Genomic DNA, 72,089 nt, shown 5'->3' on the forward strand with positions numbered 1-72,089 from the left:
CCCTAAAAAACTCTATAATATGTTGTAGGGGCAAAATCATAAATTCTGCCCCTTCTTCTTCTTCTTACTGTTGTAGTTGTTTTTGCCAATGTTAGATGCTCATGCCAACGGCAGCCCTTAGCAACATCAGTAGTGTGCATAGCACAACCAAGTGTCGTCATTGCTGGTGGTTGTTGTAGCCACCTAAAACCTTTTTTTTTTAATTTCAACAATGGATTCTGGCTAGATCTGGTCGGAACAGTAGATAGAATCCTTGTTTTTGAAAAATTATTAAAAATAATTAAATTTGAGATAAATAATTTTTTCACATAAATTTAATTCTCTATTAATGTCAATAACAATAAAAACATGCAATCAACAACCATAATTATCTAACGAAGATTTTAATACCACTGTTGGGTTTTTCAAAACACATACACGCAGCAGAAACAATAAATTTAAAATTTTTCAAGAGTCCCAAGGATCTCGTTAGATAGATCTAGAGTTGTTTAGGGTTTATGCGAAGATTATCTAAAGATTAAATGTTCTTTTTGACTTTGAATATTTGCTTCAAGGTTGGATTGTCGTAAATCATAGTCGTCTAAATATCCGATCTCTAACGGTAATCCACGAAAATCACTAGGGAGAAATCTCTTAAACCCTTTTAGGAGAGAAAAATTATTATACCTTAGAGTGCTAGCCCTTTTCTTTTGTGTTTTAGATGTTTACGTACCGTACTTTTCTCACCCTTCTCTTCATAGAAAATAAGAGATATAACATTCTATTTATAGGGAAACCTAAAAAAATCCTATAAATGGAAATATATCAATTTTCCCTTAAATAATATCACATATATTATTTTAGGCTAATTTTATAAATTTATTCAATCAAGTCCTTACTTGATTGTTTCTAGATCTAGAATTTTAATACCCTGTATTAATTATATTTTAGTCCTCAATTTCTAAAATTTATTTACAATCAAGTTATACTTGATTAATCATCTTATTTTAATTTCCGATCAATGATTTTTATATGTGTGATCTATTAAATTTTCTAATAAGTTGAACCAAATATAAATTACAATTCTAAATAAAAAAAATTAAATAATTTAATTTATTATCAATTTAATTTACCAGCTATTTTATTTCCTTTAAATATTACTTGCTTGCCTTAAATAGCGAAGAAGGATAAGCTTTTGGATTGCAATTTCATTTTCCTAAAAGCTTCCATAGGATGTTGCCAGTGTTGATGATGACTGAACCACATATTTCAATGTCTAAGCACCTCTGTCTAACGCCATATACCTGTGGCTGTGTGTGTCTGTGTTTCCATTAACTCCACAAATATCCATTACTTTCTACCATTTTCACAATGATTGTTTGATGTAATAGTGAAGAAACTCTGGAAAATCCATTTCTTTAGATTTATCTATATGTTCACCATTTGCTAGACATCTTTTTGGATCAACCTGTTCTGGAGGTTGTACTCCTGTGAAACCATTAACCAGTTGTGAAAAAGCAGGTTGAGGCCTAGTTCCAGGATAGAAAAGTTGAAACGGGAAACTAACTCTTAAGAGTAGAATGATTTTAGAACACAAAATATGTTGGGAATATTTTCTTATTCACTGCATAGTTGTCCAGGTCAATAGGAGTTTGTTAGTTAGTGGATGAATAAATGGTATACGTGTCCAGCTCTCATTACTTAGTGGCTGGTCTGTTGGGTTAAGTTGGGTTAGTGCCTAGTCTTTAGTTAATTCTGTTTTCGATTATTTGAGTCATTGTAATGCCTATTTAAAGGCACTGTTCTTTATTCAATAATACATAGCAATTCATTCTCATTCTCTACGATCTGTGCAACAGTGGTATCAGAGCGTGGTTAGAGTGAAATTAAAAGAATTGAAATTGAGAGTTTTGTGAGGGAGAGACAGCAGTAGCTTCACCCACTAAATTGAGAGAGAACGAAGCTTTGTGAAAGTTCACCCACTAAATTGAGAGCTTTGTGAGAGAGAACGGAGCTTTGTGAGAGAGAACCCACTAAATTGAGAGCTTTGTGAGAGAGAATCCACCAAATTTGTGAGAGAGAACCCACCAAATTGAAAGCTTTGTGAGAGAAACAACAGTAGCTTCATCAAGCATCAATGGCGTCAGAAAACAATTTCGTTCAACCTTCAATTCCACGGTTTGATGGTCACTATGACCACTGGAGCATGCTAATGGAGAATTTCTTGAAATCGAAAGAGTATTGGAGCATTGTTGATTCTGGAATACCAGAATTAACCGAAGGGGTCGTGCTGACAAATGCCCAGAGAACTGAACGAGAAGGGTTACAATTGAAGGATCTTAAGGCCAAAAATTTTCTATTTCAGGCCATAGATCGCTCAATTCTGGAAACCATTTTGTGCAAAGACACATCAAAGCACATTTGGGACTCCATGAAAAAGAAGTATCAAGGGTCAACAAGAGCAAAAAGGCAGCAGCTTCAAGCACTTCGTTCTGAGTTTGAAACACTCCGAATGAAGTCAGGGGAATCAGTCACAAATTACTTCTCACGGACAATGGTAATTGTCAACAAGATGCGAACCCATGGAGACAAAACTGAAGATGTCATCATCGTGGAAAAGATTCTTAGATCCATGACACCGAAGTTCAATTTTGTTGTCTGTTCCATCAAAGAGTCTAACAATATTGAAGAACTGTCAATCGATGAATTACAGAGTTCTTTGTTGGTTCATGAACAGAAGATCAACCAACAGGATAAAGAAGAACAACTGTTGAAAGCCTCAATTGACTATCACCCTACTCCAGTCAAGGCTTACAGAGGGCGAGGCAGGGGACGAAATGACTACAAAAGGAATGACAATCGTGGTCACATACAGCAGTTTCAGCATCATCGTGGACATCATCAGCAGAATCAACATCATGAAAATCATTTTCATGAAAGAGGAAGAAGAAGAGGAGGTCATCAGAATGGTGGCAGATCAGAACATCACTCAATCTCAGCAGACAAATCCAATGTGGAATGCTACAGATGTCATAGGTATGGTCATTTTCAGTCAGATTGTAAAACTAACATGACTAGAGGCTATGGTGAGAAATTAAACTTTGCTGAAAAAGAAGAAGAGATTTCGTTGTTAATGGTTTGCCATGCAAAAGAAGAAACGAATAGGAATTTGTGGTATTTAGACACAGGGTGTAGTAATCACATGTGTGGAGATAAATCTGTGTTCTCTGTCTTGGATGAATCATTTCGTGATGATGTGAAATTTGGAGACAATTCTAAGGTCTCTGTGATGGGGAAAGGAAGGGAGACTAAGGAAGATTCCACACATAATATTTCTAATGTGTTTTATGTACCAGACTTGAAGATTAATTTACTCAGTGTAGGGCAGCTGCAAGAAAGGGGGTATGAAATTTCTATCAAGAATGGGGTATGTCAAATTCGGGATGATAATTTGAGCTTAATTGCTCAAATAAACATGACAACCAACCGAATGTTCCCTCTCTACCTGAACAGCACCATTCAATCTTGTTTCTTAGCAACAATGAATAATGATGCATGGCTATGGCATCTTCGTTATGGTCATCTAAATTTTGGTGGACTGAAGACCCTACAAAAGAAGAGGATGGTGACTGGCTTACCAAAAATTGCAGCCCCTTCATCAGTTTGTGAAGAGTGTGTTGTCAGCAAACAACACCGAAAGCCATTTCCAAAGTTCAAGTCTTGGAGAGCAAAGATGTAGCTGGAACTGGTGCATTCTGATCTTTGCGGACCAATTAATCCAACCTCCAATGGTGGTAAAAGGTATATAATTACCTTTATTGACGACTTTAGTCGAAAAATTTGGGTCTATTTCTTGCAGGAAAAATCTGAGGCATTTGCCTCTTTCAAGCATTTCAAAGCATTGGCTGAAAAAGAGGTTGGATTACCAATCAAAATTCTTCGCACGGATCGTGGAGGAGAATACAACTCTCTTGAATTCACAGAATTTTGCAAAGATCATGGGATTAAAAGACAGCTTACCGCAGCCTTTACTCCCCAGCAGAATGGGATTTCTGAGAGGAAAAACCGAACCATTCTAAACATGGTGCGAAGTCTGCTGAATATGAGTGGCATTCCAAGAGATTTCTGGCCTGAGGTGGTTACTTGGAGCATTCATATCTTGAACAGAAGTCCAACATTTGCTGTTCAAAATATGACCCCAGAGGAGGCTTGGAGTGGCAAACGACCAGCAGTGGATTACTTCAAGATTTTTGGGTGCATTGCTTATGCCCATATTCCAGATGTGAAGAGGAAAAAGCTGGAGAACAAGGGAGAAAAATGTGTTTTTCTTGGTGTTAGTGACCATTCCAAAGCCTACAAGCTTTACAATCCTAACACTAAGAGAATTGTGATTAGCCGTGATGTAATCTTTGATGAAGACCAATTCTGGTCATGGCACAGCAGTGTTCCCAACAAGCCTTTGGTGCTAGATACTGATATTGATAATGATAATGAAGAAGGGCTGCAAGCACAGCCGACAGTAGAGAGTTCACAACTAGTGGATGATCAAAGGCCTTTACATGCAAGGACAAGGCCTGCATGGATGGCAGATTATGAAGTCGCTGGAATTGCCCAAGATGAAGACCCACTCACCTATTTTGCCCTATTTTCTGACTGTGATCCTACAACCTTTGAAGTTGCTGTCAAAACATCCACATGGCGTCAGGCAATGAATGAAGAGATTGCGGCAATTGAAAGGAATAATACCTGGGAATTGACTCAGCTTCCAGAAGGGCACAAAACCATTGGTGTCAAATGGGTGTACAAGACCAAATTGAAGGAAAATGGTGAAATCGACAAACATAAGGCCCGGTTAGTAGCCAAGGGCTCCAAACAAGAATTCAGTGTGGACTATAAAGAGGTGTTCTCTCCTGTTGCACGCATGGACACAATCAGATTGGTGCTTGCAATGGCAGCTCAGAACTCATGGTCTATTTTCCAGCTAGATGTGAAATCAGCCTTCTTACATGGAGAGCTAGAGGAGCAGGTATATATCGATCAACCTCCTGGTTATGTTAAACTTGGTGCTGAAGATAAAGTATATAAGTTAAAAAAGGCGCTCTATGGACTTAAACAAGCTCCCAGAGCTTGGTATAGTCGCATAGAGGCTTATTTTTTACGGGAGGGATTTCAGAAATGCCCACATGAGCATACATTTTTTGTCAAAACTGAAAATGGAAAAATGCTGATTGTGTGCCTATATGTGGATGATTTGATTTACACTGGAAATAATTATGCCATGTTTGAGAAGTTTAAAGAGTCTATGATGATTGAATTCGAGATGACTGATCTCAGGATGATGCATTACTATCTCGGCCTTGAGGTAGTACAATCAACAACTTGCATTTTCATTTCGCAAAAGAAGTATGTTCAAGAAATCTTAGAAAGATTTCAAATGAACAATTGTAACTCAGTTGGCACACCTACTGAAGTTGGTGTGAAACTTTTCAAGGATCCAGAAGGGAAGAGGGTTGACAGTACAAACTACAAACAAATTATAGGGAGCCTAATGTATTTGACAGCGACGAGGCCTGACATAATGTATGCTGTCAGTCTCATTAGTAGATACATGGAAAACCCTAAAGAGATTCATCTTCTTGCTGCAAAAAGAATCTTTCGTTACCTACAAGGTACTGCTGATTTTGGATTACTCTACAAAAAAGGAGAACATTCAGATTTAATGGGTTTTACTGATAGTGACTATGCTGGGGATCAAGATGATCGGAAAAGCACTTCGGGGTATGTTTTTATGCTGGGTACAGGAGTCGTCTCATGGTCATCCAAGAAACAACCAATAGTTACCTTATCAACAACCGAAGCTGAATTTGTAGCTGCAGCTTCATGTGCATGTCAAGCAATTTGGCTAAGGAGGATTCTTGAAGAAATTCAGTTCAAACAACAAGGAGAAACTTCAATTTATTGTGACAACAGCTCAACAATAAAACTATCAAGAAATCCTGTGCTACATGGGAGAAGCAAGCACATTGATGTCAAATACCATTTCTTAAGGGATCTCGCAAAAGATGAAGTAATTAATCTTATTTTCTGCAGGAGTGAAGACCAAGTGGTTGACATATTCACTAAGCCGCTTAAAACACCATTGTTTCACAAGCTAAGGGAGTTGCTTGGAGTGTGTTCTTTGGGATGATTGTATTAAAAGCTATCTTATTATTCTTTAAACTGAATGTCTGAAATTGTTCAGTTTAAGGGAGGGATTGTTGGGAATATTTTCTTATTCACTGCATAGTTGTCCAGGTCAATAGGAGTTTGTTAGTTAGTGGATGAATAAATGATATACGTGTCCAGCTCTCATTACTTAGTGGCTGGTCTGTTGGGTTAAGTTGGGTTAGTGCCTAGTCTTTAGTTAATTCTGTTTTCGATTATTTGAGTCATTGTAATGCCTATTTAAAGGCACTCTTCTTTATTCAATAATACATAGCAATTCATTCTCATTCTCTACTATCTGTGCAACAAAATATTCATAATACCAACATGAGCAAACACTGAACAGAAGCAGAACATCAACATGTCTGGCTAGCAGAGAACCATATGACCTGAATATGCATCAGGAATTCAAGACGATTGAATTCTGTGAATACAGAAACGCATTATCAGCTGCTATATGTTTTGTCAGTTCCAGATTTGCATCCAACAAATAACTCTTTAGAATAAATATAAAATGGAAAGCCTTTGCTTGAAGCATTTCTGGCTGTGCTCAAAGTTTATTAATACAAATATCAACGAATGGTGCTTTACATGAAACTAATAGTAATAATAAAAAAAAAGAAAATGTTACAAATGAGCTAAAATTGCATGACCTTCGGAGCAAATCTCATCAACCTATCCAGAGCAGCAGGAGTGAACTTTCTTGCAAACAAGTAGCAAATATTAGTCCATCTTCCATTGTTCTCACATCGCCTCCATTTTCTCAACCTCTCCAAAAAATCAACAGTAATATCCAGTCTCCCAAATTTACGAGGATGAGGTCCTCCCCTTGACCAGTCAACCCATGTTAAACTCCTGTTTGAATTTTTCTTCCGAGACTTCATGTTAACAAATGTTGGCAAATAGTGCTCATCACTGTAGCAAGAGACTTTGCAAAATTTCCGAAAAGTTGGAAAATATTTGCGGTCGGATACTACCTCCACCGCAAGCTGACGGTCCATCTCGACCCACTGGGAGCCTTTTCGCCATTTGTCGAGCTGAATTACAGGCCTCATTCTATGGTTGTATCGGCCGCGGCCAACGGGGCCGGGTAAATCGTAAACCTCGATGAATGTTGTTGTTGAGCCCATTAAGTAACTGTAGATGGTTGAGAAGTTGAATAAGGGAATGCATGATTCTGATAGGAGAACAAAACGTTGATTTGAGAAGTCCAGTAGAGCATTAGCTAGTAAACGACGCTCTGCTTCCACCATTGAAAACTTTCCCCACTGTACCTCCTGCGTTCATGAAAAATAAATCCTTATTAGTTGAGGTGTATTGGAGATCGATCATTGATTGCAAAGAAGGGCTTTTTGACATTTCTTGGGTCTTTATCAATTGAAGGCTAAACTGCAAAGCCTGCTATTGAATAAAATCAGGTGGGCACTCAGTATTCATTGCTTTATGGTTGATCCCAACTCTTATCATGGCATCTTTTGCCATTAAAAAAAAAAAAACAAAAACAAAAGAAACCCATGAAGAAAGGAATGAGAGAACGTGGAACGTAGAAAGGTCGAATTTTCTTCTCAGTTGGAAAAGGAGTAGAATCAAAGTAATGCATGGAGTGAACTTGTAAATTATTTGGCTTTTATTTTATATATTATTAATTAATAACAATTGCATTATATAATAACAATGATGTTGTATGATTTCTATATAAAAACATTGCATTTAATATTATTTTTGTGTAGCAAGATCATTCTATATAACTTTTTAAAATACAATCTAGTTATATATAAAAATATATTTTTATATATTATCAATTAATAACAACTCTCATTGTCGTCGTGAATCTATTAAAAATATATTTTTTTTAAATGATATATCTTATTGGGAATTTTTTTAGTAATATATTACACTGTTGATTTCATGATTAATTTTTACTTATAATATATTAATTTTGAAATAATTTGATTTCATTATAGAAAACCTTACTAAATCAAATGATGTTGTATAATTTCTATATAAAAAAGGGCAATATTCCAACTTTCTATGGAAACTGATTTGTCAACATTAATATGATCTATCGCTAGCTAGTAGCCATGAATATCACCTTAGCATTTTCTTTATATTATAAGAAGAAGAAGTAACAATTCTATATGTTTTAAGTAACTAATGGAATGAATACAAAATAAACTGACCTTGCTTGGGATCTTCCTGCCACGAAACACAGAATCTTCCTCTTCTGTATAATTTCCATTGAAGGATGGATTGGAATGCACAAAAATTGAATAAAGCCCTTGATGCCCTTTAAAGAACAAGTCCCACAACGGAGCCAAAGGCAAAGGCCCTTTGGTCAAGAACAAGAAGGCAACCTTGGGGACTAGCTGGAACGGATAATTGGGTAGACGAGGAACCATTGATGCTCTCCATAACAACTCTTCCTCGTTCATATCATGGGAAACGTTAGGCGCTCTCAAGAATTCTTCGAGTCCGATTCGGCCAGTTCTGTTTCTGTCGATTGTAATGAAGGGAGGAGATGAGGAGGAGTTGGATAGGGAGGTGTTGGTTCGATTGTTAGAGAATTGGTCGAGTTGAAAGTTGAAAGAAATGTCTCTGATATAGGAAGTGCGTGCGATACCAAAGGCTAAGCCACAGCCAAAGACCAGCAAATAGAAGATGAAGTTCTGGAGGTGCACTTGGAGCTTCCATGAGGTTTGTGGGCGTAGCTGCTGATCGTCGGTATCCTTCATTGTATAAAGAGTAGGGATGTTGACGATGAGTTAGATATGTACTATGGAATGAACTGTAACGGCCGGAGTTTTTTATGAAGGTCTTAATGGATGTTTATTCCGGGGAGAAATGAAATTGCCGTTGGCTTCTCAGAAGGTTCTTCAAATAATCTTGACTGCTCTGTATCCTATATATATCAGAACTTAGTGCCCTGTTTGATATTAATTTTGAGTTATATATATGGGGAGTGATCTACTTACACGTAAGACTTTTAATTTTAAACAAATTCCTAGCCATTGATTTGTTTTGTATCCAGGGGCTGTTACTAAGTCAATATTTATTATTATAATAACAACATTAATTACATTTCTCAATTCTTCATGTTACAATTAATTACACATTTCTTTCGCTTTTATGACTTCATAAATTAAAGATATTAATATTCACCCCAATTGGAGACTTGGAGAGGCCCTAGATCGCTCGGCTCATCATGGCCTAGTCCTAGGGCCTTTGGTTTGGGTTTACTATGCATCATAAAAAAACATTTAGGCCCATAAAGAATTAGTATTTTTTCAACCCATAATTAAATAGCCTGAATAATAACATTTCTCTTCAGGAACAATTTATATTTTAAAAAATATTTGTTTTTAAAGCAAAACTTGTCAAATCTTTATTTTTTATGATGGGTGATTAAAAAAAATGATGAAAATTAATTTTAGTTTGTATCAATTTTGATTAAAAATTATCAATTTCTTTTTTTTTTAACATTTTCTATTATGTTATTCTTTAGTCATTCTAAAGCTTATGTTCAAGTTTTTCATAGAAGTATTTTTTTAGTATGATTACCTAGTTCATGGAATTTGATCAGGAGTGCAACTAGTCAAGGTAGTATTATTGAAATATTGAGTGATCGATTTTAATCAATTCATTTGCACCAAATAATGAGCGATAAAACCATAAAGGTAAAAGATTCAATCCTTGATAGCAATGTAATATACATTTCTTTTATATTTTAAGTATTTTAACAAGTAAGTATACTAAACAATATGTTTAAGATATTTTGTATATATTTTTTTTCATGCATGTGTTTTTCATAAAGTTGTATCTTTAATTTTTCAACTTATAAATTTATTGATGATAATTAACAAGTATCATCAAATGATTCATTAGAGGTGCCTAATCACTACCATAATCTTTATATTTATCGACAGAATTTTTCATCAGTATTTGTACTATCATTCTGTTGGTAATTAATTTACTGACGGAATCACAGACGGAAATGCTCATTCGGTAAATCTTTCATCGGTAATTTTTTATCCGTCGGTAAGTCCGTTGGTAATAAAAAATATTATTATCGATGGATTTACTGACGGAAAAAGTGCAAAAAACAATCACCTGCTTCATTCCGTCGGTATTTTCCTTGGAAAAATACTGTATGTAATTCTGTCGGTCATTATTTAAAAATATATTTTTAAAAAATATATTTTATAAAAAAATAAAATAATTAAATTAATATAAATCAACACTCTATAATACTCAAAATTTAGTTGCTTGGAAAAAAAGAGAAGAAAATCAACTCAAACAAATTTGCAACAAAAAAATAACACAAAACAAATTCAACTAAAAAAAAATCATATGAAAAAAATGAAGTTTTGATTGCTAAAAATTTAAAAATCCTATAAATAAATCAACTAAAAATTAATCTCATATGAAAAAAAAATCTTACAACAACATTCATACAATTGTTAAGAACAAAAAAAATTAAAAATAAAATAAAATAACAAATATAGTGAAAAAAACATGAAAAAAGAAGAAAAAAAAATCTTACCTTAATGTAGTTGCAAGTGAAGCTGAGAAGAGAAAAAAAACAAATTTGTAAAGTATATTAATTAAAAAAAAACTGAGAAGAGAAAAGCAGAAAGGAGAATAAGACATACTTGAGCATGGAGGAGAAAAAAAGTAGTTGAGGAGAGGAGAGAAGAGAAGCGAAAGAAAGGGATGTCAATTTTTTTACATGTGAAGAAGAAGAAGAAAAAGAAGAAGAAGAAGAAGGGAGGTCCGTCTGTTGTGAAATTAGGGATTCTAGGCTTTTTATTGGGGTGTTTTACTGACAGATAATTAAATATTAATATATTTTTTTTATCATTTTATCGGTGATTTTGTCTGTAATATTTAATTAAAATTTTCAATTTAATAAAAAAATTTTAGAAACCACCAAATATCACCGACGACTTTTCAATCCGTTGGTGATTCCGTCTGTAATATTTAATTTAAATTTTAAATTTAATCGAAATTTTTCAAAAACACGCCAAATAACACCGATGACTTTTTATTCCGTCAATAATTTTGTCTGTAAAGAACAAGTAATTAACAATGTAATTGGAAATTGAACAGTTTTAGAGCTCTCTGGAAAATATTGATGGAACTTTTCGTTGGTGATTCCTTTTATAATTGACATGATGAACAGTGTTAACAGTTTACCAACAATTTTACCGATAGAATAAATTCTATCGGTATTTTCATTGGTATAAATAACACATCACTGTATTTTTTAGCTTTGTTTTAATTTTTTTCCCACTGTAATTCCCTCAGTATATACCAAAGAAATATTTCTATTGGTTAAATTCACTGCAATTTACTAACAAAATATTTCTGTCGGTATTTCTGTTTGTATTAATTAATTTTCTAGTAATGATTGGGTCAATTTCAAGGTCAAAGACCAAGAAGATTAAAAAGATATTCAATGGGCTAATTCAAAATATTATGGTCAAGTCAAGCTTCAAGATTACAACAAGAAAAATGAGACTTTAATGAATGTAATTTATGTAAAGGAAGAAGTTAGTTCTTGGGCTTGAGGCATGCATGTTGGATTTATTTTTGTGACATGAAATTTTATGGTAATGAGTATAACTTCTGATTTGACTAATGGATCAAAAAAAAAAGTTTTTCCAAAAGATTCTAAGGCTATTATTTTATATAAGATTAAAATTTAATACCAATTAGACATTAGGAAGGCTTTGTGATAAAGCTTGGAAGTTACTATTTAAGATTTGCAAAATTTTCCTCATTGATTTAAGATCTTTTTTCTATTTTATTTAGAATTTTATTTTATTTTTCTATCCTTGTTTAGGATATTTAATTATATAGAAAATAATGTGATATTTTATTTAGATTTTTTGGTATTTTAATTTCAAAAAGAATATTGTGTGTGCAAGGTTGCTTTTCTTGGTTCTTCATTAAAATCTTCAGAACTTATCAAAAATTATTTCTTTGTGACATTCATCTTTATATTATAATTCTTGATTCTTTATAATTAATGGTTTTGTGTTTTCATCCAATAAATACAGTTTATTGGTTCATGTAATTATTGGGTTGAGTTCTTTTCAATCTGATTTTAACTTACTTGGGTTGTATTCAATTTGATTATGGATTTTAGAGTTCTTATCCTCCAAATTTGTATCTGTTGGTATTAGGGCCTATATTTAAAATCATGTTTTATCTATCTTTAAATTGTTCATGTTTTATTTTAAGAATTTGTTTTTTTTTTGTTCTTGTTTATCAATTATTGAATTGAGGCAACTATTAAAAAAAAAGTTTAAGAAGAAGAAAAGAAATTGCAATTTGTTTTTTCCATAACTTGATATTACAAAAAAAATTTAAAGATTTAAGGATTTATTATTATTATTTTTTTCATAACTGGTGAAGAATTTCATCCAATAACTATGATTTCTTGCTTTAGATAATCATTAAATCAGGTTTTTTTAAATATAATTTTAACTTTCTTGAATTGTGTTTAATCTTGATTGTGGTTCTAAGATTTTTACCTTCCGAGTTCACATAAAAAAGATAAAATCTAACAAAGTAATATGCATATTTAAATATAACATAATAACTTTGTAAGTTAAAAGATTAAACATACAACTTTATGAACAACACACGCATATAAGAATTATATACAAAATATCTTAAACAAATTGTTTAGCATAGTTGTTAAAATACTCAGAATGTAAGAGAAATGGGTATATTTAAGTATGCATGTTACTTTGTCAAGTATCAAGTCTTGTTCGCACCCTGCAGGAACTAAGGTGACCTTGTATCTTATTACAAAAGACACAGTCTCTGTCGAAAACAATAATAAAAAAGTCATGGTCTTGAACAAAATTCTGATCCAAGTAAATTGTAAGTAGTCATTCTCAAGTGCCAAATTAATCGGTTATACAAAAAAAAATGTCACTACTTGACAAATGACTCAAAAGAAAGGTTAAAATCATTTTCATCAATGCCATAATCGTAGAGTAATCTTCAATGTAGTAATGTAGGTGCAAGCTGCAAAAATGGCTGCAGAGTGCCTGGTAGGAACTTCCTAGCAAACAGAAAACACAGTGAAGAAGCATTGCCATTATAAGTGCAGTTTTCACCAAACCTTATGCGATCCAAGAACTCATCAGAAATATCTTGCTTCACAAACCTTCCAGGATGCGGACCTGCCTTGGACCAATCAACCCAAGTAATGCTCCTATTCGAATTTTGTTCTGGGCAACGAATATTCACTAACGTTGGAATATAATGTTCATCCATGTAACATGGAGGGCTACAATACTCGCTGAAGATGCGATAATACTTGGTATCGGATATGATTTCAACGGCGAGTTTCCGATGTACCTCGAACCATTGAGACCCCTTGCGCCAATCGGAAATGGTGATTGCAGGGAGCATTTTCGGATTGTACCTGCCACGCCCTACCTTTCTTGGATCATCATATGACCCTATGAAGCTTTCTTTGGCATTAACAAGGTAGTTATATACTGTTGTGAAGTTGAATATAGGGATGCATGTTTCTGAGAGCAACACAAATCTCTCGTTAGATACATCGAGAAGGGCATTGGCTAGTAGACGCCTCTCTGCGTCGATCATCGACGGTCTTCCCCATTCCACAGGCTGAGATATATATATAATGGGAAAAGAATCAGAAAAAGGTTTTTTCATCATAGAAGATCTAATTGATTTCGAATTATCAGCTTGCACTTGGAATAATAGAAGTGTGGCTACTCCATCATATAACTTAAAGGTATAATTCATAGACCATATTGAGTAAACTATCCTAAAGTTTTGTTGTGGTGTTCGTAGGCTATATGCAAGAGAATTCATTTCAGGAAAATCAATAAACAGGTTTCAGTAATTTTTCAGCCTGCTGCTTCATATATTTAGCTTTCATTTCGTCCCATTTCTTTAGGATTAGAAGTACAAATTTGGGATTGTCCTGTACCTACACATTCAGATATTTTTCTACGCTATTCAATTTGAGAAACTATTTTGAAAACTGATAATTCTACCATATTGTCAACACTTTTACTTTCCTGTTTTCTGGTTGTTATTTACATGCACACATAGAAATCAGCAAGAGGATGGAAAAGACTCACCTTGCTTGGAATTCTTCTTCCATGGAAAACAGAACCCTCAGGCACTGATTCATTGTAAGAGGGGTGATGGTGAACATATATAGTATAAAGCCCTTCATGGCCTCTAAAGAACTTCTCCCACAAAGGAGCCAAAGGTATAGGTCCCTTGGTCAAGAACATAAAAGCAACTTTACGGACATGTTGATCACGTCCAAAATTTTGACTCCCTCGTATCATTGATGCTCGAGAAAACAACTCGTCATCATCCATTTTGTGCACAAGCGGTGGCCTCACATCGGGTAAAAGGGTTGGTAGCGATGCTGGTGGTGGAAATGGTTTTATTAGTGGTGGTGGTGGTGGTGGTGGTGGTGGTGGTTGTAGCAGTAGTACTTGTGGTGGTGGCGGTACTTGTGGCGGTGGCGGTAGTGTCAGAGAAAACATGGTAGCATGTGAATCGAAGAAGCATTTCAAATATGAACTGATAGTGATTCCAAAGGACAAACCAAAAACAAAGAAAAGAAAATGGAAGACATGGCTTAACTGTAAATGGGAATTGATAACTTTGGCAATTGATGATGATTGTTGCTTCTCGTTTCCCATTTCTTTCACGCTCCTAGAGAAGAGAGTTGTCTCAGAATGAAGAGGATAGCAAGAACAGAAGTTAAAATAGTCCCAATAGACGCTAGGACTTCAAAGACTTGAAGCGAAAGTTAAGATGACATGCATTTGTTATGGGTACTATGCAAGTTCTTTAGTTTTACTCAAACGCTTCAAAGAACATTGAGCTTAGATTCACCACCAAAAAACCAAAGAAATTTCAAACCCGACAGCCATTAGTGAATCTATAAGCTTCAAAAATATGCGCAACACGCTTGGTAAAGACCCTGCCGCTACAGTTCATATTAGCCCATCGCTTTCATTAAAACTTGATGCAAGGATACAATGATCAAAGTTGTGAACCCATAAATTTGAGAAAATTGTGAACCTAAAGTCAATTTCCAAATAGCTTTACATTTGGCAATTTGGCACCAGGCTATTCATCTCTGTCCTGCTGGTCTTGGTCTTGGATAGATTTTGACAATTAGGACTCGCCTAAAAAGTCAATCTCCAAATGGCTTAACATTTGGCAATTTGGCACCAGGCTATTCATCTCTGTCCTGCTGGTCTTGGTCTTGGATAGATTTTGACAATTATTAGTACACGCCTAAAAAGGTTGACCCTTGCTTACCACTCTTCTCATGATTCTTCCATTGACCAGTTGACGATGTTTACGAGTGTATTAATCTGATCATAATGGAGATTGATTTGCTTAAAGAACCAAGCTTCACTAAATTACAGCTGTTCGTTGTTTTGGAAACTTTTTTTAAGCCATGTTACTGGAGACAGAATGCTTTCTTGAGAAGAAAAATTACTCCTTTTTGCTTTTTACATATCATTTCCGAAGACTGCAAATTTGGCAGCTCACGGGTTGGTTATTTTTTTAATAGCATGTTTGCAATTCAAAAGTATTCTTAAATAAATTTGAAAACTTTAAACAGAATACCAAACTGAATCTCTAAGCTATTAACATCGTTACCAGTCGTGCTTTGACCACAAAGACAAGGTTTTTATTTATGATAAACTGAGACAGGACAAGTAAACGCAACTTCAGGGAAGGTGTTGAGAATTGAACAACACTCAACCCATGAAACATTGACAACCAAATCGAGCTCCTTTAGAGGAAGCCAATAGAATTATTAAAGACCTTATTTCTGGCCCAATGAAGGAAAAAAGAAACTTCAATTCATAAAGGGGATCGCCTTTTAATGCTGTCTGCACCCATCTGCGAAGATTTCTGGCCCAAATTTGCTGACCTTTCTGACTCCCTGCTTTCAATCCTTTAGTTCCACGCTTACCCACTTTATATTTGCAGAAAAACCAAAAAAACCTTGCTGGATCTAGAGTGGTGGGCTTATCTCATCACATAAAACCAACGACTCCATTCCCAAAGGATCTGAAACCACATTCCCAAATAAACAGTAGATTATTAAAAGTGATGGGAAATGAGTTCTTGCTAAAAATTAGATGGAAATAGATAAATTAGTTTTTTTTAAAAAACAAATCTGAGACTATAACTACATCACTCGTCAGAAACCATGGTAGATTAAACTCTAATTTATAGGCAGTACGAGAGCTTAGAACCAGGTTGCACAAAAACCATACATGAGAAGACACCTTCAAGAGAAGGTTTCTTTTTTAGAATACCTGAAGCAAGATCACACATCATTGTACAAGACTTGCTCATTTCATATGAACAGGATGTTTAAGAGTCATTCTTACAGACTTGCTCAGTTCCTATTATTGGGATCTACAATGATTAGAAGTGAAAATATTTGAACAAGTTTATAGGCTTTTTGTTTAAAAAACACACAAGTCAAAATGCCAAACTTCAGCAAGTAGATGAATAAAACAATTGCAATAAATACATGCTAAGAGAAACATAGTTTTCGTTTCCAAGGACAGCTCACATAAATCATAGAAATCAGGATCCATGAAATATCACGTACTCCGTACTCCTCCCTCCCTTCTAGGAGCTGGATCGGAAACCCACAAATTTAATTTGAAATAAAAGGAACCCCATTAGTAACACTTTATAGGAGTTCCAAAACTCATATAATCAAACTGATGGTATACAATAACAAGAGGTTGATTATAGGTTTTATTGGATCCAGCAAATAGATTCAAGAAGATCATTAATAGAATTCTTTAAAATACATAGGATAAGATGGCTTTCGAGAGGATATTAAATAATAAAGAACAAATATTGATTAATTTTATTCATGATCAAGAACGGTTTGTATGGTTTGTAAGGGAGCATCCAGATATTATAGAAAAATCGAAATAAGAAAATTCGAATATATCAATTTTGACCTTTTGCTACTGGTTTGGTCATAATTAAAGCTACAAAATGAATTTTGATATGATTTTAGTTGCAATGAAAAGTAGATATCCATATTTTTCTAGTAATATATAATAGACCTTCTAATTCATCAAGATGAGGAAGAACCATTCATTTGAAGTTAAATTTTGATTCTATTAGCAGATTATAAAATTTAATTTTGGGCTTTTTTAATTAATTAGACTTGTCATACCCTCACGAGAGCTTGACGTCGAGGCGATCCTTTCCGGAGCGGGGAATAATGTCGGGGTCTTTGTTTTGTGAAAAAGAGAGTCGTCACCTAGTATTATGGTCACTAGGAATCCTAACTGGTCTTTCAGAGGTTCTGAGGCAAGGGACTGGTTGCGTAAAGGGAAGGTATTAGCACCTCTAGTACGCCCTACCTAAGATAAGCTGCTTGGTATTTGGTTTGCCTTATAATTACTATGGTGTTGGTGTTCTCTTAATTAGTTTTTCTAGGATAGGTTTGCTATGATGAATGATTTGGGTTCAAAGTCTAAGGGAAAGAACCCTTGGCCAATATGGATCATACCTTTAGATATGTCTATAGATTGCCAAAGAGAAATGGTGTAGATCTCTTGAAGTCTATACTTGATTTGAAATAAATTCAGAATTTATGAATTTAGAGACAGCTAAAATAGAAATCTAAAGAGATTCAATGTGTTTAAGAGCTCATTTTTCACTTAGTATTTCAAGTGTTTGCGACTCGTAAATCGCAAGGAAGAGAAAAGAAAAAAAACTAAGTTAGAAATCTAAGGAAATTCAAGGTGCTTTAAAAGCCCATTTTTGCCTTAGTATTTTATATTTTCATGACTCATAAATTGTGGAATCAAAATTTAAAATGTCCCCAATTATAATTGAGGCTTTTTTCAAGGATACGCAATTAAATTGTTCTAAATAAAATTTTAGGCATAAATCTGCCATTCTATTAAAAATAAACAAGTTGTATTCTTATTAACAGTATTTTGGACATTTACCTTTCATAGGTTTATTTGCCCCTAAATTATTAAGGAATAATGTCTTGTTATTTCCTAGAAAAATATTTTTTGATATTTACAACTTGGGGTTTTTTTATCCAAATATTAACGGTGAACAATGGCAAATTATTCCCAATAATATTTTGAATATTAACTAATTTGGGGTTTCTTTATCCAAACATTTGTAGTGAATAATAACAAATTATTCCTCATAATATTTTGGATATTAACCCTTTGTGATTTCTTTATCCAAACATTACTAATGAATAACAAATTATTCCTAATAATATTTTGAATATTTACCCCTTTGGGATTTCTTTATCCAAACATTAATAGTGAATAAAAACGAATTCCCAAAAATAAGATTTTTATATTTTTGGAATATTGGTTAACACTCTTTGAAATTTACAAACATGTTGTAAAATCCAAGATGCAAGAAAATAATTTTTGTGTTTATGGAATCCGTGCTAAAACACATTTTTTGAAACCTCGAATATTTGGTTTTTTGAAAAAAAGAAGAAAATTTAAAATATGTTAAGGTATTAGCCGTATGCAACACACAAAAACATTTTTATATTTTAATAAAAAAAAACATTATTCATCACAATAAATAAATGTAAACATCACAGTCAAAGCTAGCAAAACATCATAAAAATAAGTTCGTCACATGGGGTAACGTCCTGAAACTAACATTTTGAACTAAAAAAAACAATGATTAATCGCAACAATTAAACGCAAGCATCACAGTTAAAGTTATTAAACCATCATAAGAATAAACTCGTCACATGGGGGCCAAAGTTCTGAAAGTAACATTTTGAACTCAAAATCCTACGCCAGTGTCGGTGCCCCACAACCCATCCTCTGTTATCCTAAATCTTGAACACTGCCATGCTCGCGAAAGGCAAGAAACTTGAGGGGCATACTTTTATCCTATGTATTAGAAACAAATGGCCAGCTATCTCGTTAAAAAGAAAAACACGATTTGAGAGTCTGTAAAGAAAAACAACCCCGCCTGAAAAGGAAACTTCCCTCATGCCCTTTTACTTTCTCCTCCCCAAAACTTCCTTTACGTTATATACTTTCTTCTCTAACCAAAGCTTTGTTTAGAAACAAAACTGCTCCCGCTACGACATTCTGCAGCTCCTGCTTGCAGAACAAAGAAAATGGAGCACAAACCGTCGAGCGATTCCCTCGTTACTTTACCTTTGATCCCCAAAGGAAACCTTCCTCTTCTTGCCGTTAGGAGCTTTTTCAAAAAACTCTTTAGAGCTTGCTAAACTCCTTTTCGGCAAGGTAGGATAGATTGCAGTCAAGCTCTTCTCTCTTTTGTTGTTTCCCATTATTTTTGCTCTCAAACCTTCTTCTTGTTCTCTTGGTTCTCTCCCTTTCCTTTCCTCTCTGTTTCCCTTTCTCTCCTATTTTGTTATTTCCTCCCTCTGTCTTCTCTATTGGGTTTTTCCTTCTCCGTGTTCACTCTCTACATTTCTCCTACTCTCTTTGTTTTCTCTTCTTCCTCCCCACATAAAAACTGCGCTTCTAAAACCACCACCATTCCTATGCGACATTCCCCGGCAAGGAGACACTCGAGAAGAGGGAGGAAGAGGCAACGAAGACCATAAATGCTCACAGTCTCTCACATAAACAAACCAAGAAAGGAGCATGCAGCTTTAACGTAAACAGTAACCTAACTAAAAATCGTGGAAGTAACAGTGGGCAAGCACAACACCTTCTGTTCAAGCCAAGAAAAAAACTGAACATCTAGAGCAAAACGGGGAACAGATTTTGGAAAATAAACAAGCAACAGATGCCAAGTTTCAATGCAGCAGAAACTAGCAGCTACATTTGCAGATGCCGCTGGGCCATAAACTCACAGTCTCTCACAGTAATAAACCAAAAAAAGCATACAGCCTTAACGTAAGATCAAGAAAAAATAATGCAGCTGTAACGTACGTAGACAAATAATCCAAACTATAAAGCATGGCAGTGACAGTGAGCAAGCACAATCCTTTTGTTCAAACCACAATAAAACTGAACATCGATCTAGAGCAAAAACAATAAAACAGGTTTTGGGAAAGAACCACACAACAAATGCCAAGCTTAAATAATAGCAAAGAAGCGGAAGACTAGGAACTATACCTGCTGATGCTGCTGGTTTGATGCAGAAAATGAGGTGCAGGCAGGTGAAAACCTTTGCTTTTCTGCCTCTGAAACTAAAGAATGCCTTCCTCTTTTTGCCGTTAAGAGTTTTTAGAAAACCCGTAGGTTTGGTGAACTCTTTTTCGACAAATGCAGGATAGACTGGAGATAATTTTTCCCTCTCGTTCTCTCTCTCTTTTTTTTTTTTCTATGATAGCTCTCTCTATTTTTTACTCTTCCCTCTGCGTCCTCTTTTCTCTTTTTTTTTCTCTTCCCAAAAATACCTAACAGCTTGCTTATATAGCCAAGCAAAAAAACTGGAGACCTCTCTCATGCCCCCTCATCCCAGCCATCTCTATTAGGGATAAAATCTCAGCCCTTAGATGGTGTGAGGCTCCTCTCTGTGTCCTCTTCCACAGCTGGCACATAGGAGGCGCAAAAACATTTCCCTTGGACTGAAGCTCTCTGCATTGCAGCTGCACATTTGGCGTGAAAAGGGGGGCTGTCCTGTGCACCAGGTTGCAGGATGCAAGGACGAAGGATTTCAATAAAACAGCAACAAAAGGTTGCAGAGTAGGGAAGGGAATGCCGATGGGGTACAGTACCATGCTAATTATATTTCCAGGATGGGGCTGTTCTCATACGGCACCATCTAGCTAAAGAAGTGAATTAACGTAAAAAGACAAAGACAGTGTCGTTTAGAAAGGCAGCAGAAATGTAACCCATCGTGGCAGAATTTCTGTCATTTTCTAATCATATCCCTGTTTTTCTATTTCTTCCAAAACCCAGCCAAGTTTCTTTCAATTTTTATCTGCAATTAACTCCCTTATTTCAGTTTTTGTCAATTCAGTCCTGCAAACTTGGGGGCATCCTTCTTGCAGCAGAATTTTTGCAGTAGAATTTTCGCTTTCTTATTAGATATTCAAACGTGAATATCTTGAACTTCTGATATTGAAATCAAGCGACTCAAAAATCCAAATTCATCTACACATGTAGGACTACAACTTTCATGAAGGAGCATAATTTTCGCTTTCTCATTAGATATTCAAACGTGAATATCTTGAGCTTCTGATATCGAAATCAAGCGACTCAAAAACCCAAATTCATCTACACATGTAGGACTACAACTTTCATGAAGGATTCGAGGTGAGATAAAATCATTTTACATAACAGAATCGGGCTGCAATCTGGTTGGTAAAAAATAGTCTCTTGATCTGATTCAAAAACTAACAAATACCAAGCATCCCGATATGACTGAGAGTATAACCTAAAAATAACGACCAGCAAAATTATGACGAAAACAGAGTCTTTAGTGCAAAACTCGGGTCAGAATCCTGTTCGCGGCAGAATTCTCTTCTTTGCTTTTGTCAAAACTCGAAGCAGAGGGGAAGGATAGAGAGAGCCGAAGATGGCTGGAACAGGGTTCGAAAAACATTTCTTTCTTCTTTACTTTTGTCAATTTCCCAGCAACCTTAAACTACACTCCTGCCTTCGATTTAAAAAGGATATCTCCATTAGTACATATGGCTAAAAAAATGAGTAACAACAGATGCCCCCTCTTTACGAAACTTGTGAAGCTAAAAATTAAGTAGCAAAACTCAATGCTTTCTTAAAGAAAATGGTCTCAATGTCGGGTGACCTGCCCGTTTTACAATTTTTAGAAAAACTCCACGCTCTTCCTAAAAAATGGTCTCAATGTCGGGTGACCTACCCGTTTTATGATTTTTAGAAAAACTCGTTTTTTCTAAAAAATGGTCTCAATGTTGACCTGCCTTTTTTATGATTTTTAGGAAAACTCCAAGCTTTTTTCCAAAAAAAAATGGTCTCGATATTGGGCGACCTGCCCGTTTTATGGTTTTTAGAAAAACTCCACGCTTTTTTCTTAAAAAATGGTCTCAATGTCGGGTGACCTGCCCGTTTTAAGATTTTTAGAAAAACCCCATGGTTTTTCTAAAAAATAGTCTCAATGTCGGGTGACCTACCCGTTTTGAATCACAAAGAAATCATCTTACCTTAAGGAATGAAGCAGTGCTGGTTCACAATTCTTTTCCGCCGTTTCGTTGACTTGAGATTCTGTATCTCAGCGGTTCCCAAAAACTTGGAACTATTTTGGCTTTTGCCACACCTTTCCTGCCAGGTTAATGTTATGACAATATAGGATGCATGCTTTTGTTACCTATTTTGGAAACATAGGTCCCCCTTTCCGTTGTGGCCTTCTTTGAGCTCCTGTTTTCATTTATTTGCCCGACCTGTCCTCTTGAACTAGAACATTCTTCGTGTGCTACATTTCCTATCTTTTTCATGCTGGGTGAAGAGATCTCCAGTTCCTTATGGGGCCCTTTCTTGCTCCATTGAATATTGCCTTTTATTATAATTTTACCGATGTTTTAATTGCCTTTTCTATTTTTAGGAAATTGTTTTAAAAGGAAAACTTGAAAGATCTGGTTTTGTTCATAAAAAATGAAACTTTCAATGTAATCATCATATTTTGTTTTAAACAATTCTCATAAAGGTGTTTCAAAGGTTTTTATGATGATTCCCTTTAATGTTGGGCTTTGGCTCACTATGGACCTATACGTGCACTTTTTGCCCCCAGTGTGGTGTGCAATATAGGTCAAGTTTAGCTTTTGGTTTGGTTCTCTTCAAGTTGGGTATTGGTTGAGTCATCTTGAGCATATTATGATTCCTTAGTCATGCGTAAAATCAGTTCTTTTAAGTAAAAGGTTTCAAATGTTATGAGATCATGCGCTTTATGAAGAAAAGGTTCTTTATAGAAAGAATTCATTGCCAAACTTTATTTGATTGGGAAAACATGGAATACATCAAGCATAATATTTCTTTATAGAGTCAGAATTCACAGGTCTAACTAAATCTTCTCCATCCATTCTAGACAACAACAGAGCTCCTCCTGAGAAAGCTTTCTTCACCACATAAGGGCCATCATAGTTGGGTGCCCATTTACTCTGATTTTCTCCTAGTAAAGGCAATATTTTCTTTAGTACAAGGTCTCCTTCTTGGAATCCTCGAGGTCAAACCTTCTTGTCATATGATTTGGCCATCCTTCTTTGGTATAGTTGATGATGACAGATTGCAGCTACCCTCTTCTCACTTATCAAATTCAGTTGTTCATATCTAACTTTTGCCCATTCTGCCTCTTCTAGCTCAGATTCTATCAGTACTCTTAATGATGGGATCTCCACTTCTAAAGGCATCACTGCCTCCATTCCATATACCAAAGTGTACGGGGTGGCTCCTGTTGAAGTTCAGACTGCGGTGCAGTATGCATGAAGGGCAAATGGCAACATCTCGTGCCAATCCTTGTAGGTGACTACCATCTTCTAAATAATCTTCTTGACATTCATGTTAGCAGCTTCTACCGCACAATTCATCTTTGGCTTATACGGCGAGGAATTGGAATACTTGATTTTCCATTTAGCACAGAGTTCTATTATCATTTTTCCATTGAAGTTTTGGGCATTATTAGTTATAATCTTTTTTGGGGGCCCATATCGACAGATCAAATCTCTTTCTATAAATTTCTTCACCACTTTTTGCGTCACATGAGCAAATAAACCGGCTTCTACCCATTTTGTAAAGTAGTCGATGGCCACAAGAATAAACCTATGACCATTGCTTGCTTTTGGGTTGACAGGCCCAATCACATCAATTCCCCACATTACAAAAGGCCATGGAGATGTTAGGTTAAACAGGGGAGCTGGAGGGGCGTTGATTTTGTCACCGTACACCTGGCACTTATGGCATTTTTGGATATAGTCGATGCAATCCTTCTCTAACGTCATCTAGAAGTAACCGACCCTTTGTATTTTCCTAGCCATAATGTTTCCACTAGCATGGGTTGATCAAATTCCTTCATGGACTTCCCATAATGCAATTTTGGCCTCGACTTCATCCAAACACCTCAACAAAGTCCTGTCAGATGACTTCTTGTACAAAATCTCTCCATCAGGATAAAAGTCCATTGCCAACCTCCTCAAAGTCTTCTTATCAATTTTGGATGCCCCAATGGGATATGCCTGGTTTTAGACAAAATTCTTTATATCATAGTACCAAGGGTTTCCATCTATTTCTCCTTCGATTGAGCAGCAATGAGCTGGGTTATTTTTTATATCAATATGCACTGGTTGTACCTTACGTCCAAAGTCTATTCTAGCCATAGTAGTGTGGTAAGGCATCAACAAACTGGTTTCCTTCTCTTTCTAGATGGGTGAACTCTATTTCCTCGAATTCTCCAGCCAGTTTAGACAGGTATTCTTGGTAAGGTGTCAACTTCTCTTTCTTGGTTTGCCATTCTCCTTTCACTTAGCAAATAATCAGCATTGAGTCTCCATACACATCTATCTTTCTGATATTTAGCTCCAATGCAGCTTCTAACCCGAGAATGCAAGCCTCATACTCAACCGTGTTGTTAGTGCACTTGAACTGTAACTTAACTGAAATCGGATATTGTTTCTTATCGGGAGAGATTATCACTGCACCTGCTCCATTACCACATACATTTACAGCACCGTCAAAGTACATAGTCCACCAGTCTAATTTCTTTTTCTCGACTGAAAACACATCTTCATCAGGAAAGTCAAAGTTCAATAGGTCATAATCTTCCATAGCATTGTCAGCCAGGTGATCGGCAATAGCACTCCCTTTCACAGCTTTCACTGTCATATATATTATATCATATTCAACCAACAGAACTTGCCATCTTGCAATTCGACTTAACAGATAGGGCTTTTCACAAATGTACCGCAACGGGTCTAATTTTGAAATTAACCATGTGGTATGATACAATATATATTGACGTAACCTCTTTGTAGCCCATATGAGCGCGCAACATAGTTTCTCAATCACAGTATACCTAGCCTCGCATTCTGTGAACTTCTTGCTTAGGTAATAAATGGCCCTTTCCTTCCTTCTGGTCTCGTCATGTTGGCCAAGTACACATCCCATTGATGTTTCAGTTACTGTTAAGTATAATATCAATGGCCTTTCCGATACAGGAGGAACAAGCACGGGTGGATTCAGTAGGTACTGCTTGATTTTCTCGAAAGCTTCTTCGCACTCTTCATTCCAAATTCCAGGATTCTTCTTCCTTAACAAATGAAAGATTGGATCGCAAGTCCTAGTTAATTGGGATATAAACCGGGCAATGTAATTCAACCTTTCTAAGAAACCTCTTACATCATTCTCAGTCTTGGGAGCTGGCATAGATCGAATAGCCCTTACTTTGTCAGGATCCATTTCTATCCATTTGTCACTCACCACAAATCCCAACAACTTCTCAGATTTTACACCTAATGAACACTTTACAGGGTTAAGCCTCAACCTATATTTTTGTAGTCTTTCAAATAATTTCTTCAATATTTGGACGTGATTCTCTCCTTCTCTAGATTTAGCAATCATATCATCCACGTATACCTCAATCTCCTTATGCATTATATCGTGAAATAAAGTCACCATGGCCCTTTGGTAGGTGGCCCCGACATTCTTTAACCCAAATGGCATGACCTTGTAACAAAAGGTTCCCTATGGTGTTACAAATATTGTCTTCTCCTTATCTTCTTGCGCCATTTTTATCTGATTGTAGCCCGAAAATCCATCCATAAAGGAATATGTGGAGCTACGTGCTGCATTGTCAACTAGCATATCTATGTGTGGCAGTGGAAAATTGTCTTTAGGGCTAACCCAGTTTAAGTCCCTAAAGTCCACACAAACTCTGATTTTATCTTCCTTTTTGGGCACTACCACTATGTTGGACACCCATTATAGGTATTTTACTACCTTTAGAAATCCAGTATTCCACTGTTTTTCAATTTCTGCCTTCACTTTGATTAAAACCTCCGGATGAGTTCTCCTCAACTTTTACTTAAATGGCTTGCATCCTTCTACCAATGGTACCCTATGTACTACGATATTAGTATCCAAACCAGGCATATCCTCGTAGGACCAGGCAAAGACATCTACATAATCTCGGAGTAATACAATCAAGTCTTCCCTTTCTTTAGGAGTGATCATAGTCCCTATCTTCAGCTCTCTCTTAATTTCCTCAGTGCCCACATCTATGGTTTCAAGTTCCTCTTTAGCGGGTTTCCAAGCTTGCTCATGCTGCTCTATTAGTTTTGTGAATTCCCTAATGTTATTTTCATCCTATTCGTCCTCTTCTACTACTACTATATATTTTTTAAAGTTTGGCCATTCATTCTCAATGTAAAGTGTAGGTGTTGTTGTGGAAGATCCGCTTTCAGGTTTCCTGAAAGCGGAAAGTGATGTGTAAATGCACAGTAAAAACATAAAGATAAACTTTGAAAATGCATGATCTTATTAAAAGGAAAAGGTTGGCTCATAAACAAGGATGGAATCCAATTGACATCTTGAGCCTTGATTGTCAATTAAAAAACAAAACGGAAAAGAAGAAAAAAAATAACATAGACAACATCATAATCAAACAAGCATTATTGATTACATTTTGAACACCAACAGAGCTTCTTGGGTCTCCCAATTCTGAAACTTCTCTCCCTTGGCTAGCTTTCGAACGAAGGCCCTGGCGACAACTTCTTCTAGAGTGTAGATGGTTAATTGCGACATCTCTTCATCCCTTCTTCCAACTTCAGTCTCCTCCACAATGCCCTTAACTTCATCTTCCTCTAGCGTGTTTATGTTCATAGCAGAGAGTTTCTGAAAAACATTTTCAGGTCCCTTTTCAGGTTGCATCACATATGCAGCCTTTAGGAATGAAACCCTGATTGGAAGGGTGGCTAAATTTTCTTCTTCAGGCTTTCTTCCTTCAATCCTAGCCATTCTCTTCTCCCTTCTTGCACCAGCAGCTTGCTTGTAATCCTCTTTCTTGGGCTTATATCCAAGCCCAAACCTTTGTTCTGTAGCTTTTAGCTTTATTATGTTAATCCTCTTAGGTTTTCTAGCTTTAACATCATATTGGAAAGGAATCTTGTGCTTTAAAAAGCTTTTAGCCGCCATTTTGATGGCCTCTGAGATCTCTGGTTTCCTCACCACAATGTTCTCAGGCACCCACTCAGTATTCACAACCTTAAATGCATGAAGGTTTCCATCCCTACAGTCTTCAGCTTCAATGAACGGAACCGCCACATTCCTCACCATCGATATAGTCTCCTCAGCCTTAACAGTAACCAAAACACTGTTGGCAATGTATTTCAAGCATTGATGCAGCGAGGAGGCGACAGCTCCCGCAAAATGTATCCATGGCCTTCCTAACAACATACTATAGGAAGGGTGGATGTCCATAACTTGAAGGGTTACTAGAAAGACTTGTGGGCCCATGACTAGTTTTACCTCAATCATCCCTATCACCTGTCTAGGCGAGCCATCGTAAGCTCTGGTCGTCATCACACTTGGTTGCATGTGTGAGGGATCTATCGGCATTTCATCCATCATATACCTTGGTAACACATTAAGGGCTGAGCCGTTATCGATAAGAACTTTGTTGATGAGACAATCTTTGCATCGAACTGTGACATATAAAGGCTTATTATGTCCCGTGCCCTCAACGTTAAGCTCATCTTCCGTGAAATACATGTAATTGGCAGCATGAATCCTCCCTACTAAATGTTCCATAGCCTTTTGTTCCATATCTTGGGGCATGTAAGCCTCATTCAATACTTTTTGCAAAGCATTGCGATGCGACTCAGAGCTGAGTATTAATGACATAATGGAAATCTTTGCTGGAGTCTTCTTTAGTTGATCCACTATACAGTACTCACTATGCTTCATCACCTTCAGGAACTCATTTGTCTCTTCCTCAGTCACGGGTTTATTCACCTCTAGCTCTTTATCAAAGTCAATTACTTCTTTGCCCTTAGTTTTTCTTTGTTTCTCTAATTCCTTAGGTGTGAAACAACGACCACTCCGGGTTAGTCCACTTATCTCAGTTTGGAACAAAGGCAAGGGAGCTTCAACACTTGAGGTATAAGAATAATTACCAGGCATCATTTTGTATTCTGTTTTGTTTGCATATGAGGGCTTGGTCAATACCAATTTCGAGGGCCCATTAGCTGTTGATTAGACCCTACATTTCTCTATCATCTTTATCTCTCCATTGTCTTCTATGGCCTCAACTCTTAGCTCTCCTAGAGTCAACATTCTCGTAACCTTTTGATGAAATTTAATGCATTCATCAATATGATGCCCTTTCTTTTTATGGAATGGGCAAAAGTCACCTTTTCCCATGCAGCGTCCAGTTGATTTCTCTAAGTGTCCAGATTGTACCATCTCGTATAGCCTTGTCATGGTCACTTTTAGAACCTTTCCTTTGTTATCAATCTCCACGGCATTCACCTCACTACTACCAGCAGCATGTTTGGGTAAAGGATTCGAATTCACATTAGGCGAATCCTCAAAAGTGACCCATCCAACTTTGATCAGCTGCAACACCCTTTTCTTAAAAGCAACACATGTCACAATGCTATGACCCGCATAACCAGCATGGTATTCACAAGTCACTTCAGGATTATACCAAGCAGGGAAAGGTGGTTGCATAGGTGGTACCGATATAGGAGCTATCTGCCCGATACTTAGCAATTTAGCATACAACTCCTTCAAGGTTATTGGTAAGGGTGGTAACTGTTTTTCTGGTTGTCGGTTGTTTCTCCGTTGGTAATTGCTTTGGTTATTTGTTGGGAATTTCGTTTGATTAGGTTGGTTTGGGATGGAGGGTTTAGCAAAATTGATACTAGTGACTTGGGAGGTAGGTGTTTGGTAGTTTTGGTAGTTTTTGGTTTTTCCTTTATATCCACCTTCTAGGCTATTCACCTCAGTTTCCTTCCTTTTTCCGACGAAACCCCTCTTCTCTACAGGTTCCGCAATTCTCCCACTTCGGATTCCTTATTCAATCCTCTCGGCAATCTGCACAACATCATAGAAATGTTGGGCTCAGCTACCCATAAGGTGCTCGTAGTATGGAGCCCTAAAAGTATTGGAAAATAGTGTCACCATTTCCGTTTCTATTAGGGGAGGTTACACATGGATGGCTTGGTCTCGCCACCTTTGAGCGTAAGCCCTCACGGACTCTTGATTTCCTTTCTCCATGGTCATAAGACTGTCCTATTAGGAGCGATCTCAAGATTGAACTTGTATTGCTTTAAGAAAGCATCCGCCAGGTCCGCCCATTTTTTGATCCTCATGTTGTCAAGCCTCATATACTAGCTGAGGGCAAACCCCGTTAAGCTATCCTGAAAGAAGTAAATCAACATCTTATCATCATGGATAACTTCTGTCATCTTGTTACAGTAGGACCAAAGATGGGTATTTGGGCATTCCATCCCGGTATACTTAACAAACTTTGGCACTCTGAACTTCTTTGGTATTACAATGCTAGGTATTAAACACACTTCAGCTGCCCTAACAGGGTCAAATAAATCATTTCCTTCAACCGCCCTTAACCTCTCTTCTAGAGCAGTGCACTTATCATCCTTCACACGATCAGAAAATCTGACATCATGTGGATCTTCAGTTGTTAAATCCATTGCAATGGGAATTCGAATGGGCTGAGCAGGATCAAGATGGTGCTTATCCGGAGTATTTGCCCCTATATTTGAGGTGTAACAGGGATTTTTGATGCTGGTGGTGCTTCATCTGGTTGGGTAGATGTTCCTTCTCCATCTCTAATTCTTAACAGTTGCTCGAGTAGACCGGTTAGGCGCGCGACATCATTCCGAACTCCTTCTAGCTCTCCTTGGTATTGAGTTTCAAGGTGTGACCTCTCTTCATCTTCCATCCTTTTCCTTAGTCTAGTGTTGTGGATTCTAGAAGGGGGACCTATGTTTCACAACCTGTAGTGCATGCATAGATTTATAAGAAGGTGCATGATATAATGTATGATCATGATGAGAATGCTTTGCATATCAGATATGGATATGGCCTTCTCGTGAACGATTATTAGCCACCACCTTGTAAACATAGATTCCCTTGTCACATTGCTTATTAGGAGTAATGCCTTTCGAGTTATTTGCTTCAGTAAGCTTGAATCAGAGACAGATTTTGCACAAAAGGTGGGTCAATGCCCTTCTCACTAATGCTTGATAAGTTCATTATATTTTTTAGAAATATAAAAGAAATACAAAATACATTAATCTATTTCCTCCACCACCTCTCTAGCCAAAGGTAAGAAGGCAAAGCCGCGATTCTCAATTTTTCCCAAAAAGGCATCGGTTTCAGCCAAACTTCGGCGATAGCAAATTATGTCTCCTCCCACATTTCGAGCATTGATTCTAACAATCCGAGCATGTGCAGCTACTTCGTCCATTTGCTTATCCATCCTGGTCATCTTTTCTATGAGCAACATATTGGTTTTGTTCAAAGCAGCATTGTTGGCGTCGATTTGATCCTTGTGTTTTTCCATTGTTGCTAACTTCTCGTCCAAATACTTCACCTTTTCGTGTTCCTTGTCAAGCTTTATCCTCAAAACTTTCATCTCATTCCTCTTAGCCACTAACTCTGCCTCAACAACCTCAACACCTTTTTTCTTACTTTCCTTTTTTGCAAACTCATTCAATTGGCTTTCCAACTCCATATATTTCTTACTTAATTCCTCATATTTTCCAATTCTATCCATCAGCTCAGCCTGAACTTGTGCAAATTTCTCTCAGTAATATTCTGTGCTTCCTTGACAGTAATTGAAGTCAATCTTCAATGCTTCAAGTTCAGAGCAGCTTTGCATCCAATCTAAACTCAATCCTTTTAGCTCCTTCTCACTTTCTTCCCTAGTAATCTTCTCTTCTCCCAGCTTCAACTCAAGCTTTGATATTCTCGCATCTCTAGACTGTATTTGCTCATCTAGAAAGGCTCTCCTTTTATCCCCTTCAAGCATTATTTCATCTAACAATGTCTTGTCTTTTTTACTCTTGCTCAATTATATCTGAAGCTTTTCCACTTGTCTTTTCAGCTCTTCTTCACTACTGATCCTTTTCCTTTTACTCGGCTCTTCAACAGCTTGGAAAGATCTGACTTCTGAGTAAGGCATGGCCGAAGTAGCTAAGTCTCTCCATCTTGTATATTCTTCACTAGCACTTGGATTCCTCAAACCTTTCATCTCAACCAAAACCAGATGCTTCCAATCTTGTTTGATGATCTCCAAAACTTCTTGTGCAATGGGATCTTTGAACAAACCAAAGAATTGAGCAATTCCCATAGTCCTCAGAACAAATTGTATGCCCCCAAGTTGTCTTATCACAAGGGCAGGAGCATAATTTACATAACCTATGATCCTTACCAAAGGCACCCAACGTCTTTGCCCACAACTCACTAAGACATCCATTGTCGTGACTCACGGGGCTCTCCACTTGAAATTACTATCAGGCAAATTTTCTAGTTTGCCTACCCCGCCTTGTTGTCTAAATCTCCCCATTCTTCTTCTTCCACTATCCTTAATGGTCTTTGGTTGAACCACCAAAAATTATTGAAGATAGGCTTTTTCGTCTTAATATGGCTAACCATCTAGATATACAACAACTGCGTGCAGCACCTCATTGCTCCCTTTCCAGCCCTCCTGCAATGGTTAAGTGTCAGGATGGTTTCAGCTAAAATAGCAGCCATTGGATCGATTTGGGTATTCTCATATTCTACATAAGCAGCTGCGACATCCAAACTTATACACCTGTTTGGCTTGGGAACAACACAAGACCAAACATGCCCAAGGCAATCAATCTTTCTTTTTCTAATCCTGAATTTTTTTCCAGTTCAGTTTCTAGCATCTTCCATTTCAGATCGGTAGCATTCTTCTCCAAAAACTTTTCCAAGTTGGACGTTCTGAGCAGCCTTGACAGTTCGGGGATGATCTTGTCAGATCTCAAAGGAAAGTAAACCCTATGCAGCTGGTTTGGAAACTCAGTCAACATCCTGTATTTCTCCATTGTGGGACATAGGTCTATGCTCCTAAAAGAAAAACAGTGGTAATCCGGATCCCAAAAGTGAAGTAGGGCTCGCACTGCTGAGTTTAAAACTTCTACTTTTGCAATCTCTACTAAGCATCCATATTTCCTAAGAAATGCAATCTCATTCACATTCTGGAAGTGAGCTATTAACTTGTTCACCTCATTCACTATGCAATTCAGATTCTTGATTGGCAATAACTTCTTAGCATCGCTTCTAGGGTAGTCTCCTTCAGTCAATTGTGACAGTTCAGAATTTTTTCCATATTCAATGATGGAAAATTTAGCAGTGGTGGCCATTTCGTTCACAAGTCCTGCAATTCAAGATGTTTTGGGGTTAGGCTTGTTTTTATGCAAAAAAAGGATATTACGGAGCATACATCCTAAGGATAGGTTCTAGTTCTTTTATGTGAGACATAGGGTAGGTTTGCTACTTGGTCTATAAAGAGGGTCTTTTGCTGTCCCAGTCACAGTTTTAAAACCCGGACCGGCCCGGCGGGTCAACACGGGACCCGGCCGACCCGGGCCTGGGACCAGTCCAGATGGAGGTAAAAACCCACTTGGGAGTTGGCCTGGTGAAACCCGGATGAGACCCATTGGATGTTGTATCAAGAATTGGTGATAAAAGGCTGGTGCTGTGGTTGTCAAGGAGAGTGAAGAGAGTTGTAGCTACTAGCCAGAGCTGGAAGGAGAAAGTCGAGAGACCTTGTGATGGGAGTTGTCTGATTATCACCATTGACTTGATCGAATGGATGTAATGTTGTTGTACTTCCTGTGCTAGTGTGTCATGTTGTAGTTTAGAGAATCCATTTTCATTGTCTGGTAGAAGGATCTTGAGGAGGTCTAAGTCATCTTCAGAGTCTTCTTCTTGCTGTTGAGGAGTTGCCATGCGCCGCCAAGGCCAAAGCTTCACTTTCCTTAAAGTGTTGCTGCTTGATAAATTAGGGCATTGATTTTGATACGGTTGTTTATATACATGTTGGATATGCATTGATGAATTTTCTATCTTGCCCTCCGTCTTGTTTTTCTAACAAACTTCTGAAATGGATAACTGTTGGGAAAGGTTGATGTTGATTATTTCACCTTCATATTTATAAATTAATACGAGTAAAATATAAGAATTTGATAAAAAAAAATTAAAATATTTTTTAAAATTTTATTATTTACAATATATATATATAGTATATATTTACATGATTTTTTTTAAAAAAATTCATATAAAATATTAAAATTTTAAATATTTTTTAAAATTTTTTGGGTTGACCCGGGTTGACCCATGAAACCCGGGACCCGGTCTCTTGGTCGGGTCAATCCCCGGGCCGGGTTTAAAAACTATGGTCCCAGTGATCACCCTCGTAAAGGCAATATAGGGGCTCAGTAGATAGTGGAATGACACGTATACCAATCACTACCAGTCTAAGCACTCAGCAAAGAGTTGGGGTTTACACAAACTTAAACCTTGACTCAAGTCATAAGGCAAGCTGCTAGTTCCCCGCCTAACTTAAAGTTTAATGTGTGTGCTCTCAAAAAAATAATAATAAAAGTGATGCATGATAGGATGCAATAAAATCTATATCCATATCCAATATACCATGCATGACAAGATGTAAAGATGCATGCTAAAGTATTTAACCATTTATAGCAAAAAGAAAAGAAACCAACAATACATAGCATAAACAAACAAACTACCAAGCCTAGTCCAAGCGTCCCCAGTGGAGTCGCCATCCTGTCATTCCCTCACGAGACATTGACGTCGAGGCGACCCTTTCCGGAGCAGGGAATAATGTCGGGGTCTTTGTTTTGTGAAAAAGGGAGTCACCACCTAGTATTATAGTCACTAGGAACCCTAACTGGTTTTTCAGAGGTTCTGAGCAAGGGATTGGTTACGTAAAGGGAAGGTATTAGCACCCCTAGTACGCTCTACCTAAGGTAAGCTACTTGTGTTTGGTTTGCCTTATAATTGCTATGGTGTTGGTGTTCTCTTAATTAGTTTTTCTAGGATAGGTTTGCTATGATGAATTATTTGGGTTCAAAGTCTAAGGGAAAGAACCCTTGGCCAATATGGATCATAGCTTTAGATATGTCTATAGAGTGCCAAAGAGAAACGGTGCAGATCTCTTGAAGTCTATGCTTGATTTGAAATAAATTCAGAATTTATGAATTTAGAGATAGCTAAAATAGAAATCTAAAGAGATTCAATGTGCTTAAGAGCTCATTTTTCTCTTAGTATTTCAAGTGTTCGCGACTCGTAAATCGCAAGGAAGAGAAAAGAAAAGAAAACTAAGTTAGAAATCTAAGGAAATTCAAGGTGCTTTAAAAGCCCATTTTTGCATTAGTATTTCATATTTTCATGACTCATAAATTGTGGAATCAATATTTGAAATGTCCCCAATTATAATTGAGGCTTCTTTCAAGGATACGCAATTAAATTGTTCTAAATAAAATTTTAGGCATAAATCTACCATTTTGTTAAAAATAAACAAGTTGTATTCCTATTAACAATATTTTGGACATTTACCTTTCATTAGTTTATTTGCCCTTATATTATTAAGGGATAATGACTTGTTATTTCCTAGAAAAATATTTTTTGATATTTACCACTTGGGGTTTTTTTATCCAAATATTAACAGTGAACAATGGCAAATTATTCCTAATAATATTTTGAATATTAACACATTTAGGGTTTCTTTATCCAAACATTTGTAGTGAATAATAACAAATTATTCCTAATAATATTTTGGATATTAACCCCTTTGGGATTTCTTTATCCAAACATTACTAATGAATAACAAATAATTCCTAATAATATTTTGGATATTTACCCCTTTGGAATTTCTTTATTCAAACATTAATAGTGAATAAAAATGAATTCCCAAAAATAAGATTTTTATATTTTTGGAATATTGGCCAACACCCTTTGGAATTTACAAACATGTTGTAAAATCCAAGATGCAAGAAAATAATTTTTCTGTTTAAGGAATCCATGCTAAAACACATTTTTTGAAACCTCGAATATTTTTTTTTTAAAGAAGAAAATTTAAAATATGTTAGGGTATTGGCCGTATGCAACACACAAAAACATTTTTATATTTTGATCAAAAAAACACTATTTATCACAATAATTAAATGCAAACATCACAGTAGAAGCTAGCAAAACATCATAAGAATAAGTTCGTCACATGGGGTAACGTCCTAAAACTAACATTTTGAACTCAAAAAAACAATGATTAATCGCAACAATTAAACGCAAGCATCCTTCTTGCAATAGAATTTTTGCGGCAGAATTTTCACTTTCTCATTAGATATTCAAACGTGAATATCTTGAGTTTATGATATCGAAATCAAGCAACTCAAAAACCCAAATTCATCTACACATGTAGGACTACAACTTTCATGAAGGATTTGAGGTGAGATAAATCGTTTTACATAATAGAATCGGGCCGCAATCTGATTGGTAAAAAATGGTCTCCTGATCTGATTCAAAAACTGACAAATACCGAGCATCCCGATATGACTGAGAGTATAACCTAAAAATAACGACCAGCAAAATTGTGACGGAAGCAGAGTCTTTAGTGCAAAACTCGGGTCAGAATCCTGCTCGCGGCAGAATTCTCTACTTTCACGTTTGGATATTCAAATGGGAATATCTTGAGCTTCTGATATCGAAATCAAGTGATTCAAAAGCCCAAATTTATCTATGTGTACACGACTAGAACTTTCATAAGGGATTAAAACTGAGATAAAAATTTTTGAATTGAAAAAACTGGTTGCAACCTGGTTGGTCAAAAAGGATCTCCTGATCTAATTCAGAAAACTGACAATGCAAAGCATCCCATTTTGACTGAGAGTCTGCCACAAGAATAGTGAGCCCTAGGATCCAATAAAGGTGTAGGTCAATTCTTCAACATGTCATGAGTGACAGAATATAGCTGGGATGGTCAGATATTGCCCGAAACCAAGTCAGAATCAAGGCCTAAGTTGGAACAAAAAATTACGACAGCAGCAGAATCAGTTTTGTTATTGTAACTTCTGAGGGCTTTGTCCAACCTTAAAGACCAGATAATAGAGGAACGAATTTAGCATTATAAAGACTCCTAATTAGCCTAAGAATCCTGACAATTTCGGCAGCAGAGGGGAAGGATAAAGAGAGCCGAAGATGGCTGGAACAGGGTTCGAAAAACATTTCTTTCTTCTTTGCTTTTGTCAATTTCCCAGCAACCTTAAACTAAACTCCTGCCTTCGATTTAAAAGGGATATCTCCATTAGTATGTATGGCTAAAAAAATGAGTAACAACAAGACTATTATTTATTTATCTTTTAGTTTATTTTCAGGCTTGTAGCATTTAAAGGTTTATTTGGGTTGGGTTTTATTTTATTATTTTAGTTATTTTAGGCTTTTAATGTGTTAAGGTTTACTTATCAAGTTGAAGTCTATTAAGTCAAATTATGGTTAGTTTTCTGCTGATGAGATTTTGAGGTTGATGAAATTTTATCTAATGATGAGATTTTATCTAAAGTTGTTGCATATTGATGCCTTGTTTCTATTGAGTGATTTCTTGCAAATTCTTTGAAAGATTAAGCAATCTTGTTGTGTGATAAGCCACGTCGATCAGCAAGGCCCTTTAGGCTAAATCCCAAATACATATGTTGAAGTTAGACGTGAATTGTTAACTGCATGTGCCGTGCAGGAAGATTGGACGTGAAAAGTATATGCATGCGGCATGCAGGCATGCGGAAGAGTATTTATGGTCATGTAAAGAATGAAAAGATTATGCTGGGGAGGACTGGGTCACCTACAGGACTGGGTCATTTGCAGTTGCGAACTATTTGTCACTTTTATTTCAGTTTGTTTATAGTTGTTATGCTTAATGTTATGTACGTGTTACATTCAGTTTTTACGTGGGTAATCTCAAATCGTGAGTTACCAGCTTTCCTTTGATTTTGGTTTCCTGTACCGGTTTTGCTTATTTAAAGCAGCCAAAAATTATCAATAAGGTCAATCAATCAGTATTTAAAATTTGTGATACTTTCTCACCCGAAGAGAAACAAACATTTAGTGTTGAATATTTGCTTGGACTTATCATTGGTATCAGAGCCAGGTTATTAACAAGCCTGGATATTACGAGCACTAATAAGGAACGAATTGAGCAATTAGAAGATGGGCTACACCGAATGGAGCTAGGCATGGCTGATAGACTGCGACATCTGGAAGAAACGCTTAACCATCTTTTTGATGTGCTGCTTGCAAACTAGGAGCCTCCAAACCAGGGCAACCAACAACATAAAGGCCACGAGGGGGGACGACTAATTGTCTCTTCCAAGATAGCGCAACTTGAATTTCCTAAATTTTCAGGAGATGATCCAACGGAGTGGTTTAATCGTGTGAATCAGTTTTTTTAATTTCAGAATACTCCAGAAACTCAAAAGGTCTCTCTGGCTTCCTACCACTTGGAAGAGGAGGCCAACCAGTGGTGGCAATGGATTCGCAGGTTGACTGAAGAAGAAGGATGCGTTCTATCATAGGTAAATTTTGAAGACGAACTTTGGGCTCCTTTTGGCCCTTCGGAGTGTGAAGATTTAATTAAGCCCTTTCAAGGATAAGGCAAGGGGGTTCACTACGAGATTACCAACGGGTGTTTGTGGGTACATTTATGGGTGACTTAAAAACTGAGATTTCAAATGAGATACGCATGTTTAAGCCTTAAACCTTGAAGAAAGCCATAAATTTAGCCCAAATGAAGGATGATCAACTTAGTAGAAAAATTCGGTTTATCAGACCTACACCACCAATGAGATCTATACTATCCCCTCCCCGTGTCAATCGAGTTGCACCACCAGTCCCTACCAATCCTGTTTGGCGCTTCACCTGGGAGGAAATGCAACGGAGGAGAGCTCAGAATTTATGTTTTAACTGCAATGATCGTTTTACTATAGGACATAAATGTTGGGAGCCACGAATACTTATGTTGGAAGGTTACGATGGCAGCAACACTCTTTTATGTGATAATGATAGTGAAGAACAACCAGTTCAAGAGAATTATGAGGCAACCACTGAACCAGAAATCACACTACATGCGTTGACAGGATGCACTGCGCCCAAGACTATGCGCATAGCTGCCAGGATTGGTTCCCACATGTCATCGCACTCATCAACAGTGGATCAACTCACAACTTCATTAACGAAAGATTGGCCAACGAGATGCGATTACCAGTGGTGCCAACCACAACTTTCACGGTGGAGGTAGCGAATGGCGAGAAATTGAGGTGTCAGGGGTGTTTTGAAGAAGTAGGAGTGGACCTGCAAGGCACTCATTTCTCTTTAACTCTTTATTCTCTTCCTCTTACAGGGTTAGATCTAGTCCTGGGAATCCAATGGCTGGAAATGCTGGGTTCCGTGGTTTGCAACTGGAAACAGTTAACCATGGAATTTCTTTGGAAGAACCAGATTAGGCGGTTACAAGGAACGGACAATGAAGCCATTCAAATTGCATCAATCAATGAATTAACCAAAGAAGCTCATCAGAACCATGCCATTTTTGCAATATGTCTACAGGTCAGTGCTGCGGAGCCACACAACAAAACAATTCATCCTGACATGAAGAAAATATTGCATGAGTTCTCAGAACTATTAAAGGAACTGACAAGTCTACCACTGGTGATAGATCACTGCATCTCCCTCAAGGAAGGAACCGAACCTATTGATGTTCGACCATACTGTTATGCATACTATCAAAAGGAGGAAATTGAGAAACAAGTCCATGAAATGTTAAACTCCGGACTTATTCGACCAAATGCAAGCCCGTTTTCATCACCTGTACTGTTGATGAAGAAGAAGGATGGAACTTGGCAATTTTGCACAGATTACCGGGCACTCAATGCTGCCATCGTGAAGGACCGCTTCCCTATTCCCACAGTTGATGATATGTTAGACGAGCTCTATGGTGCTTCATATTTCACCAAGCTAGATCTTAGAGATGGGTATCATCAGGTACGAGTTAATCCTATGGATATTCCAACAACTACTTTCCATACTCATAACGGACATTATGAATACTTGGTTATGCCATTTGACTTGTGTAATGCACCCTCTACATTTCAAGCTATCATGAACTCTATATTTCGGTCTCATCTTAGAAAATTTATACTAGTTTTCTTCGATGACATCTTAGTCTATAGTCTTACTTGGGACATGCATTTGATGCATGTAAAACAGACTTTGACGATATTAAAGCAACATCAATTCTTTGTCAAAACTAGCAAATGTGTTTTTGGCCAACAAGAGTTGGAGTATCTAGGGCACATTATCACCAATCATAGAGTGAAGGTAGACGAAAACAAAATTGCAGCAATGGTGGCATGGCCATGACCCATTAATATTTCTGAGCTACGTGGGTTTTTAGAGTTGACAAGATATTACAGGAAGTTTGTAAAAAATTATAGCATTGTGGCGCGAGCTCTCAACAATCTCCTTAAAAAGGGCCAATTCGGATGGCATGAGGAAGCTGAAACTGCTTTCCTTGCGCTTAAACAAGCCATGACAACTACATCAACGCTAGCAATGCCCAACTTCAAAGACGTCTTCACTATCGAAACTGATGCATCAGGTGACAGTATTCGAGCAGTATTGACTCAGCAAAGCAAACTAGTGGCATTTATGAGTTGAGCACTTGGGGTGGCAAAAAAATCTTGGTCCACTTACGCCTAAGAGATGTTGGCCATCATTGAAGCTATATGTCTGCGGCAACCATATCTTCTAAGCAGAAAATTTTATATTCAGACGGATCAACGAAGCCTAAAGTATTTGTTAGAGCAACGTATCACCACACTAGAGCAGCAAAAATGGGTAGCCAAGCTCTTAGGCTATGACCATGAGATTACATACCGTCCCGGCCATGAAAATTTTGCAACTGATGCTCTCTCTAGTAAACAAGGTAGCCCTGTTCTTCACCATCTTTTTTTTCCTCAGGTTACCTTATGGGAAGAAATTAAGTAAGCGGTAAAGACAGATTCGTACATACAGTTCATGAGCCAGGCAGCCATGGACCGACTACACAGCCACTATGTGTGGCACAATGGCCTACTTCGTTACAAGGAACGAGTCATCGTCCCAGCAGATTCTGCCCTACGTGCAAAGGTGCTACATGAAATGCATGACACCAAGATAGACGGCCACTCTGGTGTATTGCGCACCTATAAAAAACTGGGACAACAATTCTATTAGCCAAGGATGCGTAAATCGGTCCAAGAATATATCAAGAATTGTGTGGACTGCCAGAAAACAAAGTTGGAAACATTGGCGCCCACAGGTCTCCTCCAACCACTGCCCATTCCTTGCTAAGTATGGGATGACATCACATTGGATTTTATTGAGAGGTTACCCACCTCACAGGGCAAGGATACCATCATGGTAGTCGTCGATAGGCTCAGTAAATCAGCTCATTTTCTTACATTAAAACATCCTTTTACAGCTAAAAGCGTTGCAGAGAAATTTATGGAAGGTGTTATTAAGCTCCATGGCATGCCAAAGTCTATCGTCAGCGACCGTGATCCAGTTTTTGTGAGCCATTTCTGGCAAGAGTTCTTCAAGATGTCATGTACTAAATTGCAGCTCAGCTCTGCATATCATCCACAGACCGATGGCCAAACGGAAGTTGTCAATCAATGTGTAGAACAATATCTAGATGCTTTGTCCACCAATGGCCATGAAAATGGAGCTTCTACTTACCTTGGGCAGAATACTGGTACAATACAACGTACCACATCTCAACCGACATGACCCCTTTTCAAGCACTGTATGGTAGGCTACCACCCACTATTCCATCATACAATGAAGGACTATCCTCAGTGCATGAAGTGGATCAGCAATTACAGGACCAAGATGAATTACTTCAACAACTCAAGGTCAACCTTGCACGCTCAGTTAATCGGATGAAACAAATCGCAAATCAAAAACAAAAAGATGTGTCATTTGAGGTTGGTGATTTAATGCTTTTGAAACTACATCCTTATCGCCAGCAAATAGTTTTTCAAAGAGAATACCAGAAACTTGCTAGCCGCTTCTATGGGCCCTGTGAAATTCTAGAAAAAATCGGCCCCGTCGCTTACAAACTCCACTTACTAGCAGAGTCGCGTATTCATCCGATATTCCATATTTCCCTACTCAAACGGTACAACACTAACACGAAGAATGGCAAACACATCACAGAGATACCATCATTCAGTGAAGATGGGGAAGTCATACTGACACCACAGGCTGTTATCGATCATCGCTGGATCAAACAAGGCGCCCGAATTGTCAAAGAGAGTTTAGTCCACTGGAAATATCTACCAGTAGAAGAGGCGACGTGGGTATCCACCAAACAGCTGCTGGAGTTGTTTCCAGACGTGGACCTTGGGTACAAGGTTCCACATAATGAGGGAGGTAGTGATAAGCCACGTCGATTAGCAAGGCCCCTTAAGCCAAATCCCAAATACATATGTTGAAGTTGGACGTGAATTGTTAACTGCATGTGCCATGCAGGAAGATTGGACGTGAAAAGTATATACATGCGGCATGCAGGCATGCAGAAAAGAACTTATATGCATACGGCATGCAGAAGAGTATTTATGGTCACGTAAAGAATGAAAAGATTATGCTGGGGAGGACTGGGTCACCTACAGGACTAGGTCATTTGCAGTTGCGAACTTTTCATCACTTTTATTTCAGTTTGTTATAGTTGTTATGCTTAATGTTACGTACGGGTTACATTCAGTTTTTATGTGGGTAATCTCAAATCGTGAGTTACCAGCTTTTCTTTTATTTCGGTTTCCTGTACTGGTTTTGCTTATTTAAAGCAGCCGAAAATTATCAATAAGGGCAATCAATCAGTATCTAAAATTTGTGGTATTTTCTCACCAGAAAAGAAACAAACAATTATTGTTGAATATTTGCTGGGACTTATCACTGTGATTTATACTTCTTGTGTATATTCTGTTATAGTTATAAAATGAGATGATCAATTATATATAACTTTAATTCTCAAGTAAGATTCTTTTTATGTGAAGTTGCAAACTTTTTCTTCAAACCTTAAAATAGCCATCCAAGAGACAATTCCGCATCAGAAACATGTGAACTTCGAATTTTGAAGCAGATGGTACTTCAATCAAAACATGCTGAAGGCATATATGGCAGACTGAAACAATCATGCAAGGAGTATTAAAGATGTCAAATATTCAGCGCATACCATCATTGACTGGTAAATCTAAATGGTTGCTGCGAGCCCATGGTTTTCATCTCACAAATTAGTGGTATTCCCAGATAAGAATCGCAGGGAGCAGATAAATCAAGCCAAGCTCAACCCGAGACACTCACCTGACTTGAATGTTACTCATGATCACTCAGCAAGTATTCACAGTACGATCAGATTTATAAATTTCCATTCATTGCAAAGCTCAGAATCAAAATTCAATAGTAAATGATAGATGAGACGCTAACACCGAATGCTGTTGTAGGGATATAAGCAATCTCTCTCTCTCTCGCCAAACTCAAATTGAACATTTCAATTTACATTTTGACAGTGTCTTGCATGTCAAAGCAATCCCGGAATTAAAAAGAAAAACTAAAAAAGCAACAAATCCAACCAAAAAATGAATATATCTGATCTGCACCCAAAAAATGAAACCAAACTTAGCATTCAAGGTGGGTGAATACATGGGGCGGACGAAGTCAAACAACTCCTCTTCAGCAGTCACTAACAGCAGCACTGATCCGAACATTTAATGCTATAAAAGGTAATCAGGAATATCCGGTGTTTGTGCAACCACATTTATAGGTGCATCAGCTCTTTGTCGACTTTTGTGTCTACCATGGTGATCTCTAATCTTCTCTCTTTCTTTCTCCCCATCATCTTCCCTTCCATCCCCATTCTTCTTCCCTCGACTTTTCTTGCTTTTCTCTTTACCATGACCCCGGTGTTGGCTTCGCCTTGAACTTGGATTTTCATGATTGGGCTGTTCTCCGACAGCTAGATTTTCTTTAGAATCAGGTAGAATAACATGTTTCGCCTTCCCTTTTCTCTTACTGGATGACTTATCAGATGGATTACTTTGTGATGAGGCAGCTTTGGCTTCATTACCTAAAAGTACATCACGAATGGCGCCAGAAAGTAAATCATCCTTCAGCTCTGGTTTCTTGGAAACGACAGGTGCTGCATCTCCTCCTTCCAACTTCACCACCACAGGCCTAGGTTTTGCATGGTTTGGCTTTCTCTTGGAGACTAGTGATTGGTCTGCAAGCTTAACTAAATCTTCAGTGTCATCATTCGTGTTAATGCCAGAACTAGGGTCATTGGCAGGGGGGTAATCATTTGCAAGAATTTTATTCTTTTCTGAAGGGAGATAATACAACCCATGCCGCTTTCGGTGTTCTGTAAGCAAGGAAGTGGACTCTGTTGATGGTTCTGAATCTTCTTCGCCTTGGAGGTTAGAGACGGAAAAACCAGCACTTTCTCCATAATATGGACTTGTAAGAGAAAAGGAACCGGGTGAAGGTAATTCTACACCTCCACAGATTGCTTCCAAGTCAGTGAGATTCTCCTTAAGCACTAGTTCATCTGGTACAAGGACTCTATCCTGGGCAGTTACGGAGACCGGACCAAGCTCCTCAGAGAAGGCATCATGCACCCATTCAACAACTCTGGAAGCAATCACTTTTTCCCTCTCCAAATTTGCTTCCTTTCGAATCAATGGATTAGAAAATTCTTGTCGTACCAACTCAATAAATCCAAGCACATTCCATGCTCTCTCCTGTATTTCAACATCAAGGCTGCCTGATAAAGGACCCAACGCCAATTCCATCAGGTTTAACAGGTTAACAATAGATTCATGCATAAAACTTTTTTCCTCCATGAATGCGGGTGTAGATGTCTGTCCAACCCCAGTATCTACAACAGAAGGATCTTCATATGATTGGTTTGATTCCCTTGGATTGAACCCTTCATCCTGATCACTTTGGACAAGAGCTTTGCCTGTTGCTAAATCAGAACTTTCTGAGCATTCCCTTTTAGAAGCCAAATCTGAAACTTCTGAGGTCATTTCTTCCTTTTGCAAAAAGTAAGAATGTATACAAAAGATTAAGACTTTAAAAGCAGACTGCATGTAAACTGTTCTTATTGACGAAGGCAGGAGACTAGTACGAGGCTGTAGCAATGCCTCCATAAGTTCAACTGGGTTCCTCGAGAACTCTACATATTCCCCACACACCCAAGCAGCAGCAGATAACAGCCGATGCAGAAAAGGATTGCCAAGTAGTGCTGGATCAATCAGCAAGTCACGGCCAACACGAACAAGCTCTGGCCTAACATCCTTGACTCTCATACCTATATCAATTAGCTGATTCTCAATTTCTTCCCCCTTCGAGCAATTTGGAATCCTTGACATTTCCCCAAGAAGTGACACATACCAATCAAAGTCAATTATAACATCATAAACGTTCCGGCAGCATGTTGATAAAATTGAACCAAGAATTTCATTGCAGAACTCAGGGTCAGATTTGAGTGCATAATTAACCAAAACCCTGCAAGTTTCCACTAAATTGCTCTCTGAAGCCATTGCCATAACTAGACGCAAAGACTCGAGTTTAATATTAGGATCTTCATCACTCAAAGACTGGATCACCACATCCTTATTCTCCAAAACTGCCCACAAGTGCTTTGGCGCCATAATAGATACGGCATGCAGTCCAAGATACTTAAGATTTGGATCATCCTCCATCAAAAACTCACGAATTTTTGCAGCTGCAAGCTTCATCGCAGATTCATACTCAGTGAAGCTAGTGACTACAGTCCTAATACACTCAAACACCAAAGACTTCGCCCCGGTCTTTCTCATATGATCACAAATTGGTTCAACCATCCTTTTAGCCAACCTAGGCTCTAAAGGAGCCAACTTAGCAAAAATCTTTAACACCTTAATCAACACCCAATTATTCTTCGAATCAACCAAAATCCTATAAAACTCAGGTGCCAATGGAAGATACGATCTGGGGTCTTTGGAAGCAAGCTCACAAAACACACCAACAACTGCAGACACAATTTGCGAATCACTACCCTCTAAACTCTCAACAAGTTTCTTAAAACACACCCTAACTGCATCTGGGTATTTCTCAAAAAGCCTTAAAACAACACCTATACCTTTCTTTCTAACAAAAACTTTAGAACTAGACATCAAAGTGAAAACCTCAGACGTAAGGTCTCTACATAAATCTACAGTTCCAATTCTAGATAAGCAATCAAGAGCTAAACTCACCTCAAACTCATTGCTACTCTTGAGATCCTTCCTTAGTTGATTACTAATCAACAAAATAACGGGTGTGGATTCATTGAAAGACTGAGAGATCGCTAGATAACCAATCTTTTTGTGAGAGAAAGTAGGAGAAGAAATGCATTCAATAGCATGAAAAGATGCCCATGACATGTCAATAAAGTGGATTGAATTCAGGTAAGTGAGTTTTTGAAGGGCAGTGGATTTGGTTCGCAAGTCAGTGGATTTGATTTCTCGACGGATTTCTTCAATAACTTTGGATATGAAAATGGATTCAGTACTACTTTGTTGTTGGCGAACACCTTTGATGATGTCATCTAAACTGCGTTGAAAAAGGGTGTCCATAAGAGAAGGAGATGCCATTGAAAAGGATTTGGAGAATTAGAGATGGGTTTTGATTTATGGATTGCATGAAAGCATGATTAATTGAAAAGGAGGGATTTTTTTGGTTTTCGTTTTGGTTTTGTTTGATGGTGTTTTAGGGGAAACAAAACAACAATGTTTGGTGTTCTTTTTGGAGAAGTGAAATTGCGGGAGGAAGTTGATTGGATCTATTAGGATTGGGTCCCACTGTCTAAATGATCTATAGTATTTGGGTTATTTACTTAATTCTGATACTAGTGGGATTAATCAATTAGTTTCATTAAATTACAGGGACTAAAGTTTATAACTAACTCATAATTCTTAACTGCTGGCCTACTCCGGCAGGTCCTTTACTATGTTTGTAACGCTGTATAATATGTTTTCAAAAATATTTTTAATTGAAAATATATATAAAAAATATTTTTAAAAAAATATTTTTTTTATTTTTTATATCAATAAATTAAAATTAAAAGGTATTAATTTAATATTTTTTCAGGCTAAAAGCAATTTAAAAAATATTTTGAAAAATAAATTTTATTGTAGTGTCAAATAGGCATTTAGATATCTCTACCAACTAGATTGTTTTTTGACATTAGCACATGTAAAAATTACCATAGTTAAGAAAATATTTAAAAAAATAATACAAATAATACAGTTTAGCAAGTCGATAATCTCATACGCGACTCATGAATTGCATGTTATATTTGTGACTCGTGAGTTGTATGAGAGGATTGTGACTCTCTAGAAAAAGATAGTTTCTTTCAAACTTACAACTCTCAACCACAAAAAATCAATCGATCAACAATCACAATACACAAACATAATTTACAATTCATCTCCAACAAACTTCACAACACATTTCACAATTAAAAAAATAAACACACTTCACAATTCATAATCAAACATTATAAAAATTCACATAACATTTTATTAAATTTAAACTAAATTTATAAATCTTAAAACATAAAGCATATAACATAACTACATTTAAAACTCAAACTCATGCAACACGAGGATAAGCCTATAACGCCCATCTAGGGGTCAGCACCAAAATCACCCCAACTTGTAAATGGGCAAGGAACGTTTATGAGCAAACCTGTTTCAGGCTTCTGTTCATGATAAACGATCTCATTTTCTGTTAAGGTCTTTTCAAGACTTTCAGCCTCCTCAACCTCTTAAATTCAAACAAGACACAAATTGATTGTATTGTTTTCAGGGCACGTGCCATCTCATCAACGCCTTTATAGATAGTGGATTTTGCTCTCCGAGCCTCCTGTAATAATAAATGAATCTAATAAATACAATAAACAATAATTAGCACTTAACATCTATAATAACATTAACAATATTTAATAAATATTATATAAAAAAATTCATACCAGTTGTTTCTATTTCGGATATCGAAGCTTGTTATGCATCAAAATATGTGACACCTCGAGATACGTGATCATGTAGGTGCAATAAATTGGCGCATTATTGGAAAATATCATTTCATTTAGATATCTAGATCAATTGTTGGTTTTCACTCCATAAATATCTTATCTCTCCTAACACCTTAAAGATCTGGATAATCTGCATGAATCACCAGCCAATTCCTTTCTCGCCTGCCTTGATGATTGATAACATGTGACTCTTCAATGGTGTTAACATGATCTGGAATGTGCCGATATGGGTCAAACTACCGCATCACCTGATCAGGGCAATGCATTTAAACTATGTCAAAACAATGCAACGAAACATTTGTTAACCACAAGTCTCCCTCCCAGCATACAGATGCAACTGATAATATCAAATCATCGGTATATGACATCCATATAACCTATTGATTCATGAAAAGTATATATTAGAAAATAAAGCGAAACTAAAAAATTAACGCCCAAATGAAAAAATTAAATAAATTTATAACTCATACCTGGTGAGGCTATTGTGCTTCCAATGCATCCTAGTAGAACTCATGGACATGAGTGAGATTTAAAGTGAAATGTTTCGCCTCATACCATTTGACATGAGAAGCAAAAAAGTTAGTAAATTTTTTGTATTTAATTTATATAAATAATATTTTTATTAAAATCTATTAGATTTTATTATAACCTAGATCATATAGAGAGTTTCATCTTGGTTTCAATGTTGAACATATTTGTCATATCCTAATTTTAGGTCACCCAAGATTTCATTTATATAATAATAATAATAATAATAATAAATGTATATTAAGGCCACAAATGGACAAGAGATTTGAAAATTAAAAAAAATAGGCCGAAAAAAAAAGGCTTAATTGAAATTAAGTAAGTTGGCAAGTCAATTTGGCCAAAATTAGAAGAATTAAGTAACTTTAAGGACTTAATTAGACTTTTAATAGAGGTTTAATTAAGTTAATCAGGGGTTTAATTGAAGAAACAATTAATTTGAAAATCAATTAGGCAAAAATTAGAAGAATCGATTAAGTTTAAAGTCTTAATTAGACTTTTAATGAGGGTTTAATTGAGTTAATCAGGGGTTAAATTGAAGAAAAAATTAGTTTGAAAATCAATTAAGCAAAAATTAGAAGAATCAATTAAGTTTAAAGACTTAATCAAACTTTTAATATGTTAAATTGACTTAATTAGGGGTTTAATTGCAAAGAACAAAAGGTTTAGAGGCCAATTAGGGATTTAGTTACAAAAATTCAAAATCAAGGATCAAGGCGCAAAATACGTGTATATAGGGATTGAAATTGATTAAATCAATGGTAAAATCAAGATAAATTAAAAGTTTAATAGTCAAATAAGAGTCGAATTACATAATCTAGAAACCAATGACTAATTTGTAAAAGGCTTGCGAATTAAAGTATTCCCATCAATATTTTCAAACATGCAATTGCAAAAATTGAGAAGTTTTTGAGTTAATTAAGGATGCAAACGCTGAAATTAAAAGTATAGAGACAAGAAGGAAAATTCTCAAAAACTATAATTAAATATCCTAATTTTCAAGGTTTAGGAATAGGCAACACGTAATTTAAAATTGAATAAAAAAACTAAATGACTCGTCTTTTGATCACTATTATTCTTCTTCTTTACCCAAAAAAACTAATCAAAAAGCCATCTTCAGATGATGAATGTGTCGTTTCCAAACACTTCAAGGGTTGTATTCGGCACCAAAAAATTAAGAAACATTTTACCTACAAAGATTAGCCTTCTATATCAAAAGTGTATACCTCATTTAGCTCAATGAATTTAACAACATCTTGTCCCTAGTCAGTTTCATCTGCGTTGATAAATTTAAGTTAATCAGGGACCAATCTTTCAATAAATAAATGTGGAGTAATAATGATTCAAATCAAATGTGGTTTGTTTTCAATGATATATTTGCATCCTCTCTACATGATTCAGGTCTATTAATGATGCGTTGACATCCCAAGCTTCACAATAGTTTCTTCAAAGTGCCCTAGCCAACCAGCCTTGGCTAAAGAAGAAAAACACCCATAAAAGAGTTAGCTTTAAAGTTGTTTTATCTTGCTAAGATTCAATTTAAAAGGAAAACAAATGACCTAGCCTTCAGGAATATGTTATAAAAGAGAAAGAGCGCCTTAACCACCTTAGTTTTTAAGGAAACCACTATGGTTTTGTAACCTCCTTATTTTATTTTGGCTTATAAAAAAAGATGTTTCTCCATATAAAAGGCAGAGAAGAAAAGCAAGTTTTAGAGAATTGAGAGAGATACCAGAAATAATTGAAAAAGAAAGATACCAAAAAAAAATAGTGTCAAAAGATGGGAAGAAGAAAAAATAAAGGGAGCAGAGTGTACGAATCAAAGAGTATGAGCTGGAAGTACTAAGGATCATGAGATGAAAAAAAAAGAGAAAGGGGTAAGAAATCACAAATATAAAAATGGCATCATTGATTGAAAAAGGTATCCCTGTTGAATTTTGAATGTTTATTGTTTATTTGTTTAAAGGTAATATGTATGTTTTAGTAGGTCACATTTTGTTGTTGGAAATGATATATGTTATTCTAACAAGTTGATTTGAATGCATAGTTTGATGTTGTTATAATTATTATTATCATGTTAGTTGATTGTTAAAATATCAGTTATGATGCTGAAGTTTAGTTTAGTCATTTGAATTTGATTTTCATTATTGGAGATTTACTAAAATTATGGTTATCAATTGTTTTCTCGATATGTTTGATGGGTTTAATCAAGCTATGATCATGTTTAGATGGAATAAAAACAAACATTAGCTTATTATAGCTCAATGTTACAATGTCAGAGTTAGAAATATATTATTTTGAAGTTATGTGTTAAATCTAATTTAGTTGGATACATCATTTTCTTTCTTTGTTTTCTTGAGTTGTTGATGGTTCAAGCAAGTTGTAGTAAGCATGTTTGAGCCATGGTTACAAGGTTTAGGTCGCTATTATGGGATTTTAGTCATTTTCTAGGTTTGGGTAGTTTTCTAGGTTTTTTTTGTCTTTTTTGGGTTTATGTTTGATTGTTCTTAAGTGGATAATTTTTCTTTTTAAACCGGTGTTCTAGCCCTTCTAGTGTACTTCAATCGAAGCCTAAACTTATATGTTATTGTTCTTTGTTCTTAATTCTTTCATTTGAGGCAATTTGGATCAATCAATCCCTATGGGTTTGATTTGAGGTTGTTGAGGTTTAATTCTTGATTTTTGCATCATGTTATCCCTTTTAAATGAGTCTTTTAATTCTAGTTTTCCATATTCTCCCTCTTTATGCTCGTGATTTGATGTAATTCGTTCTTTAGCTTTGTTTAGTCTTTTAGGTTTATATTGGTGTTTTTCTCCTTTTTGTTGATATTTAACCAAAACTTTTGTTTGATTTTTTTTTTTGTTTTTATTTTGAGTATAGGTTGTGTTTTTGGACCTTGGGCTAGGCTGGGCCAAGCCCTTTAGGTTTAAGGTCGTGTTTGGCAAGATAAAAATTTACTAAAGAAAGAACGAGTTTTATGGTCTTTAAATGGTGTTTGGAAAATGTTCTTTTAAGACAAATTTCAAGCATGTGTTTTTTAGTTAAAGGTGTGTTTGACAAACACGCTCTAATGTTTTTTTTTTTTTCAGCCTTGCACTTTTTTTGTGTTTTTCCATATGTAGCCTTATTTAAATTTTAATTCAATTTAATATTTTTAAGGGACTACTTTGCAATTAATTTTGGATCTTCCATATCATTTTTACCTTTTTATATTTAATATTTGGTATTGTAAACTTATATGTAAGACACTTTTCCAGAATTAAATAAACCACATTGTTTTTTAAAATAACAAAAATCCTTCTTTAAAAAAATATATATTTATGTTTTAAATTGCATACGACCAAATTTTTCCAAAAACATATCATGTTTGCATTTTTAATAAAAAAATAAAAATATAAAAAAAAAAATACAAAGAATATTGCATGATTTAGCATAGAATTATATATATATATATTGCATGCATCATGGATTTAAGAACAAGTTTATTAAAGCCATATGAACTTGGTTTAAATTTTTAAATCACCAAAAAAATTAATTTGTTTATTTTTAATAACAAGGATTATGAACTTATATGTAATATGTATTTTTTGTATTAAAAGAAAAAAAATGCAAAAAAAAATATTTCAGCTTTAGAATGGTTAGGCTTAACTGGTAAAGTCATGGTCCACTTTATTAGGGTAGACGTGCTTTAACCAATAGACAGACCAATGAGTAGAAAAACACAGCAGTGCCTTAGTAATATCCAGACAAATAAGCAAAGCAGTTTACCTTAAACAAGATGTATTAAGGATGATATTGTCCTCTCTATATCTAACTAGTTCCATTATCCAAACTTTGAAGACCAATTAGGATTTCTATTGACCAAAATACTAGGTGGCGACTCCAAACCTTTTTAACAATATAAGGAATAAGAATTATTTGTTCTTTCCACGCAAACCAAAATCATGATCTAGGAAGATGATCGTCGCGATGCCGCACACGTGCGATAAAATAGCAACTGCATTAGGGATTTTGGGTGGACTAGGCTTTATTGTTTTTTTATTTGTTGTGTTTTAATTTATTAGTCTACATATTTATTTTGAATATGGATTTTTCTTAAATTCTACTCATGTGCTTTGACGTTTTGCATATTTTATGCATAAATTTGGATATTGGATATGGATTAATGCCTCATGCATCACATGCTTTAATTTTTTTTAAGAATACACACAAATTTCTAGGTTAGGTGGGGGATTAGTGGTCTGCCCTATTACTATTTGTCAGGGTTCAGGCTCATGAAACATCCAACTCAAATATGAGTGTGTACTTGGTAATAGTGGGCATACGTGTTTTAACCATTTCTTGCAAACCCCCCCTATATTGTCCTTACAGGGACCGTTAGTAGGTAGATTTAGGACTCTTTTTTTAAGTCTAGGTAGAAAACTTACCCATGTTTCACTTAATAGTTAGAACTTGCCTATAGGTAAATGCTCTCAAATATTCATATTGCATTGAAAGGCAAGCATGGCCATATATATCATGTACTGCAGGACTTTGAGCTGCAATCATGATTTCCATAAAATACTCATCTTTTCAAGAATTTAGGCAAAAATTTGAACTGGTATAATTGACTGAGAGAAACTGACAAAAAAGTGATGTTAGTGGATTACCATGCATTACCAAGATGAATCATGTTATGAATGACATGGAGAAATTGCTACTCATCATAGGATATGTGGATGAGACCTTATTTAAAACATGATATGGAAAGATAGTGTAGTTCATGAGACTCTTGGTATAAACAACTATAAAAGCACTACTGAATTTTTAAGATCCTAATTATATGTGTTTTATCTTTGGAAATATTGACATGATGCCCACATTATAATAATATAGTAGGATTCTATATTTTCCAAATGATAGTCATAAAGTTTACTTCAAACAAAGATTTGAAGACACTACTAAGATACTAGATTATTATGCTTGAGGAAGGTCGACCAATATAGAATAGTTGATAAAGGATTCAAATAGAAAACATTGAATCCAAAATGAAGAAAAAATTGAAAATGAATAGTATAAGATAATAGCCTAAAAGATATGAGCATACTTATGTTGGAAATACATTAGTCTAAAAGATGCAAATACATTTGTAAAGTATGAGCATACTCAAATTAACCATTATGTTGGAATTTTGGTTGAAACCATATTATCACTCAACCATTGTAGGATGCACGGGAGAGGAGTCATGAGATGTTGTGCCCTAATATTGCATTTGTGGATTATCAGTCACATCAAAACACCAAAAGATATTTTTAATATTTTTTGTGGTTTGATCTAAGACCATTAAAGATTGTTATAAATGAAACTTGGAAGAATCTTAATCAGAGTAACTAGCTATATTGGTTATGTACCTATATTGGTACCAAGACAGCTAGGCAGAATACAGTACGTGCCAAGGACTCTAGAGTTAGCAAATTTCACTAGCTTATTTAGAAATCAATCATCTCTCAAAGAACTAGAAATCTTTAGGTGAGATTGGGGAAGGCTTCTTATGGTAAAAAAAAAAAGAAGGAAGAAGTGGGGTTAAGTCTTCATTCAGTTAAAATTATGTTATCTGGAAAAATAAAAGACTTTTTAGGATGGTCGAATCTGTGAATCCTAGAAGCTTTGAATTAAAGGTGGGGCCTTTACAAACAACTAAAAAGGGACCAAAAAGAAAAAGGATCGACAATAAGGAGTTGAGAAAGCAATAAGAGAATTTCCAAATTGACCTCTACAACAGCAAAGGGCAGCAACAACTTTTGAAAAAACAGCTAAAAAAAAAGGATTAAATGAGAAACTATCTAAAATAGTAGTTAAAAGGAAAAGATGAATAGTTAGTGGCCTTGATGAAAGATATTAGGATAGTAAGTTAATGATAGAAAAGGGTTCAAATGGCCAAAGAAATAGCTAAAGGTATCCAGGATGAATTGAGAATTCAAATAGCCAAGCATTATGAACTAGTCAACAAATATATGCTAATAGAAAAAGAGTTGGCCAATGTCAAGAAGTCAGTTAAAGGCTTAAAAAAGAAAACACTTGATTGTTGGATTGAGCTGAGATTATTACACGAGTTTCTAAACATGCTTTTCTACTTTAGGTTAGAATTTCAGGTCAATCAAAGTTTTTTAAGGGATTGTTTCCTAGGGTTGAAATTACTGGACGAATCTCATCAAATCTGTTTGTCTAGACCTTTTTCTATTGTTTGGACTATATCCAAAGCTACATAAAAAATTCTATTAAGTTTAAATTAAGCTGGAAATTAGACACTCATACATTTTCAATGATATATGGTAGGCCTGTTAATTCATCTAGACAAGAGAGAACGATGTGATTGAGGTCAACACTGAAATATGCTAGGAATATGCGAAAATTAGAGAGACATTGTTTCCTTATGTATTATAGATTCCATTCAATACAAGGATTCCTTAATACTCTTGGAAGCATGTGTGACAGATATTAACTTACCTATTCTACAGGGATTTCATGTTAAACAAAGAGACATTTATGGCAGCAACTATTATCAATAGTTTGCAAGGATTCCATATCCATCATTGAATGTATGTGGTGGCAATGATGCTTGGGATTCTTTAGTTGTTTTTTTACCTTATTTTATAGGATTTCTGTATTCAAAAGGGAGATTATGGAAGGCTATTTAAAGTATTTCAAGCTTGAAGAGGAAATAAAGTGACATCAACTTCTCATCCAAAATAAAAAAGTAAAAGGCAACAAGTTTTCCTTGCTTTCAAGGACAATAGTGATGGCAACAAGGCTTTGTATAAGGCCTTGTTTCAATATTTTTCTTCTTCTTCTTCACTATTGGAAGCAAAGATAATTTATTCTTATGGGTTTTATCTTTTATTGTTTCTAATAGACTTACTTTATATTGGGCTTGGGTTTGATTAATTAGCGAAGGCCCAAGGTTTGTTTAGATCCATACATTCAGGTTTATTAGTATAGGTTAGTTTTGTAAGTAAGTCAATTTAGCCCACAAGGATAGATCCATTAGGGTTTTTATTTTTAAGAGTATATATAGTTTTTGTAAAGACAAAATATATAGATTTGATAATATTATTGTTGTGGAATTTATTCAACTTGTGTGAGAGAGATTCTCGTATTTTTTTTTGTTCTCTAATGAACTACATTTACTTATTGAAGATTAACTAGCTTCGTAGAATCTTTCATATACTTCTCGTTCATGAATTGGTAGTAGGGTGGGGGTTTTATGTGAACCTCTTGATCACGTGGTCAAGCAACCCCAATGAAGTGGATAACAACTCGGAAAGCTACAATTCAGGTTTGATAGAACTTTAACCCAGAGGTAAACCCTATACCTAAGAACCAAAGGTATTGGAAAAAGACCTGGACCTAGAGATATCCTTGTATCTAAGAACCTTAAGTATACTAATAATACCACGAAACTAGTTAATCTTTGATAAGTCAGAATATGATATTTGTCCTTGCAAAGAAAGATTGTTGTGCCACAAACAAACAAAAGAAAAAATCATGTATAATCTCCAACTTGCTGCTGGAATTTACAGCTAAAAAAACATAATATAGTCTATTTTAACTAACTCTAATGGATCCCTTTTGGGTTGCAAGCTAATGGACCTAAACTAGTAATTAACTAACATATGTTCAATAATAATATAAATCCCTAAACAATGTCTAATGGGCCAGAAAAAACCAAAATTAAAAATAATTATTCAACATTAATTAAATAAATAAAAATTGGGTAATAAAAACAAAGTCTTCATGCTAAAATCCCTTTATGTAGCCCGAAGCTCTAATTTTCGTATATTCTTGGTAGATTTTCAGACCCAACTTAACACACATAGTTCTCTCTCTTATGGATGAATTAATGAGACTACCATCTATGGTTGGAAATCTTGTGATGTCTAGTTTCCATAACAACTTGAATCTATCAGAATTCCATATGTAGCTCCTGATATGTCCTAAATAGTACACAAAGGTCTTATTTGATAGATTTGACAAGATTTGTCTAGTAAATTTGACCCTCTAAAATAATATGTTCCCGAACTCCATTTGACCTTAACATTTACCAAAATATAATTTCATGGGTCCAGTATCTCCCTATAATATTTTAGCTCGTTCTGATATACAGTTTATGAGTATCCCTAATCTCGCAAAACTGACAGCAAACATTTAAAGGTCAAATTCAAACCTGACTTGGTTCATATCAGGGTTTTTTATTTCAATAGTGCTTTTAAACAGGTTGTCATTGTATCACACTTCTATCAAACATGTTTTGGCTTTCCGGGATTTGTTGTCAATCTTTTCTTGGGTTGCGTGACCATGTAATCATGAGATTCCTATCAGTTAGTATCAAAGCTAAACTTCGAAATCAGGTCATATCTATCTGAAAAATTTATTTTATTTGTGTTTTATAAGTTTAGTTGTGTTTTTCAGTGTACTTCTCTTTGTGTTTTCGGCATCTTAGTACAAAAAAAAATGTTGTTTTGTTTTGCTATTATTCCTAAACATATTAGTAACAGAGAGAGAGAGAGAGAGAGAGAGAGAGAGAGAGAGAGAGAGAGAGAGAGAGAGAGAGAGAGAGAGAGAGAGAGAGAGAGAGAGAGAGATGTTATTCAAGCTAGTTTCAATTCTATTGTGAAAACACAAACAATAGAGAAACTGAATCAAACCATCCTGAAATCACTTAAAACTAAATTCTATCGCAAACTAATCATACACTGGTTTTTGATAACTAGGAATTGGAGAACAATCTATAAACTGAGATCTTTTTTTTTTTAAGTACAAGGATACTGCATATCAAATTCAAGGTTGTTCCAGTATCGTTTGGTCTGGGTTTTAATTATGTGATTAAAATTAGGTAATGGGTCAGATTTGCGTCAAGTTATAAAAACATGTTTACTACTGTTTGTTTCAACCTATTTAGTTTATTTATGTTATATTTGGGTTATTTCTTATTTGAGTCAAATAAGTGTTTTCATTATTTTTTGCTTCTGTTTTATTTCAAGTCTTCATATCGTCCATATTTTATATGAATTCGCTTTGCTACTGGTGAAATCATAATCTTAGTTTTGTTTTGCTTGTTCTCAATATCTTATTTATTCTTAAGTGACTTTATATATATTTGGGTTGTGTTACGATAGTCATTGACTTTGGTGTATTGATTTTTAGTTCCGAAAAAACCATAAGAAGGTGAGCCAATAGGTAAAAAGCTTGAGAATAATTGAGTGAAAAGCCTTGAATTGTTTGGAAAAAAGAGTTGTGAGGATATATTTTTATTGCTACTAATAAATTTTTACAGAGTCAAAGATTTCTGAAAATCTTGAGTCTGCCACTAAAAGCGAAAAACACCTTTCAAATGCAAGCTTTCTCCCAACAACTTGAGCTTCTGACTAGGGTGATCAAGGATTTGAAAGATGATATGGCTTCGATGAGATAACAAAATAGTAGGATGGTTGGATTAAGGATAAGGGTTGATCGAAAAGGAAAACCCTATTCAAAAGGCTGTACGAAATGTTAAAACTAACTTTATTGGTTTTGTGGATGAAAACACAGATGCAGATGATAATTGTCATAACCCAATTTTGGCCCATTGGCTTTTAATTTAATTTTTACAGGGTTTAAAATGTAAAATTAAAAGATCAGAGACTTATTTTGATGAAAAGTATGATTTGTCAACTTGCGTGAAAATTAAGGACTATAATGTGCTTTTGTCATTCTATCCTTATCTTTGAGATAATCCTTACTTTCGAAATGATCCTTATTTTCAAGATAATCCTTACCTTCAAGATAATGAAAGTTGTCTGATTTCAAATTCGATTCTAATTTGAATTTCAAAAAAGATGATGAGTTTGATTGAGACTTTACTTCTTACAAGCGATATGACTCTTACATTATAAATACTGATCCCAGTCTATGCGAATATAGAGGGGGATGATTAGAGAGAAACCCTAAAAGAAAAAAAAACCAGAAGAAGACCATTACCAGAAACCTAAAAAAACATAAAAAAGACATTTACAAAAAAAAGGGCGCGGCCGAGTCCTAGGCTAGCCGCCGCTGCCCCCTCCCCCCAGCTTTTTTCCTCTCTTCTTCCCGTAGCAGCCCCCAGTTAATATTCATTCCAGCAGCACGTTGCAATGACATTTGGTCTTCTCAGCCGTGAACTGCAAAGAAAACAGGATTAATTCCCCTGGCAACAGCAACAAGCTTCTTCCTTCTGCACCAGCAACGACCGCACTAGTAAATCAGCGGTGCAACTTCTTCTTCCCCAACATATCATCTTCCTTTATGCCATATTGTGAGCCGTTCAGCATGTGCTCCTACAACAACAGCAGCGCAGCAGAGGCCGGGGAAGGAAAAACCAGAGAATAAGGACCCGAAAACCAGAGAAGAAAAACAGAAGCATTGACCAGAGCACGCCATTACCCTCGTCTTCGACTTCGTCTCCGCGCATCAGGTAAGTTCCTTCGTTCTTCTCTGTTGCCTTATATTTCATTAGCTTTGCTACAGTAGCTGTGAATTATAATTCACATGCTACTGTAGCAGTGAATTTTACTTTTACAATTCCTTTGTTTCTTTAGCAGGCGTGCGCTGTCATGCACGCCTGCTACTTGGTACTGATTTGAGCCAGTGACTAATTTCAGCCAAAAAAATAAAAAAACAAAAAAATAAAAAAAGTAGAAAGAAATAATAAATAAAAAAATATATATGCATGAATAAAAATAATATAAATTTATTGATTTATTTACTGACGCCAGAGTCAGGAATAAAAATACCGGTTTAAATTTATATTATTTTTATTCGTTGTATTTTATTTTATTTAGATGAATAAAAATAATGTAAATTTATTGGTTTATTCACTGAGGCCAGAGTCAGGAATAAAAATTCCGGTTTAAATTTATATTATTTTTATTCGTTGTATTTTATTTTATTTAGCTAGAAAAAATAAAAAATATGTGCATGCGTAAAAATAAATTTATTATTATTTATTTATTCACTGGTGCTAGAGTCGGGAATAAAAAAAATATTGATCTAATTTATTTTATAGCTACGTAATATTTACCAACGCTAGAGTTGGAAATATCCGTAGTTGAATATTCACTGGCGCCAGAGTCAGGAATATTATAAGCAAATTTTCATAGCATAAATTAATAAACATTTAGCAATTTAAGATGAAACTAGCAATGCAGCCTGCCTCATGCAGGACGTTTAAGGGGTGATAATATCTTTCCTTTTACGTAACCAGTCCCGAACCATAGAATCTCTATTGACCAGTTAGGGTTCCTAGTGACCATAATACTAGGTGGCGACTCCTTAAACAAAGAATATCCCCATTAAAGAACAGGATGCCAGAAATCCGTATATAATTTTTAAGGCCGCCGCGATGTCGGGTGCGACAGAATAGCGACTCCACTAGGGACTAATGGACTAAGCTTTGCCTTTTGTTTGTCAATTGCTATAATGTTTGTGATGTTGTGTTTATTTGTTTATTTTTCTTGCATTTACTGCTTTAGCATGCATCATTGTTTATATTGTCATGCATCATGTTAAGAGCACACACCTTAAAATCTAGGATAAGTGGGGGAGTAACGGTACCCCAATGGCTTTAGCCTGGGTAAGACTCGTGAAACCATCCAACTCTCGCTTGATTGTTTACTTGGAAGTGGTTGATATGCCAAACTGATATTACTCAGGGCCTCTATTTTCACACTACTTGTAAGCCTCATATCGACCTTTCATGGGCGATCACTGAGCATGCGAGAGACCCTTTAAAACTAGATAATGACCAACCCTTTGATGCACTCAACAATTAGGATCTTCCTATTAGGTTATCATCCCGTAAAGGGCGAGTCCGTATTTTTTTTTGAATCAATATTTTTGCATAAATTGCATGATTTACATTCTCAGGTTGAAATATAGGTTCCCCATTGAAACCCATCTATAACACTTGTTCGGGAAAAAGACAAATGGAAAACGAAGAAAGAGCCCAGTTGGAAGCCCAACATCAAAAAGAGGTGGACAATCTTAAGGAAGAAGTCACAAGGCTTACTAGTCTACTCGAGCAGGCCTTGAGAGACAAATCCGGAAAAGCAACACATATAGCTCAGCCTGAACCTATGCTCGTAAATCCCTTCACTCCACAGAATCTGGGGGTAAACGAGAAGGAATCTCAAAAAGGCAAGATGGTAAAAGAAGATGATCTGAACAAATTTATTGCCCTAGAACAAAGGATGAGGGAATTTGAGGGAATTCGCCTATATGATCCTATAAAGGCTGTTGAGATGTGTTTGGTGCCCAACGTTGTCATTCCTAAAAATTTTAGAGTGCCAGAATTTGTTAAATATACGGGAACTCAATGCCCTATAACTCATCTCAAAGCATACTGCAACAAAATGGCTGAGGTGGTTGATGATGAGAAACTGCTGATTCATTTCTTTCAAGACAGCTTGAGTGATGTTTCCCTCACTTGGTATATGCGGTTGGACAATACCAAGGTTAAAAAATGGAAGGATTTAGTTGATGCCTTCATGAGGCAATATAAGTTCAATATAGACATGGGCCCTGATCGTTTAAACTTGCAAGCTATGGAGAAGGACAACAAGGAGTCCATAAGGGAATACGCCCGAAGATGGAGGGAGGTAGCTGCGCAAGTTAACCCTCCTATGTTGGAAAAAGAGATGATCAGTTTATTTTCCAATAGCTTTAAAGCTCCGTACTTTGAATACTTGGTTAGAAGCTCTGCACAACATTTCACTGACCTGGTTGTTATAGCTGAGAGGATTGAACAAGCCATTGGGTTAGGTAAGATTGCTAACCTGACTGAGAAGAACGGTTTCACTGAAGGTGGTTGTCAAGGCACTTATCGTTCCTATAGCTAATTGCTTCACATCAACTCCTAGAAATCAACTATCTTGAAGATAAAGCTATAGTGATATTAGGTCGAGAATGATCTACATATGATTTGAATTGACTATTGAAAAGATGCCTTTGTCGAGGAGAATGAATGATTGAAAGATTCCAGAAATTCCAATCAATGATCGCTAAATGTTTAGCCCCTTCATATGTTATCATGCCAGTATTCATAGCCCAACATGTTGTCATAAGTTCTTTGTTGTTGAATTTATTTTCCAAAGTTTCAATGAAAATAATGAGTTTGTCATTAAATCGTGTTTACGATTAAGCTTTATTCATTTTTCTGAGAGAACTTTCTTATAAAGACTCACAAACACATCTTTGAAGCTTTGTTTCCCTGTTGGAGTTTTGAAAAATTGATCTGGCATTTTGATTTCAAAAATAATTTGATGTTTATTCAAAAACAATATTTTTGACATTCTACCTGTAGAATGACAAGTGAATCAAGCAACTCCTTCATAGAGATGACCAAACTCTAAAAAAAAATGAATAAATACCCTATTACTTTTGAATAATGTTTTTTTAAATGTATGAATAATGGTATGTAGTGAACTTGTTGCTCATAACTCATGAAATACATCTTTGCAAAGACTAAACCATCACACTAGATGAGGTCAAAGTTTATTAATCATAGCTGCTTGCACTTGAAATGAGGAAAGGCCATCTTTGTTATTCCTTTCACGTTCTGAAATAAGTACATCCCTTGCGATCCCTTTTTGAGCCTGAATAATTTTTCTTTCATAAAAAATCCCGACTAAGATCACACCCTACACTAGGAGCAAGTGAAATTTCAATGATCAAGAAAGATGATAAAGCCGTGAGAAAGCCAAAAGGCAAAAGAGCCTAAGAAACTCAAATGCTAGGGAGCATGCCCAAATCACAAGAAAAAAAGTAAGGGGCAAGTGAAATTTCAATGATCAAGAAAGATGATAAAGCCGTGAGAAAGCTAAAAGGCAAAAGAGCCCAAGAAACTCAAATGCTAGGGGGCATGCCCAAATCACAAGAAAAAGTGATAACCAAGATAAAGTGAGTATGCTCTAGCAAAGCAATGAAAAAGAAAAAAGGGGGCAAATCAAAGAAGAGCGGCAAAAGAAAATATGAATGACGTCAAAAGTCAAACTATTGATCGTGATCTTCAGTCTTTGAAACCCTGAAACACTCTTTGAGCCTTATGAATCCTTTTCTTTCATAGCCAAAAACCACAGCCTACGTTACGTGCCTATAGAAGTCCTTTCTAATCAAGCAAGCAAGCAACCTAGAACAATAAACAATGCTCTCAAAATGCAAAGAATATTTTTTTCATAAGATTCATGACATCAAGAAAGAACTACTCATTATTATTCATGTTGATAAAAATAAATGTTCAAAAAAAAAAAGAGAGACAAGTTTTTTCTCGTACAAAACCTCGAGCTTTTGCTCAAGCCCTTCACTTTCAAACAAAAGGTCATCTCATGATGTATTTTCATCAAAGACCTCATTGCCAAACACAAGAGCAAATAATCTCTTTTCCAATAAAGATAATAACCAAGGAGTTGCAAGATTTCAAAAGCAAATTGTTTTAAATTCATATCAAAACAATTTTTGTTGTCAAAAGGCAAGATCAAGATTTCAAGATTCATTCTAGACCCATATTCCTTCACCAAATGAGAGAATGACCTTTTAAAACCATTATTCATCTAAGTCAGTGACATAGCACACTTGGGGGCAATGACCAGTACAAGGGGACAACATTGTGTTTAAGGAAAATCTATCATCCCTTACAACAAGACAAGGGGGCATTTTGGTTTATAAAAGACAGCTCGATCCTTTCAGCAAGTGATACCGAATGTTTTTAGCAGTGAGACGAGGGGTAATGAATAATCCTCTCAAATTATTTGACGAGATTAGAAAATCTCTAGCAAGCAAGTGGGTCACGATGGGCACCGCAAAAGCTGAGTTATGTAAACAAATCTGGAAATAAACTTACATGGGCCAACTCGAGTGGGCTAGAAAGCCAAATGACAAAGATGACTCAAATGAGATAGCAAGATCTCACCAACCAAGCAACGAGAAGACTAAGAAGAAATGAGGGGCCTATATTTCAAATCAGGTAAAGATGCATGCATATCATTTAAACTTTGAGACATTGGACAATGAGTGTTGTAAATTTTATTAGAGAAAATTCTAACAGAATCCATCAAGCGGAAGGCCAACTTGAAATGGAGAACATTGAAATAGCTTTTGAAAAATTTTAACTTTTGAGAATTTTTCAACCTGGGCATGCCGCCCATGAAAATTAGGCCACCTGAAAAATATCTGTATTTTCCCACCACCTTTCATTCTCCATTCGAGCGCGCCTTCGAGCCCTCGTCTTATCCCTATTCGAGCGTGCCTTCAAGCCCTCGTCTTGTTTCTTTTCGAGCGCGCCTTCGAGCCCTCGACCATCAAAGGTAGTGCATTTCCTATCCTACCTCCATTCGAGCGCGCCTTCGAGCCCTCGACCATCAAAGGTAGTGCATTTCCTATCCTACCTCCATTCGAGCGCGCCTTCGAGCCCGCATCTTATCTCCATTCGAGCGCGCCTTCGAGCCCTCGTCTTATCTCCATTCGAGCGCGCCTTCGAGCCCTCGTCTTATCTCCATTTCGAGCGCGCCTTCGAGCCCTCGACCATCAAAGGTAGTGCATTTCCTATCCTACCTCCATTCGAGCGCGCCTTCGAGCCCTCGTCTTATCTACATTCGAGCGCGCCTTCGAGCCCTCGTCTTATCTCCATTCGAGCGCGCCTTCGAGCCCTCGTCTTATCTCCATTTCGAGAGCGCCTTCGAGCCCTCGACCATCAAAGATAGTGCATTTCCTATCCTCCTTTTGAGTGCGCCTTCGAGCCCTCATTTTCTTCGAGCTTCCATCTATTGAATAATGCGTCTTCGAGCCCTATCATGTCTAAAAAAAAATCCTCGTATTTTTTCACTGGGCAGGTAACCCATTACAATGTGACCAACTGGGCCGGTAACCCATTACAATGTGACCATCTGAAAAATCCTCGTATTTTTCCACTGGACAGGTAACCCATTACAATGTGACCAACTGGGCCGATAACCCATTACAATGTGACCATCTGGGCAGGTAACCCATTACAATATACCATCCACTGGGCAGGTAACCCATTACAATGTGACCATCTGGGCAGGTAACCCATTACAATGTGACCATCTGGGCCGGTAACCCATTACAATATACCATCCTATACTGGGCAGGTAACCCATTACAATGTGACCATCTGGGCCGGTAACCCATTACAATATACCATCCTATACTGGGCAGGTAACCCATTACAATGTGACCATCTGGGCCGGTAACCCATTACAATATACCATCACAAAAAAAAACCTCGTATTTTTCAATCATTGGGCAGGTCGCTTAGAACAATTAGACCACTCGCGAAATTCTTCGCATTTCTTTTATCATTGGGCAGGTTGCCTAAAACAATTTGATCCATTTCAAAAAAAAAAAGGGGTCGTCTCCCAAATGATTTGTTTCTTGATTTCTACATCTCTCTGTAAAGGTCATGTGTCAATCTACTATTTTCAAAGTTTTCAAAACTAAAAAAAAATAAAAAAGAAGCAAAAGTTCTTTCTGTATCTAATTTTCTTTATAAATTTACTACACAAAGCTAAAAGAAAATGAAATTTTCTAATATCATTGCATAGTAAATATTATAAAGAGGGGGCAACTGTCATAACTCAATTTTGGCCCATTGGCTTTTAATTTAATTTTTACAGGGTTTAAAATGTAAAATTAAAATATCAGAGACTTATTTCGATGAAAAGTGTGATTTGTCAACTTGCGTGAAAATTAAGGACTATAATGTGCTTTTGTCATTCTATCATTATCTTTGAGATAATCCTTATTTTCGAAATGATCCTTATTTTCAAGATAATCCTTACCTTCAAGATAATGAAAGTTGTCTGATTTCGAATTCGATTCTAATTTGAATTTCAAAAAAGAGAATGAGTTTGATTGAGACTTTACTTCTTACAAGCGATATGACTCTTACACTATAAATACTGATCCCAGTCTATGCGAATATAGGGGGGGATGATTAGAGAGAAACCCTAAAAGAAAAAAAAACCAGAAGAAGGCCATTACCAGAAACCTAAAAAAACATAAAAAAGACATTTACAAAAAAAAAAGGGCGCGGCCGAGTCCTAGGCTAGCCGCCGCTGCCCCCTCCCCCCAGCTTTTTTCCTCTCTTCTTCCCGTAGCAGCCCCCAGTTAATATTCATTCCAGCAGCACGTTGCAATGACATTTGGTCTTCTCAGCCGTGAACTGCAAAGAAAACAGGATTAATTCCCCTGGCAACAGCAACAAGCTTCTTCCTTCTGCACCAGCAACGACCGCACTAGTAAATCAGCGGTGCAACTTCTTCTTCCCCAACATATCATCTTCCTTTATGCCATATTGTGAGCCGTTCAGCATGTGCTCCTACAACAACAGCAGCGCAGCAGAGGCCGGGGAAGGAAAAACCAGAGAATAAGGACCCGAAAACCAGAGAAGAAAAACAGAAGCATTGACCAGAGCACGCCATTACCCTCGTCTTCGACTTCGTCTCCGCGCATCAGGTAAGTTCCTTCGTTCTTCTCTGTTGCCTTATATTTCATTAGCTTTGCTACAGTAGCTGTGAATTATAATTCACATGCTACTGTAGCAGTGAATTTTACTTTTACAATTCCTTTGTTTCTTTAGCAGGCGTGAGCTGTCATGCACGCCTGCTACTTGGTACTGATTTGAGCCAGTGACTAATTTCAGCCCAAAAAAATAAAAAAACAAAAAAAATAAAAAAAAGTAAAAAGAAATAATAAATAAAAAAATGTGTATGCATGAATAAAAATAATATAAATTTAGTGATTTATTTACTGACGCCAGAGTCAGGAATAAAAATACCGTTTTAAATTTATATTATTTTTATTCGTTGTATTTTTTTTTATTTAGATAAATAAAAATAATGTAAATTTATTGGTTTATTCACTGACGCCAGAGTCAGGAATAAAAATACCGGTTTAAATTTATATTATTTTTATTCGTTGTATTTTATTTTATTTAGCTAGAAAAAATAAAAAATATGTGCATGCGTAAAAATAAATTTATTATTATTTATTTATTCACTGGTGCTAGAGTCGGGAATAAAAAAAATATTGATCTAATTTATTTTATAGCTACGTAATATTTACCAACGCTAGAGTTGGAAATATCCGTAGTTGAATATTCACTGGCGCCAGAGTCAGGAATATTATAAGCAAATTTTCATAGCATAAATTAATAAACATTTAGCAATTTAAGATGAAACTAGCAATGCAGCCTGCCTCATGCAGGACGTTTAAGGGGTGATAATATCTTCCCTTTTACGTAACCAGTCCTGAACCATAGAATCTCTATTGACCAGTAAGGGTTCCTAGTGACCATAATACTAGGTGGCGACTCCTTAAACAAAGAATATCCCCATTAAAGAACAGGATGCCAGAAATCTGTTCTTTCCAAAGATTATATAATTTTTAAGGCCGCCGCGATGTCGGGTGCGACAATAATGACAATAACTTTGCATTCGTGGAAAATAAAGATTGGTTTGGGCATAATCAAAGTTAAAAGAATGTTAGTTTTGGCCTGGGTGGAACTTTCAACCAGAGGGAGAACATTTTCCATACATGTTCCATTGTACAAAACAAGGTGTGTAGTTTGATTATAGATAGTGGAAGTTGTGTTAATATAGCTAGTACTACCCTTGTTGGTAAACTAAACTTATGTATGATTAAGCATAATAGACCTTATAGGTTGCAATTGTTGAATAATTGTTATGAGGTAAAAGTAACTAAGCAGGTCTTGGTTCAGTTTTTTATTGGAAAGTATGTTGATAAGGTTTTGTGTGATGTAGTTTCAATGTATGCAAGTCACATCTCCTATTAGAGAAACCTTGGCAATTTAATAAGAAGGACAAGCATGATAGGTTTAAAAATAGGTATTCTCTTGAGAAAGATGGAAGAGCATACACACTTGTATTATTGTTACTTAGATAGGTTTATGAAGACCAATTGAGATTGAAAAATAAAAGTGAAGTTAAAATTGTAATACAACAATGTAAGGATGTGGTTACCATGCAAAAATATATACGAAAATGGTTAGCAAGGCGTGCATATTTGAAATTATTATCAGTTACTATTTTAATACAGTGTTGTTAAAGGCAAGTGCGAGTAAGAAAAAAACTTCAAAGGTTTCAACAAAAGGATAAAGAATTTTCCATTTTACCTATTCATGATTCAAGGATGAATTATCTTGAAGAGAGAGGGAATGATACGATCTAAGTAAGGTTAAATTTGGATTTTCGTGTAAGATTTCCTACTGCCTAGTTTTAGTCTATCAAGCATAACTTTTAACTTGATTGTTGGATTGAGTTGTGATTTTTACAGGAGTCCATATATATGTTTTTTTTACATAGGGTAACAATTTCAAGTCAATTATATTTTTTAAAGGGATTATTTCATATAATCGAAGTTACTGGATGAATCTCGTCAAATTTATCTATATAGACCTTTGTCTACTGTTTGGACTATATCTAGAACTACATAAGAAATTCTGCTAAGTTTAAATTAAGCTGGAAATTAGACACTCATACATTTCCAGTGATATATGGTAGGCCTGCTAATTCATCTGGACAAGAGAGAACGACGTTTTGAGGTCAGGACTGAGATCTGCCAGGAATGTGCAAAAATTAGAGAAACATTGTTTCCTTGTGCATTATAGATTCCATTCAATACAAGGATTTTTTAATGCTCTTGGAAGCATGTGTGGCAGCTATTGACTTACCTATTCTACAAGGATTTCATGTCAAACACTGAGACATTTATGGCAGCGACTATTATCCATAGTTTGTACGGATTTCATAACCATTATTAAATGTATATGGTGTCAAGGAGGTTTGGGATTCTTTTGTTGTTCTTTTCCTTATTTTATAGGATTTCTTTATTCAAAAGAAAGATTATAAGAGGCTATTTAAAGGAGTTCATACTTGAAGAGGAAACAAAGTGGCAACAACTTCTCCTCCAAAATAAGAAAGTAAGAGGTGACAAGTTTTCCTTGTTTTTAAGGATAATAGTGGCGGCAACAAGGCTCTATATAAGGCCTTGCTTTAGATTTATTGTATTTTATTTCTTTTTCTCTTCTTATGGAAACAAAGATAATATATTCTTATGGTTTTATCTCTTGTTTTTTCTAATAGGTTTAGTACATATTGGGCTTGAGTTTGATTAATTAGTTAAGGCCCAAGGCTTATTTGGATCCATACATTCAGGTTTATTAGTATAAGTTTTGGTTAGTTTTTTAAATGGGTTAGTTTAGCCCATAAGGGTAGATCCTTTAGTGTTTTTATTTTCAAGAGTATAAATAGTCTTTGTAAGGATAAAATATAAAGGCTTAATAATACTATTGTTGTTGAATTTATTCATCTTGTGTGAGAGAGATTCTTGCATTTTTTTGTTCTCTAATGAACTAAATTGACTTATGAAAGATTAACTAGTTTCATGGCGTCTTCTTTATACTTCTTGTTCGTTAATTGGTATTCATTGTTGTTGTTGGTAGGGATACGAATTTTTATCTCTACTGGCCTAACCTTATAGATTGTGACACTCCAACCTGCCTCGAATCAGTATCATCCTGGAGTCTAGATGACTCCCTCATTCTTGACTGATGAGTTATCAGTGACATATGAGAGGCATTATCCTCTAGGGGATCCTCCCCTGCCTCTTCTCATGACCTGAATGATGAACCCGTCCCCGAGTTAGAGAGGGATCTGTTATCGTAGATTTTCTTGTGTGAACCATCCTGATACAATACAACAATCATCAAATTTTTGTTTCATCTCCTAAACCTAGACTAGGACTCTAATACCGACCGTAACAACCCCAATTTAATTGCACAACATTTCATGTATACATATTTTATTATCATTGAAAGTACAAGATTGTTTTTTATATTCTACTGAAAATCTAGCAAAGTTTCCTCCAAATTCTTCATATCAAATTATCAACTTAACAACTTCTTAACTTACGAATAACAAATTCAACATTGTCCCACCATCCGGGACTTTCTTATTTAAATTAAAGCCAACCACAAGAACATCTTCTCCTTTTTCTTCACTATTCACTCAAATAAATCAAGTATTGTGTTATTCAATAAATATTAAGATAATTAAATTAGTAATCAAGATACACATTCATTTTAAAGTAAAAGTAAATCTAAAAAAGAAATACAACATAATTATAGACATTCTTACAAAAAAAATTACTTTTAATACATCGCTCTTATTTAATTTAAATATACATATATTTTTTCATACAAAACTACATTACAAAGAAAAATATTCTTTTCTTCCATTACATCATTAGATTTGAAGAAAAAACAAAAACAAATACATGATCTACTACTCGGCAAGATATTGTGAGGTATCTAAGAATTTATTTAATACCAAATACAATCATTTTAATACACAATGATTCTTTATTATTATCTCTTCTATATATTTACTATATCAATTTCTAAACAGTTAATTTTTTATTTTACCTTTAACCTTACAAATCAATATAATTAGCACAATTTAAGGACATATTAATGTCCTCTCTAGCTCAAATAGGTATTTGTTCGATTACCAATTTTATCGATTTCTCCAATTGCCTATTAACTAAACTACTAATCTCGTTAACCAGAAGAACTAGTTTTTTCAATAACCCATTAACAAGGGCACTAGTCATATTAATAAGGATAACTAGTTTCTTCAATAACTCATTAACCAGGACATTAATCTTATTAATCAAGGTAACTAGCTTCTCCAATAATTTAACATTTTTCAAGTAAAATCAAGATATATTCAAAGAAAATTCCAATTATAATTTAGATAATATTTTAGTTTTAAGATATCAAACACATACCCAATATCTAAGTGTGTAAAATGATTCTTTGTTGCTGAGTAAGTTTTACGGCCTCTACTGTACCAGCAAAAATAATATATCACTTGTCATTCATTGACCATAAATTTCAGTTTCATTTTGCATACATATTTCGAGTTCTCAATTCAATGCATCCAAAAAAAAATTTCAAATTCTTACCATGCATAAATGTCCTTAAATAACTCATTTTTTATTTTATTTTTTTACCTCTAATCTACACAACTCTTCACAATTTTACATACCACTTAAATTAACCAAATCCAGTTCCTTTACATAAGGTTTGCCGAATTTCTTGTCCATGACGAGGGTAAAAATTCTCTTTTTAATTCTTCACAATTAATCTATTATTAAGTTCTCGGATATTTCAGTTGAATACTTTTAAACATAATTTCCTTATCAATGGTGTCAAAAATAAAATCCTTCCATTTTGAACAAGCATTGGCCGACACTCTATGGTACGAAAAGTGAGGTTTTTCTCTTTTTTTCTTTTTTGTGAACTTCATATCTTATCCACCTATTAAAATCCATACTAATTTAATTCTACACAACTCCAAACAATTTTACTAACAAATTCCAATGCCTTATTTTTTCTTTCTCGGCCGAATCCAACTATAGTTTTCAGACCTGATTCGGTGGCTGGCCTCTATCCAAGACCCGGGTTCCGAGTTTTGACCTGGTTGCCCGGGTCAATTCTTTTTTTTAATTAAAACGATGTCGTTTAAGTAAAAAAAAAACAAAAGTTAACGGGTTGCAACCGGGTTTTTGATCGGATCTTGCCGGGTCAACCGAGTTTTTTCTTCCTCTATTTTTTCTTCAATCCGACCTGGTTCCAGTCCTGGGTCGGCCGGGTCTCGGTTCGACCCGCCAGACCGGGTCGGATTTCAAAACTATAAAACCAACAATTGGTGAGGGAGTTTTTTTTTTCTTCCATTCTTTAAATTAAATCATTACCCAACCTTATTTCATAATAACAAGCATTATTGAATTACAATAGCAACATTTCTAAAATTCAATTCTCACATAACACTAACTCTCAATTCTTCAACATATCACGAAATCATTGAATCAAGTGATGACTACAAGAAAATCAAGTTCCCTTCACTTTTTCTTGTCTTCTCTACAATCCCCCGAAACCCTAACTCTCAATTTATTTTCAAAAGAACCTACTAAACTACCCAATCACCTCTTTTAATCACTTATCTATCCCTTACTCACTCGAATTTTGCCTTTCTTTGATGGATTTATCAAGAAACAAGAAGAGAAAATCAAGCAGTTCTCACCCTCTCTTCTTCCAATCAAGTCGTCATCAACAAGAGAGAAAAAAGGTATTTATACCAAATTTTTTATCATTTGCACATTGATCCCATGTGTCTTATGTATCTCATTTGGTTCCTACTACCTTTCCTTCTTAATTAATTTGTACCATATCATTGCTTTTCATCCAATTTCACTCCTCTCATATTAATTAAAAAAATTTATTTAATTTAACATGTTTTATTTCCGGATTTTATTTTATTTTTTTAACTCGAGAAAAGTTTTAACCGAGTTTTAAAGTAAAAGATAAACTCCTCCTTATTATTTATACATATATCTAGGACAGGTAAAATAACACTTTGTGCAGTGGGCCGTGAGGAATAGTCGTGGTGCGCGTAAGCTGGCCCGGACACCCCACGTAAATCAAAATAAAAAAAAAAAAAAAATAACACTTTGAATTCAAAATTAATTCTAACAATTGAAGCTGCTACATCGCCACTGCACAATTTGCATTAGCATTATGAGCAGCTCTGGTAAATTTACCATTTTTGTTTTATCCATAGTGATATAAGCAAATGCATGTTGAGAGGCATTCTACAGAAGAAAAGGAATGTGAACAGAGAAAACTCTACTCAAAAAGAACGAAGAAAAATGGAAAACAAAGATGAAAAGCTGACCCTTTTATTGGTTGCAACAAACAGCCTAGCCATTAATGTCCATTCAATCTTTAGTTTTGCCTCTTCTTTGTATCTTTTGATATTCAGTAGCTAAGAATCCATTCAATCTTTAGATTTGCCTCTTCTTTGTATCTTTTGATATTCAGTAGCTAAGAATTTTGTATCACAGAAATATTTTATTTCAATCTTCACGGCAAGGTTTTTGGCGATCAGAAAGTCCGGAAGAACACTGATTGTTTTGTTTTGTTCTTGCGTGGAACTCCCTTTATGAAGTATTACCATATAAATGAATACCAGAGACAGAAAAGGAGAAACAAAATCAGTGGTTCTAAAATGGATTAATCATATCAAAATATATCTAATCCTTAAAGATGCTT

The 72,089-nt window shown here is 35.8% G+C and overlaps 3 protein-coding genes across 3 annotated transcripts; all 3 read right to left on the reverse strand.

The window, feature by feature from the left end:
• Positions 1 to 6,659: 6,659 nt before the first annotated feature.
• On the reverse strand, positions 6,660 to 9,057 carry LOC7475642 (glycosyltransferase BC10). Its single transcript, XM_002321447.4, has 2 exons — positions 8,364 to 9,057; positions 6,660 to 7,460 (listed from the first exon to the last, which is right to left on the reverse strand). Exons 1-2 carry the CDS (start codon positions 8,913 to 8,915, stop codon positions 6,822 to 6,824), a joined length of 1,191 nt encoding a protein of 396 aa, XP_002321483.2. The 5' UTR covers positions 8,916 to 9,057; the 3' UTR covers positions 6,660 to 6,821.
• A 3,825-nt stretch (positions 9,058 to 12,882) lies between these two features.
• LOC7475641 (glycosyltransferase BC10) lies at positions 12,883 to 15,322 on the reverse strand. The gene is made up of 2 exons (XM_002321446.4): positions 14,316 to 15,322; positions 12,883 to 13,833 (listed from the first exon to the last, which is right to left on the reverse strand). The coding sequence occupies exons 1-2, from the start codon at positions 14,892 to 14,894 to the stop codon at positions 13,198 to 13,200; spliced, it is 1,215 nt and encodes a 404-aa protein (XP_002321482.4). The 5' UTR covers positions 14,895 to 15,322; the 3' UTR covers positions 12,883 to 13,197.
• A 27,431-nt stretch (positions 15,323 to 42,753) lies between these two features.
• Positions 42,754 to 46,086, reverse strand: LOC7475640 (AP-3 complex subunit delta). The gene has a single exon (XM_024586791.2). The coding sequence runs from the start codon at positions 45,917 to 45,919 to the stop codon at positions 43,019 to 43,021; it is 2,901 nt and encodes a 966-aa protein (XP_024442559.2). The 5' UTR covers positions 45,920 to 46,086; the 3' UTR covers positions 42,754 to 43,018.
• Positions 46,087 to 72,089: the final 26,003 nt, after the last annotated feature.

The sequence above is a fragment of the Populus trichocarpa genome, chromosome 15 (assembly GCF_000002775.5).
Source record: "Populus trichocarpa isolate Nisqually-1 chromosome 15, P.trichocarpa_v4.1, whole genome shotgun sequence".
NCBI lineage: Eukaryota > Viridiplantae > Streptophyta > Magnoliopsida > Malpighiales > Salicaceae > Populus > Populus trichocarpa.

Coding starts and splice junctions, on each gene's coding strand:
- LOC7475641 (XM_002321446.4), bottom strand. CDS start 14,894: ATGGGAAACGAGAAGCAACAATCATCATCAATTGCCAAAGTTATCAAT. Junction 13,834..14,315: donor GAAGAAGAATTCCAAGCAAG/GTGAGTCTTTTC, acceptor TATATATCTCAG/CCTGTGGAATGGGGAAGACC.
- LOC7475640 (XM_024586791.2), bottom strand. CDS start 45,919: ATGGCATCTCCTTCTCTTATGGACACCCTTTTTCAACGCAGTTTAGAT.
- LOC7475642 (XM_002321447.4), bottom strand. CDS start 8,915: ATGAAGGATACCGACGATCAGCAGCTACGCCCACAAACCTCATGGAAG. Junction 7,461..8,363: donor GCAGGAAGATCCCAAGCAAG/GTCAGTTTATTT, acceptor TCATGAACGCAG/GAGGTACAGTGGGGAAAGTT.